Source organism: Hordeum vulgare, chromosome 5H, assembly GCF_904849725.1.
Source record: "Hordeum vulgare subsp. vulgare chromosome 5H, MorexV3_pseudomolecules_assembly, whole genome shotgun sequence".
NCBI classification, from domain to species: domain Eukaryota; kingdom Viridiplantae; phylum Streptophyta; class Magnoliopsida; order Poales; family Poaceae; genus Hordeum; species Hordeum vulgare.
In genome coordinates, this window is record NC_058522.1 from 38,501,629 (window position 1) to 38,573,717 (window position 72,089).

Below are 72,089 nucleotides of genomic sequence, written 5' to 3' on the forward strand. Positions count from 1 at the left end.
CCAACGCTTAATTTCCTAAGAAAAATGATTGATCTCATGGTCGTCCTGGCTAAGACGTCCATGTTGAGAGGAGACCGCACTATGCCCACCGATCACAATGAACGCTAGCATCTGAGGATGTTAGATTTTTTTTATAATATTTTATAAATTACTTGACATGATATTGTTTTTTATGTATTTATTAAATATTTATTGATAAAATTTTATTTTTATTGACGTCATTAACTTTTTTATGCTTATATTGAAGGGGTCGTGTTTTAATTTCGCCCCGGGCCCCCAAAATCCGAGGACCGGGCCTGTTCATATGATACGCGTTCGCTACTTTGATAGTTTGATATGTGGGTGGACCAGTGCTTGGGTGCTGCCCTTACTTGGACAAACATCCCACTTATGATTAACCCCTCTCACAAGCATCCGCAACTACAAAATAATAATTAAGACTAAGTCTAACCATAGCATTAAACTAGTGGATCCAAATCAGCCCCTTGCGAAGCAACGCATAAACTAGGGTTTAAGCTTCTGTCACTCTAGCAACCCATCATCTACTTATTACTTCCCAATGCCTTCCTCTAGGCCCAAATAATGGTGAAGTGTTATGTAGTCGATGTTCAAATAACACCATTAGAGGAAAAACAACACACAACACATCAAGATATCGAATGAATACCAAATTCACATGACTACTTATAGCAAGACTTATCCCATGTCCTTAGGAACAAAAGTGACTACTCATAAAGCATAATTATGTTCATGACCAGAGAGGTATTGAATAGCATCAAATATCTGAACATATAATCTTCCACCAAGTAATCCAACTAGCATCAACTACACAGAGTAATTAACACTACTAGCAACCTTACAAGTACCAATCGAAGTCGCGAGACGGAGATTGGTTACAAGAGATGAACTAGAGTTTGGAGATGAGATGGTGCTGATGAAGTTGTTGATGGAGATGAGTCCCCTCCGACAAGAGGAGTGTTGGTGATGACGATGGCGATGGTTTCCCCCTCCGGGAGGGAAATTTCCCCAGCAGGACGGCCCTGCCGGAGCTCTAGATTGGTTCTGCTCAAGTTCCGCCTCGTGGTGGCGGCGTGAAAAGACGTGGATGTCGCCTAGAGGGGGGTGAATAGGCGCTTTAAATAAATTAAGGTTTAGGCTTGAACAAATGCGGAATAAAACTAACGTTTAATATGTCAAGCACAAAACCTACAAACAACTAGGCTCACCTATGTGCACCAACAACTTATGCTAAGCAAGATAAACAACTAAGTGATAGCAAGATATATTACAATAAACCATATGTCTATCACAAAGTAAAGTGCATAAGTAAAGGGGTCCGGTAAGAGATAACCGAGGCACGGGGAGACGATGATGTATCCCGAAGTTCACACCCTTGCGGATGCTAATCTCCGTTAGAGCGGTGTGGAGGCACAATGCTCCCCAAGATGCCACTAAGGCCACCGTAATCTCCTCACGCCCTCGCACAATGCAAGATGCCATGATTCCACTAAGGGACCCTTGAGGGCTGTCACCGAACCCGTACAAATGGAAAACCTTGGGGGCGGTCACCGAACCCGTACACGTGGCAACCCTTGGGGGCGGTTACCGATACCCGTACAAATTGCTCGGGGCAATCTCCACAACCTAATTGGAGACCCCGACGCTTGCCCGGAGCTTCACACCACAATGATTGAGCTCCGAAACTCCACCAAGCTTCTAGGACGCCAAAGCATCCACGAAGAACAATATCTAGGGTACTAAGTACCAAAGGTAATAAGCTTCTCAACCTTCACTTCCACGTATCACCGTGGAGAACTCAAACCGATGCAACCAATGCAATGGCAAGAACACACGAAGTGGTCAAGTCCCTCACACTCAAATCCCTCCACAACAACGAAAGCTATGGAGAAATATGAGAGGAAGAACAAGGAGCTCACAAAGAACTCCAAGATCAAGATCCAAGGGGTTCCCCTCACATAGAGGAGAAAGTGATTGGTGGAGATGTGGATCTAGATCTCATCTCTCTTTTCCCTCAAGAACAAGCAAGAATCATTGGAGGGATTGAGAGTAAGCAAGCTCTAAGAATGTCAACAATGGAGGTAGAACAAGAGCTCAACGGATGGATAAAGCCAAGGGGGAAGAAGACCCCCTTTATATAGTGGGGGAAGGAATCAGACCGTTACCCCCACTCTCTGCCCGAGCTCCAGCGGTACTACCGCTGACCAGGGGCGGTACTACCGCCAGCTAGCGGTACTACCGCCAGCTGCAGCGGTACTACCGCTCGTACTCTAGCGGTACTACCGTTGGGCCCCTGGTAGTGCAAAGGCACTACCACCGCCAAGAAAGTCTTCGCAAAAAGGTCCGTCCACGAACAACCGCTAGGCAGGCGGTACTAAGCTCCTGGAGCGGTACTACCGCTGACCAGGGGTGGTACTACCGCTAGCCAGCGGTACTACCGCTAGGGCCAGCGGTACTACCGCCAACTCTAGCGGTAGTACCGCTAGGTCCAGCGGTACTACCGCTCGCCACTGAAACAGCCATAACTTTCGCATACGAGCTCCGAATCGAGCAAACCCAAGCGTGTTGGATTCAATACGACAAGAGCTATCCAAATCTTAAGACCATGCAGATATGAAAATGCAAATTTATAGAGATGTGAGTCCTCTATGAATGAAGAACCGGCAAAAACTCCAACATCGAAAACATCATAGTAGATGCATATGGACTCCATTTTCGATGAACTCGAGCTTGTCACGAAGATGACCATAAGCTCTAAAACTCACAAAGAGAAACACCAAACAAGAACCAAGAAGTATGATGCAAGGTTGCAAATGGTTTGAGCTCTCAACGAACGATACGATCAAGCTACTCACTTGAGAGCCCCACCCCCTTGATAGTACAGCAATCTATCCTAACCAGAAATCCTATCAAGGGCAAACCTATACCATGCACCTCGTCCTCTTGAGCTAGATGATGATGATCTTGACTTCCTCAAGATGGACCACCTTTCTTGATTGCGTTGGCTTGATGAAGACTAGTTGATTGCTCCCCCATACTCACTATGGGTGAGCCACTCTTCAGCATATCTTCACAAGTCCATTGCCACCACAATGGATGGCAAGCTTCAAGCATGATATCTTCGTGCTGATCCACTTGAACTTGTACATCGCAATCTTGATGACAATCACAACTTGACGTCATACTTCATGGGTTGTATAAGATCTTCTCTTTGACGCAAGCCCATGGAAACACACCTAACCCCCACATAGAACTCTCACGAAGACCATGGGTTAGTACACAAACACGTAATGGACAATGCTTACCATACCATGGGATCACTTGATCCCTCTCGGTACATCTTGTACGCTTTGTGTGTTGATCATCTTGATTTACTCTTTGTCTGAGATCTTGATCAACCTTGTGTCTCTATGACCATTCTTTGGATAATACTCAAGCCCATGGAAACACACCTAACCCCCACATAGAACTCTCACGAAGACCATGGGTTAGTACACAAACACGTAATGGACAATGCTTACCATACCATGGGATCACTTGATCCCTCTCGGTACATCTTGTACGCTTTGTGTGTTGATCATCTTGATTTACTCTTTGTCTGAGATCTTGATCAACCTTGTGTCTCTATGACCATTCTTTGGATAATACTCAAGCCCATGGAAACACACCTAACCCCCACATAGAACTCTCACGAATACCATGGGTTAGTACACAAATACGTAATGGACAATGCTTACCATACCATGGGATCACTTGATCCCTCTCGGTACATCTTGTACGCTTTGTGTGTTGATCATCTTGATTTACTCTTTGTCTGAGATCTTGATCAACCTTGTGTCTCTATGACCATTCTTTGGATAATACCTTGAATACCACCTTGGTCATCATATAAACTCCTTGAACCCAACAGATGGACTTCAAGAAGTGCCTATGGACAAATCCTATAAATATAACTTAAGGCAACCATTAGTCCATAGGAATTGTCATCAATTACCAAAACCACATATGGAGATATATGCTCTAACACGGCGGCTCCTCCCGAAAGCCTCCTTATGATTTTTTTTCTGGAACGAAACCCTCCATATAGCAAAAGATGAGCGTCGGAGGGGCAACAGGGGGCCCACAAGCCACCCAGGCCCGGCCAGGGGGGTAGGCCGGGCCTGGTAGGCTTGTGGCCTACTGCTGGCTCCCCTCCGGTACTTCTTCCACCCAGTATTTTTCATAAAATCCAAAATAATTCCTCATTGATTTTCACGGCTTTCGGAGTTGCACAGAATAGGTATCTCAAGCTTGCTCCTTTTTCAGACCATAATTCCAGCTGTCGGCATTCTCCCTCTTCATGTAAACCTTATAAAATAAGAGAGAAAAGGCATAAGTATTGTACCGTGAAGTGTAATAACAGCCCATAAAGCGATAAATATCAACATAAAAGCATGATGTAAAATGGACGTATCATTATCGCTCTCTAGTTGGTCGCTTCCCCGTCTCTTGCTAGCCTCCACTTGTACTAAGCGGGAATACTGCTTGTGCATCCATTTCCATAAACCCAAAGTTGTTCAATATGAGTCCACCATACCTACCTATATGTGGTATTTACCTGCCATCCCAAGTAAATTTGCATGTGCCATTCTCTGAATCTTCAAATAAATATTCTATTTTGTATGCCCGAATCGCTCATGTGGTGACTAGGGGCTATCAGTATCTTCCATGCTAGGTGGGTTATTCTCAAGATATGTGTTGATTCACTATCATTCACGACAAAGTGGCTGGTAATCGGGATGCCCAGTTCCATGCTCAAAAGTCAAATCAAATTTAATAAAACAAAACTCCCCCAGGATTGCTGTTTGTATGGAAGGTACCCATGGATTCGGCCCACCATGGAATGTGATTGATTGGTGGAGGGGGAGTAAAAAATTTACTATTCTGTTTGGGAACCGCCTATAATGTATTTAGCATGGAAGATATTGAGATCTCTTAGTTGTTATGTTGACAATGAAAGCATACCACCCAAAATTTTGATTCATCCTAGTTTTAAAAGCTCGAGCTCTGGCACCTATGCAAGTTAATGCTTCCCTCTGTGAAGGGCCTATCTATTTTACTTTATTGTTGAGTCATCCTCTTCCCATAAAAAGGCACCAGTTAGAGAGCACCTCGGTCATTTGTATGCTTTGTTTTTAATTGATATTGAGTATGAGTATGACTAGATCTCTTTTACCATGAATTACAATGTCTAGTCAGTCCTTGTTCTGTGGAGGTGCTCTGCATTTATGTTTTGCGGTCTCGGAAAGGGCTAGCGAGATACCAGTTTATCATATTGTATTATGATTGTTTTGATTAAATTGTTCTCATCTGAGACTTATTATTATTGCTTGCTAGTTGATTATGCCATTGACATAAGTAAGTATGAGACCTAAATATTATTGTAAATATGGTTAGTCTATAATGTGAGCTGAAAATTTGAACATAAGTTAGACATATCTACAACAACAAGATCAAACAAAGTTTGTAAAAGTTTTTCCTTATCACTTTCATTTTATCAACTAAATTGCTCAAGGACAAGCAAAGGCTTAAGCTTAGTGGAGTTGATACGTCTCCAACATATCTACTTTTCCAAACTCTTTTGCCCTTGTTTTGGACTCTAATTTGCATGATTTGAATGGAACTAACCCGGACTGACGTTGTTTTCAGCAGAATTGCCTTGATGTTATTTTTGTGCAGGAATAAAAGTTCTCGGATTGACCTGAAAATTTACGAAGAATATTTCTGGATTTAATAAAAAATACTAGCAAAAGAATCTACTGGAGAGGGGCCACCCCCAGGCCACAAGCCTGCAAGGCACCCCCCTAGGCCGCGCCCCCTGGCTTGTGGGGTCCCTAAGGCTCCACCGACCTCGTTTCCACTTCTATATATTCCTATCCGTAGATAAAAAATCAGAGAGAAGAGTTCATCGTGTTTTACGATACGGAGCCGCCGCCACCTCATGTTCTTCCTTGGGAGGGCAGATATGGAGTCTCATTTGGGCTCTATGGAGGGGAAATCGATGTCGTCGTCATCACCAACCTTCCTTCATCACCAATTTCATGATGCTATCCATGATTCGTGAGTAATTCCATCGTAGGCTTGTTGTACTGTGATGGGTTGGATGAGATCTATCATGTAATTGAGTTATTTTTGTTAGGGTTTTATCCCTAGTATCCGTTATGTTCTCATATTGATGTTTCTACGACTTTGCTATGCTTAATGCTTGTCACTAGGGCCCAAGTGCCATGATTTTAGATCTGAACCTATTATGTTTTCATGAATATATATGTGTTCTTGATCCTATCTTGCAAGTTATAGACACCTATTACAATTTATGATCCGCATCCCCCAGGGTGAAAATAACTGGGATTCTTTCTGGTGATGACTGTAGTTTAAGGAGTTCATGTATTCACTAAGTGCTAATGCTTTGGTCCGGTTCTCTATTAAAAGGACGCTTTAATATCCCTTAGTTTTCATTACGACCCCGCTGCCACGGGAGGGTAGGACAAAAGATATCATGCAAGCTCTTTTCCATAAGCACGTATGACTATATATGGAATACGTGCCTACATTACACTGATGAATTGGAGCTAGTTCTGTATCACCCTATGTTATGACTGTTGCATGATGAATGCCACCCGACATAATTATCCATCACTGATCCATTAACTATGAGCATTCCACATATTGGTCTTTGCTAAGTTACTTTTTCGTTGCTATTGTTACAATCACTACAAAACTGCTACTGTTACGTTTGTCACTCTTACCGTTACTTCCATACTACTTTGCTACTAAATCCTTTGCTGCAGATATTAAGTCTTTTAGGTGTGGTTGAATTGACAACTCAGCTACTAATACTCGAGAATATTCTTTCGCTCCCCTTGAGTCAAATTAATGAATTTGGGTTGAATATTCTACCCACGAAAACTGTTGTGATCCCCTATATGTATGGGTTATCATAGACCGATGACCACTAAACCCTAAATCCTAAAGATCAATTTCTCTTTAGTTGTAGTGAAACAATTTTCCTTGTTGCATATTGGCAAAACCGTGGGAGAACATCTATGTCATATTTAATTTAGGGTTTGTTGATCAATTCATAGGATATGAAAATTGCATAGGATAGCAATATGTTCCATTTGAATCCTATGGGAAATATCAATTCCTCTTTAGTTGTAGTGAAAGAATTTTCCTTGTTGCATATATTTATTATTTTGATTCATATATCAAAATTGCATAGGATAGCAACATCTAGGGATTCTTTTGATTCATCTTTTGTTGAAGTGAACGAATTTTCCTTTATAGTTGCATATTATACTTGTGCCAAAATATACTTGTTATGATTCTTAATTATGATACTTCTGCCAAAATATAATATAGTAGGCCAATGACCACAAAACCCTAAATCCTAAAGATCAATTTCTCTTTAGTTTTAGTGAGACAATTTTCCTTGTTGCATATTGGCAAAACTGCGGGGGAACATATATGTCATAGTTAATCTAGGGTTTCCTGATCAATTCATAGGATACGAAAATTGCATAGGATAGCAATATGTTCCATTTGAATCCTATGGAAAATATAAATTCCTCTTTAGTTGTAGTGAAACAATTTTCCTTGTTGCATATATTTATTATTTGATTCATGTATCAAAATTGCATATGATAGCAACATCTAGGGCTTCTTTTGATTCCTATTTTGTTGCAGTGAACAATTTTTCATTTATAGTTGCATATTATACTTGTGCCAAAATATACTTGTTATGATTCCTAATTATTATACTTCTGCCAAAATATAATATAGTAGTTCGAAATATAATATAGTAGGCCGATGACCACTAAACCCTAAATCCTAAAGATCAATTTCTCTTTAGTTGCAGTGAAACAATTTTCCTTGTTGCATATTTGCAAAACCATGGGAGAACATATATGTCATGGTTAATTTAGGGTTTCTTGTTCAATTTATAGGATATGAAAATTGCATAGGATATCAATATGTTCCATTTGAATTCTATGGGAAATATCAATTCCTCTTTAGTTGTAGTGAAAGAATTTTCCTTGTTGCATATATTTATTATTTTGATTCATGTATCAAAATTGCATAGGATAGCAACATCTAGGACTTCTTTTGATTCCTATTTTGTTGCAGTGAACGATTTTTCATTTATAGTTGCATATTATACTTGTGCCAAAATATACTTGTTATGATTCTTAATTATTATACTTTTTCCAAAATATAATATAGTAGGTCGAAATGTAATATAGTAGGCCGATGACCACTAAACCCTAAATCCTAAAGATCAATTTCTCTTTAGTTGTAGTGAAACAATTTTCCTTGTTGCATATTGGCAAAATCGTGGGAGAACATATATGTCATAGTTAATTTAGGGTTTCTTGATCTATTCATAGGGTATGAAAATTGTATTGGATAGCAATATGTTCCATTTGAATCCTATGGGAAATATCAATTCCTCTTTAGTTGTATTGAAATAATTTTTACTGTTGCATATATTTATTCTTTTGATTCATATATGAAAATTGCATAGGATAGCAACATCTAGGGCTTCTTTTGATTCCTCTTTTATTGAAGTGAACAAATTTTCCTTTATAGTTGCATATTATACTTGTGCCAAAATATACTTGTTATGATTCTTAATTATTATACTTCTGTCGAAATATATACTTGTTTTGTAGCAGTATGTAACATTTGTTCCATTTTAATTTGTTGCTATTGCAGTAGTGACAAGCACTGTCCAATACTCATGGACTTCCTTCGCAGTGGCATAAGTTTTGCTAGCATTGATATAAGAAATGACAAGCTCAAGATGAGGCACAACTTCAGTACTGAGATACCAGCTGACTGCCACATTGATATCCAAGACATATTCAGGCTTCAACATACGAGGACTTTGATGGCTCATATGGCTGTCACCATGATCGACTAGGAGTACGCTGATATGAAGACCAAATTACCCTCGAATCAGCACAAAGAGTGGGAGACGACCCCACTTGACGGTATCAACATTGAGTATGCAGCAAAAGATGTGTACGTTGCATACAAGTTGTACCGCAGGATTTGAATCATGAACTATGGCCAGCGTCACCTCGTACATCAAGCACCACCACCACCACCACCAATTTGCAGATATTCTGATTCATACAAGTAGTGTTCGCAATGGCGAACACTTCTATTTCTAGCTATTATTATGTACTGCTTGGGAATCTCTAGCTTGGACAAGTATTTTATTTATGTCTCTGTTTAAATATGATGTGAGCAAGATTTCTGGAGCATTGCGATGTATGATACCATGCCAAGTTTCAACCTTTTTAGAGTTCATGTCTAGTGCTTTTTAATTTTAGGGTCATTTACCTAAAAGATCATTAAATGTATGAAAAATAGCAACTGAAGTTAAAAACTGTTGAAATTTGAGGATGTGGCTTGGAATGGTGCATATTGAATGAACAAAAAGTCTCGAGTTGAAACAAGTTAACAAAAATGAAATGCGCGTGTAACATATGAGTTTTCGTTTGAAACCCTCATAGGATTGAAAAGCACTACAAATGAAATCTGAAAAGGCTGAAACTTGTCATGGTATCATCATTTCACCCACATGGCATGTGCTAAAAAGTTTGAGAGTTACGGCAAAAACAGGATGCACTTCGTGTACAAACTGGACTATCTCTTCCTAAGTACCAGGGTTCCGGACGAATACTCATCTCTTACAAAGGCATTTCAATTTTTTAATAACCTAAAAATTACCAAATTTAATATAATGATAAAACACACTAATATTAAACATCTAAAAAAAGAATGACTAAAAATCTATTTTTAAAGTAAAGTTATTCACAAACTAGTGATTCACACAAATTTCAAAAAAGTTCAAATTTAAACTATGTAAGTATTAAATTACTAGCACTAATAGAAATTTTGTATTTATTTGACCTAAACTAAAAAGATTCATTCAAAAACTATAAATAGTCTAACAGTCATTTCAAATTTAAAAACAGAAACTATCTTGTTTAGAAAAACAGAAACGATAAAAAGGAGAAAATTGACCTTCAGTCCCGGCTGGAGCCACCAACCGGGACTAAAGGTCCATTCTCGTGTGGAATTTGGGCCACCGAATGCAGAATGAAGATGTTTGAAATGAAAAAAGATGGAGCATATGGCATTGGATTCATTGACCCAAATGGCATTTATGAGAAGACCTTAATAGAATTCCCAAAAGATACAAAGGAGCACTGGTTCCGGTTTTTGGAGATACTAGGTCACAATGAAAAAATATTATTTCCTTACAACTTCAGGTGAGTGTTACTGTTTTGTACTATAAATTCTATTTTGCTTACCCGATCGACGTTAAGTTTACATATAGTGCTTGATGAGTTACATGCATGCCCGCTTATACAATGCAGATTCCACTGGATCCTGCTAGTCATTACGGTTGACGAGGGAACCATTCACGTACTGGACTCACTAAGAAAAGACGAGGTACGTAAACAGTATTCACAATCTTTATATCATGGTCTAATATATATATGCATGTATAAAATATTGATATTGGTCTCCTTATTTAAAAGATGTTGAAGAAGCGGGAGGAACTCCTCCGAACGGAACGCACACGAGCACTTCAAGAGGAAATTTCGGGATTTTTGCTGGAGCAGGTCATAGATCCCAAAGGAGAATACCACTTCACCAATTAATGCATGCATGTAATTGATCTATAAGTTGTAGAAGAAATTGTATATACCAAATTATATATATATGTGTGTGTGTGTGTGTGTGTGTGTGTGTGTGTGTTTGTGTGTGTGTGTTATATAATATGCGCCTCCATATATGGTCCCTCTCAAAATTCTATCATATATGATTGGTCCTACGAGAAATCCTATGATATATGCATAACGTGTATGGTATGTACTAGCGTAAGATATGTTCTAAATAAAAATAATTAAATGGAAAACAGAAAATGAAAAGCAAAAATAAACAATAAACCCCAAAACCAAAAATCACCAAAGCCTGTAGTCCAGGTTGGTGTTACCAACCGGGACTAAAGATCCCGGCCACGCCACGGACGCTGCCAGACACGTGGAAAGGTATTAGTCCCGGTTCGTAGCAAACCGGGACTATAGGCCCTTACCAACCGGGACTATAGCCCCGTTTTCCACTAGTGATCTAGAGTATTAAGTAAAACAGAGTAATGCTCGGAGAACGATGACATGACGTATACAAAGTAAACTCAACCAATATGAATAAACCCCATCATTTTATCCTTAGTGGTAGCAACACAAAGACCCAACTTGTCCCCTTCTGTCACTGGGATATCGAAACTCGCTAGGTTGTGCCCACTACAACACACATGTCTCATTGAAGAAATACCAAACCACTTGTACAAAGTAATTCAATAGATCAGAGTGAATTACAAGCTATGATGATCATGAAAACAAGAATCATAATAATTTCAGAGAAGACTCAAATACTTTTCATGACTAATATAAACATAAACCCACAATTTATGGGATCCCAACAAACACACCATACAAAAGAATTACATGGGATAAATCAAAGCAAAGATGCGATGATCATTTTATTGAAGATCAAGAGAGATAGAGAGAGATAGCCATCTAGATACTAACAATGGACCCGTAGGTCTGTGGTGAACTACTCACACATCATCACGAGGGCAGCAAGGTTGATGAATACGCCTTCCGTGATCGATCCCCCCTCCGATAGGGTGCCGAAACGGAGCTCCATATGGGATCACCGTGGAACAGAAACTTGTGGCGATGGACAGTGTTTCTCTCTTATTTTTAAGGTTTCTAAATATATGTGAATTTATAGGCCATAGAAAGGAGCAAGAGGGGCCACCGGGGAGGGACAAGCCATCAGGACGCGGCCACCCCCCTCGTCGCGCCCTGTTGGCTTTTACCTCCCTCGTGTGGCATCAAGTCTCCTCCTCAAGCTTCCAAGTCTTCTTTTGGTCCAGAAAAATCATAAAAAGGTTTCATGGAAATTGAACTTCGTTTGGTACTGAAAACCTGAAAAACAAAAAACACTCAGAAAACAACAACTCGCACTAGGCACTGGATTATTAGGTTAGTGGACAAAAATAATATAAATTGGTGAATATGACCCGAAAAGTATCCTAGGATGATAATATAACAACATGGAACAATATTAATTATAGATACATTAGATACGTATCATTGATTCATTTTCGTTTCACCAAATTTCTGTCACTCTATATGTTAGCTTTTAAAGCAAAGTTCATGCCGAATTTAATTTCGGTCACTCAATATGAGTGGCATTGTAATTTATCAATGCGTCGAATTGCGTCCAATTTTCTTACATGTTATGAGGAGTTCACAAAGATTTAAAAATGAGTGCCAACATTTTGGTGAAACGTTGATTAACTTCCATTTCGTCAAATTTCTGGTACTCAATATGTTCAATATTCAGTAAAGGTCATGTTGAATTTTCTCGGACCCTTCTTAGACAATTCCTCTACTCAATATTACTTTCATAATGATTATTAGGGATCATGAGGCGTAAGATCTGCCATATCTGCAAATGTCCATATACGGACAGTCTTCACACTGCAGTACCATTCGGGTTCTTCTTGAAGAAGGGATTTCAATAATCAGTGATAACGGTCTTGAACTTCAAATAGTATTCAATTCTAACAATATTTACAATTGTTTTACCAACTTTATTGTTAATTATTAACTGTTGCATAGTGTATCTCATGCAACACATGGGTCAACTTCAACAATTTATGCGGTAATGTTATGTACTTTGAGGATGATCGGGGGTGCACATTCGAACTGGATGTGCGTAAACGAAAGGATAGAACCATCATATATGGCGATGGATGGGAGCAAAACATTTCACAGATAAATTTCATCAGAGAAGAATACAAAACATCGAAAAGGACATGTGAACAGGTTAAGGACATTTTATTTCGAGAACGATGACGAGGACCAAGATGACCAGGATGAAGGAAACAACCAAGATGACGAGGACATCCATGAAGATGAGGACAACCAGGATGATGACGATAACCAGGATGATGAGGATGAGAAAGATGATGACGATGAGAAGGATGATGACGATGGTCCATTCCTTTCTGCAATTTTCTCTCAAAGAATGGAGAAGCTCACTCGGGATGAGACCGTGAATGTCATCGCAATGTTACGATCCAGTGTGGCCTTCTTGGGGAAGCCCTTTGTTCACCCTCTAACTAAAACCAACATCGTCAAAAAAGTCATGGTGAGATGTTTTGTATTCTTTTATCTTTTTTGTTCGTAAGTATGGTGAGATGTCTAACATTGCTTGGTCTCTATTTGCTCTTAATGATGGAAAGTTCAGAAGTTACCTATGAAGATGTTTTTCGGAGTGGATATCCCCATCGTCGGCACCATTGGAGTACGTCATAGACCAACAAAACGTGACACCAATGTTCAATACAGGACGGAATCAGGCGAGAGCATATCCTTCTATGAATCCGGCTGGGGGTTTTCAGGACAGGAAAGAGAGAGCTAAGGGTGGACACCCTTCTGATAATCACCATAAGGAAGCGCAACCGTAGTGACATTCAGATGATGGTTGCCGTTGACCATGTTTAAAAATATGGTCTAAGTCATTAATATATCAGTCGACGAACTGTTTGTTAAGACATATGTGATCGATACATTGATGTTTGTTCCTTGAGTCGAACAAATCTAAATTTTCAACTCTTATTTGGATTAGTTCGTGTCAAAGTACAATGCCAACAATTGGAATAGTCTACCCTATCCCTCTAGTGGCGGACGCTATGGCAAACCACCACTCCTACTACTAGCGAGATGTGGCGGGTAGGTACTAACGCCCGCCACAAGAAGTTGTGTACTAGTGTCGGACGAGCGCCCGCCACTGATGCGGTCACAGCAGTGGCGGAAGGTTAATGGTGTGCGTCCCTCGAAGCCTTACCCACCATTACTAGGCTTCCCACCGGCCACTCCTAGGCATTCATGCAATAATGCGCTTCTAGTGTGATTCTTCTTGATTTCTTCTATCTCCTCCTTTACTCCTCTTCATGTTCCCATTTGATCTCGTCCATATTAAACCAATTTTCTATAAAAACGCAATAAAAAGAGGATCTATAAAATCCTTTGCATTCACTAGTCACTAGTAGCAATATTGAAGTGAATATCTCGGTTTCAATGAAATACTTTGGTTTAAACACAGCGTAAATGAGTGCAAAAATATCACTCATCGTAGAGAAGTATTGACGATTTCAAGATCAACAAATGCATGTGCAACTACTCAATAATCTTGTGAAGCATATGTGGATCCACACTAGGGACCATTAAATTAAGAGGAAACCTTCTTTTTTCCACTCTAGCTACTTTACTTACGCCACTTTAGATATTTGATATTTTACTTTCGTGACTCTTAGCTTTCGACAATGTATCACAAATCTCATTCCGTGGCAAAAACAAAATGTGTCCATTTCACTTTTAGTACTCTTAGCTTTTGCAATGCATGTATCACAATTGACCTTTTGAAAAAATTGATTTTATGTTTGAACTATGCACTTCGGACAATATCTTAGGTTTGCACTATATTTTTTATTTATTTGACAATTTATTATTGAATTCCCTCTAGACAATATTTTATGTTCACTAATCCACATGCATGAGTCTGAATGAAAATGAAGGTTTGCAAATGAGAGAATGTGTGGATGTCCGAGCGGACAAATGCCGGTCGGACCGCTTCTGTTCACGTATAACACTATGTTATAGCCCAACTTAAAAACAAAAAGCAGGACATTTCCTCATGCAACTAAATTAAGCCTAATTGAATGTTGGTTTGACCATAGTTATTTACGTAGATCCAAGAAGCATGGCACTCAATCTCAGTCAGATAAGTACCTTTCTTTGCCCACAAAGCAGCATGGGCAAAGCAATTATGCACCGTGTCAATTGCGTGTCTCCAGGAAACCGATGCCCCACTCCCACTCCCACATGTACCACTATGAATCTATTGCATGGGCAGGCTACGACTTCACCTCATTCTCACCTCGCTCTCCCGTCCGTCCAAGTCAAATGCATACTCTCTCTATCGGCACATCGGCAGGTGCACTGCACCGGTACACACAGCACCCGTCTTCAACAATGACTGACAGGGTAGCAATCTAGCATTACGCATGCGCACCACGCGTCGCAGTCGAGTCCACGGTGGGTCAAACACGCCACCGTGCGCAGTAATAAAGTGGGAGGAAGGTCACCGGCAACTACGATCAAAAGCACAGATTTATGCATGGCGTTGCATTCAATACGCCCACCTTCCTGGAGCCGTAGGTGCTGCCAGTATAGCAGCGCCGTGCTGCACCCTCGTTTAATTTAATTATTATTGGGTTGGTTGCTACTACTACGCCGGTGAGCGTCCCAGTCGCCAAGTATAGCTAGCTAGGCTCTCCGTCCTCTTCCTCGGTGGTTTCGTGTTGGTGTTGGTGTTGATGTTGGTGTTGGGGATGAAAGTTACGGCCACCAAAGTGCTGGTGGATCCATCCAACTGACGGGAACGTCAATCCATTCATCATCTAACTGACGGCAACATCAATCTACTAGTACAAAGCTCCGTATAGAAAACATATACGAGTACACTACTGAGTACTCGTTAGTTCAGGCCACGGGGTCAACGCTGGCACTTGTTGCCGCCAGGCTTAGTTTCCTCATCATCAATTAATCAATCATCATCCACGCGGCCCCTTAACCCCCCATGCTTTTCGCCACCGTTCCAACCAACTCGTTGCCAAATTTAATAAATCTCATGGCCTCATATAGGCTGAGCAAGGTGTAGACACTGTTTGACCTTGACTACTAGCATGGGACGACGCCGGTAGACGTGTCCACCGTGTTTTGGCCCGGCAGGCCCCGGTACATGTTACGACTGCGACAGCGATGCGTGTCTGCATTTCCTTGCTAAGTTGCTATATATATTGATCCTCTTTGCATTTATGTTAAATTGTAATTCTAGGCAGGTTTGATTAGTACAATATTAATGCATGTCACAGAGAATAAGATAAGAGAACATTGTGTTTAGATGTGAATCCAACGATATATTTGTATGACGTACACGAACACGATCAATAAACCAGGACGAAGTTAGTACCGTTAAACTTCTCCTACAAAACCTTCCAAACAAACCAAAAAAAAAAAGTAGGCAAATACTCACATAGATTTTTTCACTGCATGCGTCACCGTTTACTACTGAGGTACTCCAGCAGAATAGATTTAGCTTCGATTGTTTCAGTCCTAAACTAAAGTTGTGAACGTCTCCAACCTTGGAGTAGGCAGAAATTAATTTGCATGGTTGGCTTTGCTTTCAAAGGAAGCCAACCCATCGACGGACAAGCCCACCGGTACTAACTTTGGTCGTCACCTCACGTCCCCGCTCCTCCCTGCCCATCACCTCGCGACACCAAATTTAGACAGTGACTCGTCGTCAGGGCCCCTATGAACCAAAGGGATTTTAGAGCTTTTTTTCTCAAGGATTTTGCTTTTTGCACCATCAAACACTCTTTGCCTTGGTTTCCTATTTCCGTAGGATTCAAGATGACAGGTTACTGCAGTTTTGTTTTCTTTTCTAACACATGACACACAAAGCACTATACGGTACCTAGCTAGCTCTTCTTTCCTCGGGCAGGAAGCACACCAGCAGCGTGATTTACTGTGTTTTTTTTTGCATTTAGGACCTGTTTGGTTGCCAGCCGTAGTTTGCCACGTCAAAGGTGTGGCGAGCCATAATTTTTTAGGCATGTGTTTGCTTCTCTACTACAGTCTGGCTCGTCACAACGCATACAAAATTCTCTAACAAAATTTTTTGTCTAAGGTGTGGCGCTGATTTTGTCCGTCACAGTTTCTGTGGCGTGCCACAGGTGTGGCTAGCACCTAATCTTAGACATGACAAATTAAGTCCGAAACCAAACAGGCCCTTAGACGCCTCGCTTATGAGACCACAACACAATTTTAAATGAAAAGGAACATCGTGCTCATGGCACAGCGAGGACAGAGGGGGTGGCGACATGTTTCTTCACTGATTGTAGCTACAGTATCAACTGTGTGTAATCAACCGTATGTTTTCTGCCACAGAGCTGCTACCTGGCTTTTCCTCTCCTTGATACAATAGACACACAATTCTATCGCGTGTATTGGGTAAATAATTAGAAATTAACTTTAGCTCTCGGGCGCCAATGCTCCATCACACAGCCACTAACTCTATGATAGAAAAAAAAACGAAATAAAAAATACAACTCCTAGGCTAAGCCTTCAAAAAGGAAAATCCGCACGTGCGTCAATGATGACGAGTCCATCCCAAGACCGATCTTTGAGATTTTCATCCCCAAAGCTTCGGCCACCACCTTCAGCAAGGGCACACAGACATCCGTCGACATAACCTGATCGGAGATCTAGTGTTTTCACCGGAGTGCGCATGCTAGTGGCCTTTACCATCAACACTTGTCCAACTACCTACATCTCTGGTGTTGGATACCTCACGAGGAAAAAATGAAAGACAAAGATGTCCCATACCGCTTCGCCTTCGGTCACACCGTCTTCGATCTAGCTGCCAAGCAAAAGATGACACCTTCGCCAGATGCACCATGCACCACTTGCCGATAGTTGGCATGACTTGACGTCTCTGCATGAGACATCGTGTGTAGTACCCACCGTTGAGCTCACCTTCCGGCGTCGGGCACAGCCTAACGCCTCCGGAAGAGACGTACGAGTCACCTGTCGAGCTACGTCGAACCCGAACTATTAGTAGAGGGGCCGTCCCATACCGCCTCCAGGCTCGTCGAGGTCGTCACCACTGCGAGATCAAACCACCATGTCATCCACATGACCACGGAGGTCGCTACCACGTTGCCCCATCGCCCAATGCATGTGGCGCTACCAGACAACGCCATGACGAGCAAGAGCATGACAATAATATGGCCCCAGACCGGTTGCAGGCTATTGTGCTGACACGCAACGATAACCGTTGACAACCACCACCTCCCTACCGCAAGTCGCTATAGATCCCGCTCCAAAGGCCCAACGACACGAAGAAACCAGGCCACCGCTGGTCCCTCCAACAGGTGCAAGCTCGAGAAACAATGCCCTCAAGAGGGACTACGCCGCAAACGAAGCACCACCTTCTCTTGGTTTCGACGAGATCTAGAGTTTCGCCCAGAGTTGCCTCGGTGGTCCACCTAGACCACCACTGCCCGCTGAGGTTCGCCGCCACACCGCCAAACAACAAAGGCCACACATGCCCGGGACAACTACCATAGCGTCCCTGCCTGGATCCGCCACCCTTGACCCATGGGAGCCGTTAGAGGAGGCCGCCACCATTCACAAACCTGAACGGCCTCCATGCCGCCCTCTTCCTTGGCAGCTACGTGGCTTTGCCCGCGGCAATCTGAGGAGGCGACGAGAGAGTAGAGAGGACAGGGACGACGGAGGGACCTAGGTGGGGGTCTCAAAATTGGGTGCCAAATATTTCTCCACTTTTTTAGGTTTGTCAACCAAGCATTTCATTTTTAAAGAAAAACAGCAAAGAATTTTAACATGTAGTACCTTACATGTTTGCTGAAATGATATTTTTTTATACAATAATTCTAACCGATACTTAATGTGTAAAATAAGAAGCCTTGTTATGTTTGTGCAAGTTTAAATTAGCTTTTTCAACCACTGTTGTTGCTTCTATTTTTGCACATCATGCAAATCTAGGTACTCCCTACCATTAATATGAATCGGAGGAGGTATTAAATTTTGAGACTTTTTGCGATGGTAAAGAACAGCCCAACCTGCATGCATGATTTATTAGATGGTTTTCAGTATTAAGTACTCCAGGAGTAGGAATTTGAAAATCATTTTGATGTACTACCAGGAGCACTGGTGCCTGGGCACCAAAAGGCCGCGTCATACGATAAAAGTATGAACTTTGCTTCTATACACAGCTTTAAAAGGTTTACAGATGCAGATTAAAGGTGCGGATTGATCTTTTCCCTTTCAACCAAAACAAATACAGTCTTGTTAAGTTTCAGTCAACTGAGACTTCATCAAGTCTTAATCAATGTTATATCCGTGACATCTTACATTAAAATTTGTATATTTTTTTCTTTTTCTTTTTTACATGTTATATCATTTGACTAAAACTTGATTAAATCTTAATTGACTGAGACCTAGCCACACCTAAACAAATAATATAGGTTTTGCATTCAAATCAAACTAGTCAATAGTACTATGTTTGATCCGCATGCTAATGTGCTGATAGCCTTTTTTTAAGTAACTTTCAGATTCGTGTAAACTTTTGGATGAAGAGTGTGCCGAAAGCAAAACTCTAAAAATATGTTTTTTAATGAAAACCATATATCTTAATAATACTACTACAAATTTTTTAGCTGAATACTAGTAGTGCATCTCTATGGCCCTGTACCCCGCCCACTCATCAATTCCCTCTCAACCCCTCAACTCCACACACGGGCACATAGGCGGCCGGAGCCATAAATAAATAGACACAGGCCACGAGCTCCCCATCTCCACCAGCAGTCCACCACCACCTGAGCTACAGCCATCCAACATCTTCGCCTCCGGGTCCGGCAGGCATCAGAAAGGAGGAGAGCCGCCATTAGCGAAGCTTCGTTCGGCATGGCGAGGCAAGCCCTGACGAACGGGTTCCTCAGCGGCTTCATGCACGTGGGGCTGGCGCTGGTGCTCCTCGCCTACCTCCCCGTCGCCTTCCTCTGCCGCCTCGTCTACCGGCTGCTGGTTAGGCCCTTCGCCGCCGGCGAGGACCTCCGCGGCAAGGTCGTGCTCATCACCGGCGCCTCCTCCGGCATCGGCGAGGTCAGTAAAGCCTGCCTCCCCCCTAGGCTCATCTCATGTTCCCGACTTCCCGTTGCTCAGGTCATTGATGGTTTGGGTTCCACCCACGCAGTAAGGCCGACCCATCCGTCAGTGCCTGACCATTCTACGTGCATGCGTACTTACTATACATATGTAGGAGTACTCGCCGGTCGCCACCCTTTTACAGTTCCATCGCAGTTATACGTTAGTACGTAGGAGTAGTTGTTTCTGTTCCATTGCTGGCATGCATACCCCTTGTCAGATCATTGGTGGTTCAGATGAACTGGAGTTTGTTTTTCTATTTTCGTTTTTTTCATTTTGAAGGCTAGCTGGTCCTCATTTGTGTTGGTTTGATTTTTTATATTCTGTATAGATACCAGGTGAGAGTGATTTGATGATGATAAGTGAAGTAGCTAGTAATAGAGACTTCGTTTTGGCCCTTTGGGAACCCGTCTAGATTTAATGGACTACACTTACGAGGAACGCTGATTAGCAGCAGGCATGACCAGTGGTTTTTTTTATCGGTCTGAATATGTTGTTCAAACATCTCTTTTCAAAACGTTTGTGCCGTAACCAAAATCGTGTTTCTATGGGGCAGTCTGGCCCACGGTTTCCATAACCCACCACCACGTGTGAACATCTTCTCCAGCTGCTTTCTCCTTTTCGGATAGAATAAATAAACAAATAAATATGAATGTTTATACGCGTGAAAAGAAGCTGCAGGAAGAATGTAAGGAGAGGAGGTGCAGGGGCCCTCAAATGAATTCAGGAGCAACATACGGGTGATGGGAGTATTTTCATACTTACCACCGTGAAGGCCTGAAAGCTGCCGGTAGCTTGCCTAGTAGTACCATGATAGTAGAGTACTGTACATGGGAGCATCAATTGGTGATGCAGTGAGTAATTCCCTGGCCGGCCAGGGCAGCGTTGAATTGAATTCTCACCGTCCACCCCATAAATCCTGGATTGGCCGGCGCATGGGCGCCCCGCCCGTCGCATCAGCCTCCTGGAAACTTGCGGCAGCTCTCGTGCACGCCGCATGTGGCTCTGCACTCTGCAGTCACCCGAGTAATTATAATTTATAAAGCCTCAATCATAAGGCGGTGGTCATGAATGGATTCTTTACGTAATTTTAATCGTATTTTAATCGCACGGCACCGCACGATCTCTCGATCGTGTTTTAAGCGTGATTTCAATCGTATTTAGAGTTGACTAATGAGCTAGGGTTTGTGATGTGGACTGCAGCACCTGGCGTACGAGTACGCGAGGAAAGGGGCGTGCGTGGCGCTGGTGGCCCGGACGGAGATCGCGCTGCGCGCCGTGGCCAAGACGGCGCGGGAGCTGGGGTCGCCGGACACGCTGGTGGTGCCGGCGGACATCACCGACGTGGAGGAGGCCAGGCGGGCCGTCGAGGAGACCGTCGCCCACTTCGGCAAACGTAAGCACTCCCACCACCAGCTACCTAGCTATAGCTCCGTTATTAACCTCAGCGTACGTACGGTGGTACCTGACAGCAAGCAAGCTCTCAGATAGTCAGATAACGACGGAGTACGAATATACTATATGCATGCATCATTATGGTTATTAGTTAAAGCAAATCACTTTCCAGAGCAGTGATGCATGCATGTGAGGTTGGCCGGTCCGGCCGGTTGATAGGAATGTACCCCAGCTACTTACAGTTGTTCGCACCGATCAGGGTGTTCAAGTGAGCGAGTGCGTGGTCGTAGTCAGTTCAGCTTGCTCATTCAAGTCCGCCCGAGTAGTAAGATGATCAACATGGCAGGTCATACGGAGCATATATAATGGCTTGCAAAAAGTGAATGGGTCATTTGGATTTACTAGATAGCAAAAAATGTTTCTAGTACTCCAGTGAGTTTCAGACTACTACCAGCTGCTGCTAATAATAGTTCCTGCTGTCTCGCTGGATTGTGCATGCATGCAGTGAATCACCTGGTGGCCAACGCAGGCGTGTGGTCCAGCTGCTTCTTCGAGGAGATCACCAACATATCCGCCTTCCAGAACGTCATGGTAACGCACGGTCGCACAGGATCGACACAAGTTTATATTATACGTACGTAATCCCTGTTGTTAATTTCTCCACCATGCCATGCGTGCGTGCTACGTACGTGTGTATATGCGCGCAGGACCTCAACTTCTGGGGCGCGGTGTACCCGACCTACTTCGCGCTGCCCTACCTGAAAGCCAGCCGCGGCAACATCGTCGTCACCGCCTCCGTCGCCGGCAGGGTCCCGGTGGCGCGCATGAGCTTCTACAACGTACGTGCCACCACTCTAATCGACCCAGATTCAAACTTAATTACCGCAATGAATTCTGGATCAGGTGGCAGCAGCCCACCAAACATCTTTACCGATCGGTACGGCGAATTAACGCTCCGGTCGGTCGGTCGATGCACCGTGCGTGTGATTGCATTGCAGGCGAGCAAAGGCGCGGTGATCCGGTTCTTCGAGACGCTGCGGGCGGAGCTGGGGCCGCACGTCCGGGTCACCATCCTCGTGCCGGGCTACGTCGTCTCCAACCTCACCATGGGCAAGGGCGTCCAGAAGGACGGCAACGTCGGCTTCGACGAGGACGCCCGCGACGTACGTAATACGCACGCGCGCACACACACATCCATCCATCCATCCCCCCCCCCCCCCCCCCCCCTAAACCACCGTTACATTCATAGCAGTTGATAGTTTTGTTTTACGTATTTATGAATGATCATCAATGGGACGGCGAACGGGTTGCAGATAAACGTTGGGCCGTTGCCGGTGGGGAAGACGGAGACGCTGGCGGAGGTGGTGGTGGCGAGCGTGCGGCGGGGCGATCGCTATGTGACGTGGCCAGGGTGGTACTGGCCGTTCCACATGGTGATGTGCGCCGCGCCGGAGCTCGTCGACTGGTTCTCCAGGGCATTCTACGTCTCAAAGTCCAGCGACAAGGACGGCGACGCGCTCAGCAAGAAGATCCTCATGGCCGTCGGCGGCAAGAAGTTCCTCTACCCCAAGAACATCCGATCCCACCAGTCCCAATAAACTAAGCCAGCCATGCGTGCATGCATGCAGAGAAAATGTATGCTCGGTTGGTTCGGCACCAAAATTGTAAAAGAGTCTAGTTGTTGGGTTGGTGTGCATGCATAGCAGCTTGGGTCTCTTCTTTTCTTCTCCTTCTCTCTTGGTATTCTTCTTCTTTTGTTCCGGTGTGATGAGAGTCCATACGATGTAAGATCTGTTATATTGGTGGTACACAACACAGTCGGTGTTGCAAAGAGAGTTACTTCTAAATGACCGTCCCTTCCGTTGTTGTTGCTTGCTGACAGAAAAAATGAGTGAGACAGGTTGTTTGTGTCGTGGATGACCGCTTCTCCCGGTCACCAAAATTTGCGCTGCTATCAGTGAATGCGCCAACTACAGTAATACAGGATACCACTTACCACTGACAACGAGCTTACCACAACTTGGAGACTGCGACCCAAGAATGTCATGAAAAAAGAAAGAATTGACATTTTCCTTCAAAAAAAAAAAGAGAGGAAAGAATTGACATCAGGACAACGGCAAAAACATGGTTCAGAATCTTGTCACTGGACATGTCCTACGTGTCAACGCAAGTAGCTTCCTCCTCTATGCTTTGTATATGGTTCTATACATGCTGATGAAAACGTCCACTCTACAGATTATAACATAACCTTGCTTACAAAATTGCAAGAGAGAAAGGATGCTACGTTATTCTCTCCGGGTATCTACTCACCAAGATCGTTTGCTATATGCATTTCAGCTGGGGGAAGAGAAGAGGATGCTCAAACCCCCCAACACGGGATCACACTATGGAGTAGGCACTGCTGGACTCGTTCTCGGGCTCAACTGCTCGTCTTGGCTTCTGCTCCTCTGCCACTTTGCGGGGCGATGCCATGGGTGACGGCGGCGAGGAGTGTGACGGGGACGACACCGACCTGCGCACCGGGCTCGGCGGCGTGTGCAGCCTCCGCAGTTCGCTCATCGAGCTTTTGGGGCTCAGGAGCAGCGGGGGTGGCGGTTGCTGCGCCACCGGAACTTCTGCGGCCTGAGGAGGGCGGTGCGGTTGCGGCTGCTGCTGATCAGTTGCGACTTTGTTTAGAAGATTCTGCATGGTGGGTAGTAGTTTTGCTGAAACAGAAAGGATCCCAGGAACCTGCAGAGTAACATCAGTTTAATTTATGTGTTCATGAAGATGAAGAGGGTTCAGTTCAATTTGTCACAAGCTTATTTCAAAATAAACAGAGTTAAAGCTAACTAATAGGTCTCTTCTTCCCTCCTAAAATGGGCTATTCAATGTTAGGAACAGCTGATTTTAGGAGCACAGAAACCCATGCCCTGATTTACTTGTTCTATAAAGTAGCTCAATAGGCAATGCAGTTTTATGGTCTCCAAGATCGTGCTTCCATCATGATATGTTGATTTCTGATGAAAATAGCCACTCATCAAAAGATGTATGGTAAGTAGGAAATTAGTTGACATTCTGTACATTTTTTCAACACACCTTCTGCACAGATGATTTCACGATAGCATTGTACAACAAGAAAAATACTATAATTCTTAAGCTCAACTTAATAACAAATCTTCAATATCTTACCATTCCATTTTGGAATTCTCTGCCAATATCTAGCTGCACTGCTAGAGCTCTGACAAGTAAGTAACCCACAAATAGAAAGAACATGTATATAGGATTCCTGCACAGCAGAACAAGAATGCCAGCACCATGTTAATAGTTCTTAGTTTGTGTAAGAAACCCCTGCACATACTGTAGGTATTGAGCTACATACCTCAGAAGCATCATGATCTCATCAAAACCAAGAACTGCCATAGCAACCATCGCCCAAGGAGGAGGCAGTCTGCCATTACCGCGCCTGTGAGCTTGCTGGAGTGAGAGAAAAAGTTCAAGTCAAAGACAATATAATAGGAATCTATTTCACCCGCTAGAAAAAAGAACGCATCATCAGAAAGTAAAAAATCGAGTCTACCCTGACAATCATAAATAATCCAATTTATGGAGGGAGGGCAATAATTCCTTCAAACTGAACGATTCTCTAATGCAACTATAGAGATATTCAAAAGCTCTCTACTTCTTAATGCAAAGGTATCACACACCTGCCATGGTTCCTCAAAAGAGTTGTTCTACAGAAATAAATAATGTGCTAGCACAACATCTCTGAATATTAATACACTACAAGAGACCAAAACTATGTATTAAATAAATTCAAACCTGCGTCGATACTGCTTGTGTAATGGTGAACTCAGTTTCTGATTGGAACTGCTTCCACACTGACTTGCATTGAGCTGGAGTAATGAGCGTATGCTTTGGATGAATCTGTTTCAATTGTTCACCAAAGTGATGGATCCTCGGTATAAGCAATTCCATATTTTGTTGCATGGAAAATAAATAAACAGAAAGCTACCTCGTCCCAGGTAGTTGAAGCAAGTGGGTCACCAGAAGAAGCACTTGAACTCTTTGACTCAACAGAACCATCTAGAAGTGTGGAAACCAGATTGTTTTCAATCCTATCTGGCTTGTCATCCCAGCGAATGGCCGCTAATACAGACAGAAGTTTGAGAGCCTGCAATGTAAGTGTAAGAGCACTTAACAATAAAACAAAGGGGTATATTGTTTGTAATCATGTTAGAAAGGCGAGAGTCCTGTACAGCAGATCGAGCCTCCTTTGCTATTGCACGGACATCTTCCTTTCCTGTCCATGTCCTTGGCATCGAGTCCTTGTCATGACTAAACACCACTGTGAACCTGGCAATAACAAGGAACTTTATCAGAAGGTTATAATATTGATTGGTACACGGAACAAGCAATAAGTATTTCTCTACCTTTCCTTCATATGCATCAAAACTTTACTAGCTTCTTCTTTAGCCTTATTTTCCACAATGCTTTGGGCATAATCCCTAAATTTTGACACCATTCCTTCTGATGATTCGCTTTCCATTTCAAACCCAGAAAGGGCTTTAACAAACTCTGGCAGGATGGCCTCTGTCTCACGTTTATAGAGGTTTTTTATTGATGCCCAAGTTGTTTGGCCGGCGGCATCAAAAAGAGATTCCACAGGTTCAACAAGTGCTTTTCTTAGTTTCTCCTGCAAATAAACATAACTTAAATTATGACCACGAGGTAACCAAATGCTATGGCAAATGCCAAAAATATGCAGAAGCTTAGTATGTGCTGATAAAGTAATAAAAAAACATCCTCTAGGTTTCCATACTTAACCTTAGCATGTCTTGTTAGTTCTGTTAGCCTGCTTTCACGAATTGAAAGTCCATGGTCTTCAATATCACGTCGAACTTTCTCTAGGATTTTAGAGTAGTCCCAATCGGCCTGCTTGATTACAGAATCTAGGATATGAAGACTTGTCAGATTGCAGTTTCGCTCTAATGGGTTGGTATTCCAAAGAAACAGACAAAAAGTCCTTCACAAATTGCATATCTTACAGGCCCATGAAGTAGATACAGGAATAAAAATGCAACACCAGAACAATACGGTACACCGGCTCTAGACAAACCTAATTTACTTGGACTTCAAACATCATACTACTTCAATACAAGTATGTGACGGCTATTACATCCCTCAGGGAGCCTACGGTAGCTTGAGATTTAGATTTATGGGAATCTCAGGATTGCTGGGAATCCTAACCACAGAAATGAGATAGCAATAAGAATGTGGTGGGTATCTCAGATACCTTCCTATTTCAAAGGGAGTGCAAAACTCCTAAATCCCAGAATCTTGTTCCTCCTGTAATCTAATATTCCTAACTTTTCTAGGTTCTTGTGTCGAACTCAGGAACCTTACTGGATTACCCTCTGATTCCTGGGAATCCAACTGACATCATTTCTACCAATCCCCATCAATGTAGTCCTTGAATAAATTCTACATCACTGGGGAAATAATATTTATACAAATTATCAAGCGTGCAAATTTACCTGCGCACCCTTGATTAAATTCACTGAGAGAGGATTCAGTAGTTTCTCGAACAGATGCTGCGAAACCTTTTCCATTCTCGAGAGATAGATTAAGGTCGGTTTTAAATTTTTCAAGAGCCTTAGTACGTAGATGACTCAAATTTTTCTGGAATGCAGGCTGGACAAGCTGCAAAGAATATGGGACGAAATAAGTGAAATGAAGGGGAAGGCATACCAATGCATATGTACAAGAGCACCTTACATTCAGTATTCTAGATTCCAGGTGTTGCCGTTTGGCCTTCCTAACAGCTTCATCAAAATAGACAGCTTCTTTGTCATACCTGACAAATAATGATGCACCTTAGTTTTATTCGTCAACATTAGTTTCCTGTTATCACAAAATATAGGAAATTCACAAAGGCCAAGATAGAGAGTCAAATACAACTTCTAGATTCAATGCCAGTACTTCAGTGATTGGATCACAGAGACAAGAAAGACACCTACAAGCTTAGGATGAGAATGGCTCCGCTCTCGCTCTCGCTCCCGCTCCGCCCCTGCCCTCGCGCCTAGTCTAGCCTCGCCGCCCCCCGCCGCCGTTGCTCGCGCCAGCGCTTAGCCCGCCCCCGCCCCTCTCAGGGCCCGCGTGATGGCCGCCTTCGCCGCCGCTGTCCCTGCTGGCTCCCCAGAGACCCCCTCCGGCGAGCGCGTCTCCTACGGGGAGCACTGGAGCAGCTCGGAGGGAGAGACCTCGTCGAGGTCGTACAGCGACGTCGCGCGCTCGCTCCCCCAGGCCCGCCGGCCGCCGCCGCTCCCAAGCGCGCCGTCGCCGCCTCCGGACGCGCCGCGCCCGCTCCCCGACCCGCGGTGCAGGACCGCCTCGGGCCTCGCTCGGAGGTGCGCCGCGCGACGTGCGGGCCGGTGCTCGACGCGGACGGGTTCCAGCAGGCCCGCCGCAGGCACCCCCATCGCCGTCCACGCCGCGACGCCCCGCCCTGCCCAGCATCTCCGACACCGCGCCGCAGCCCGTCCCCAGAGGAGGCCGCCGGCCTCTGCTTCCGCTGCCTCGACCCCAGGCATCACGTGCGCGACTGCCCCAACGACGTCCGCTGCCGCCGCTGCCTCATCTTCGGCCATGCCTCGCGCGCCTGTGGTGGCCGTCGCACGGCCGACGTGGCCCGGCAGCCAACTCGCACGGACGCCGCGCAACCCCGCGCCAAGGACGCCCCCAGGCTGCCGCCTCGCGCGTCTGCAGCCGCGCCGCCCCCTCCTCGCGGCGTGGTCGCCCGGATCCCTGCTGCCGCGCAGCCTCGCGTCGCTCCCCCGGCGCCGGCGCTCCTCTCGGCTCCTCCCGCCCCGTCACCCGCAGATCGCCCCGCGCGGGTCATCATGGCGCAGACGACGGAGATGGACGATGCGGAGCTCGTCCTTGCCCGTGCCATGGTAGCCACAATCACGGGCAACCGGCCGCGCGTCTCTTCGCCTGAGGTGGTCGAGCTGCTCCTAACCTCGCTGGACCTCGCCGAGGGCGACTTCACCATGCACGCGCACCACCCAGAAGACTTTCTCATCATCTTCTCCTCCATGGCCACCAAGCGCAGGCTCAATGGCGAGCACATCCTCTGTTCGCCGCGTTTTTCTCTCTCGCTGCGGCCATGGTGCAAGCTGGCGCACGCCACCGCCGATGACCCCGGATATCGTGTCGAGCTGGAGCTCCGCGGCATTCCTGCGCATGCGTGGCACCTCTCCGTGGCTGAGCACGTTCTCGGATCGAGCTGCTGGATCGAGCGGATGCACCCCCGCACGCGGTCGCGAGCTGACCTTGACGTCTTCCGCCTCCGGCCGCACTCACGACCCCGCCGGCATCCAGCACGCGGCGGTGCTGGCTATCGTCGAGCAGCTCCCGGCCCGCGTGCCATCTGAAGCCCCGGCCGTCCGAACCCTGTCCTACCCCATATCCATCGAGCTCACCGTGGCGGAGCGTATCAGGGGCACGCCGGACGTTCCTCAGGCGGCCGGCGGGCATACCGGCGACGACGCAGGCGAGGACAGCAGGCGCGGCCAGGGCAACGGCCAAGGCCCAGCCCCAGGACGCGCGCGCCGCCATGGCCGCAAGCGCAGGCGTGTCGACGAGGCCCCGGCCGGCCGCGCGGATGGCATGGCCATCGACGCGCCGGCATGGCGCGTGCGGCGCCCCGGCCGCGCTGATGGTACGGCCATGGCGGCCTCCTGGCCCGACGTGGCGGCGCCGTCGAGGGACCCCCGTCCTGCCAGACTGGGCATGCAAGCCTGGCCCAGGCCGCTGGGACCCGCGCACCGCCGTCATCGCGTCAACAAAGGAGAGGGTGACCGCGTCACCAGCCTGCAAAAGGGAGGTTCGGCCGGGACCCGCGCGCACCTACCTGCGCTGCCCCTGATCCGCGACAGAACGGCCCCACCTTCGGCGCCAGCTGGCGCCCCGCCATTGGCTGGAGACGACCCAATTCCTCCTGCCGTTTCAAATCCCCGCGCCCCCACCACGACCAGCGCAGCCGCGCACGAGACAGCACGCCCTCCCGTACTGGAAGATCCCATCGGGGCCACACCTGCTTCGGCTGAGATCACGCTCGCCTGCCATGCGACGGATCCCCAGCCAGAGGCCCAGACCGCGCCAGTCTCGCCTGCCGCCGGGTCGGGCCAAAGCTGCGCAATCCCCACCGCGGCGCGGGCCCCGCCTGACGCCTTGGATCAGACGCCGCGGGCCAGCGCGGGCAGCGCTTTACCACGCGCGGGAAACCCTTCGGAGCCGAGGCAGCACGCCAGCGCGGGATGCGCCTCGTCGCTTGTCGCCATCCACCCAAGCCTGGCTCCGGGGCCCACAGCAGGGACGCCCACCTCCGAGCAGGCCACGCCCGAGCCAGCTCCGCCTGGGCAGCCCTCCCCACAGGCCCCTCCTGCAGCGGCTGCCGAAGCCCCAGGCCGACCCGGCCCAGTCCCGATCACCATCCTACAGCGGCCCACTCAGCCTGATCGGGAGGGCACTGATGCAGCGCCGCGCGTGACAGCGCCGCGCGTGACAGCGCCGAGTCGGTTTGCCTCGCCCCCGATCACCCTGCGCCGATTGCGCAGCCAGCTAGCCCCGGTTACTTCTTCCTGGACGCTGGGGCAATTCCTGTCTGCAGCCACGAAGCAGCTCAACGCTGCCCTACCGTCCCCTGGGAAACGCCAGCGACCACCACTGTACTTCAGCCCGCGGAGGGGACGGTCGGCTTCGGCTCACACAGCAGTGGCTACGCCACCAAAGGTCGAGAGGCGCGCCCAAGTGCAGATCCTCCGCACCCTTGGCATAGTTGGCATCCATCAGCCCATCTCCGCTGCTGCGATGAAGGCCTACGACGACCTATTCGCCACGCCACTGTAGATGTCGGTCTTGCAGGCTATCGCGGCCCTCGTCGACAGGGAGCTCCCGGCCTATCTGACGGCCGTGCCCAGCACCGCGGCAGCCAGTGCGTGTTAGCAGCGCCGCTCGCCACGCGTCGACACCCTGCTCATGGATCACGGCTTGCAGATTGTTGTATGGAATGTTAGAGGCCTTAACTCACGCGCTAGGCGCTGCGCGATTCGATCGTTACTCTGTACCACCCGCGCATCTATTGTATGCATGCAAGAAACTAAGATGGCTTTGATCTCATCGTCTGTTGTGCTGGAAACGCTTGGGTCTGAATTTGATGGGTCAACTTACCTCCCGGCCGGTGGCACGCGCGGCGGCATTCTCCTGGCTTGGAAAACCAGGGCTGCCACGCTCTCTGACCTTCAGTTCACGCAGCACGCGGTGACTGCGAAGGTGCGCGCGCCCAATGGCAACCCCTGGTGGCTCACCACGGTCTACGGGCCCCAAAGCGACCAGGACAAATTGCTGTTCCTGCAAGAGCTGCGCGACATTCGCGATACTAGCCCAGGCCCATGGATGTTGTGTGGGGACTTCAACCTGATATGTCGTGCCTCGGACAAAAGCTCGGGCAACGTGAACCACCGCATGACGGGTAGATTCCGCCGCGTCATCAACGACCTTGCCCTCAAGGAGGTTTACCTCACTGGGCGTCGCTTCACGTGGTCCAACGAGCAATCCCCTCCTACGCTCGTGCGCCTCGACCGGGTGCTCTGCACCACCGATTGGGAGGACAGTCATGGCGAGTGCCACCTCCGATGCCTGGCATCCGTTGTCTCCGATCACTGCCCCTTGCTCCTGGACTGCTCGCCCATGCCATCAGCTCAAAAGCGCTTCCACTTCGAGGAGTTCTGGATGCGCCTCGACGGCTTCCACGACACGGTTGCTGCGGCCTGGGGTTCGGTGTCCGACCCAGACCCCTTCAGGCGGCTGGTGCGTCGCCTGCAGGCTACGGGCCGCGCCCTCACGAGCTGGAGCGCCAAGTCCACGGGCAACATAAGGGACAAGCTTGCCATCTCCCGCGAGCTTATCCTGCGCTTCGACCAAGCCATGGAGACCCGCACGCTCTCCCCATCAGAGGATTGGCTGCGCAAGCAGTCCAAGCTTTCCTACCTGGGCTTGGCTTCGCTTGAGCGCACTATTGCCCGGCAGCGCGCTCGCATCTCCTCCCTCTCGGACGGCGACGCGAACACGAGCTTCTTCCACAGGCAATGCACTTATCGGCGGCAGAAAAACAGAGTGTACGGCTTGCTTGTAGATGGGCAGACGATCAGCGACCACGACGAGATGGCCCAGGCGGCCTTTGCCCACTTCGACGGGCTGCTGGGCACAGCGGCTGACCGTGCCCACACGCTGGACTTTAAGCACCTAATCCAGCCAGCTGATCTGTCTGGCCTAGAGGCGCCATTCAGCCCCGACGAGATATGGGAGGCTGTGCGGCGCATGCCGGCGCATAAGGCACCGGGGCCGGACGGCTTTACCGCGGAATTGCTGCGAGCGTGCTGGAGCACCATTAAGCAGGACGTGCTTGAGGTCTTTGAGCAGCTCTATGCGCTGAGAGGGTGTGGATTTCACAGGCTCAACCAAGCACTGCTCACCTTGCTGCCAAAGCGCTCCGATGCTCACAAGCTCGGCGACTACCGTCCGATCTGCCTGATTCATATTGTGGCTAAGCTCTTTGCGAAGGTCCTCTCCCTGCGCTTGGCACCGAGGCTCGACGGCCTAGTGAGCCGCTATCAGAATGCCTTCATTGCCGGACGTACACTCCACGACAACTTCGTCCTAGTCCGGCAATCCCTCAAGCTCCTGCACCAACTGGGCGCGCCGAGGATCATGCTCAAGCTCGACCTCACCCGGGCCTTCGACTCCATATCTTGGCCCTTCCTCTTTGAGGCCCTGCACCAATATGGCTTCGGAGCGAGGTTCCGGGAGTGGCTGGCCATCCTCCTCTCCTCGGCTAGCACCCGCGTCTTGCTCAATGGCGTGCCGGGACCCCCGATCTGGCATCGCCGCGGGTTGAGACAGGGTGACTCGACATCCCCGCAGCTCTTCGTGCTGGCCGTCGACACGCTCAGCCGCCTCATGCAGCGGGCGCTCCAGGCCGGCATCCTCCGGAGACTCCACCCCCGTCGCAACATCCCGGCTATCTCACTTTACGCCGATGATGTGATGTTGTTCTGCCACGCCTCGACCGACGAGGTCCTCGCTGTGAAGGGCATCCTAGGGATCTTCGGCTCCGCTTCCGGCCTGCTCGTGAACTACGGCAAGAGCTCTGCCACCGCACTGCATGGAGATGAGTCGACAGCCGAATCACTGGCGATTCTGGGCTGTCAGGCAGCGGCTCTGCCCATCACGTATCTGGGTATCCCCCTCTCTACGCGCCGCCCCACCGCGGCTCAGATGCAGCCCCTAGTCGACAAGGTGGCCGGCCGCCTACCATCATGGAAGGCATGGCTCATGAACAAGGCCGGGCGGCTGGCGCTCGTCAAGTCTGTGCTCAGCGCCATCCCCGTCCATCAGATGCTCGCCCTAGCGCCCCCGAAGAAAGCTTTGAAGCAGCTTGAGAAAATTCAGCGTGGGTTTCTCTAGGCCGGGCGCGAGGCGGCCCACGGTGGACACTGCCACGTGAACTGGCGATGGGTATGTCGGCCGCTGGAGTACGGCGGCCTCGGTGTCCGAGACCTAGAGCGCACGGAGCTGGCCCTTCGGCTCCGATGGCTATGGCTCTCACGGACGGACACTACCCGAGCATGGCACGGCCTGGACCTGCAGTTCACCCCCGAGGAGTATGGCCTCTTCTATGCCTCCACCACCATGCAGATTGGAGATGGTTCGACTGCGCTCTTTTGGGAGGACAGATGGCTCCTCGACCTCTCCATCCGCGAGCACGCACCCTCGCTTTACATGTGCATCCCCAAGCATCGCAGAAAGTCCAGGACGGTGGCAGCAGGCATAGCCGGCAATGCCTGGGCGAGGGACATCCACGGCACCATTGGCCTCCAGGAGATTGGGCAGTATCTCCAGATCTGGATGTTGGTGTCCCGCATCACCCTCTCCGCAGAGCCGGACACGCTCTCCTGGAAGTGGACAGCCAGCGGCAGCTACTCTGCCAGGTCCGCTTATCTTGCCACCTTCCACGGTTCGATCACTTGCCGGTCCTGGAAGTTGATCTGGAAGGGTTGGGCCCCGCCTAAGGTCAAATTCTTCCACTGGCTCGCCAATCAGGACCGCTGTTGGACTGCGGAGCGCCTTGCTCGGCATGGCCTAACGCATCACCCTCGATGCCTTCTTTGTGACCAAGAACCGGAGACGATGCAGCACCTGCTGCTCTCCTGCCCATTCGCGAAGCAGGCCTGGCACGGGATCATATCCTGGCTGCGACTACCGGCACCTGTGCCCGACCAGGACGCCTCGCTGCAGGACTGGTGGCTACGCGCTCGCGATGCCACGCCTCACCCGCTCCGCAAAGCGTTGGCCTCGATTGCGCTTCTCGTGCCGTGGATGATCTGGAAGCATAGGAACGCGTGTGTATTCGACCATGTAACCCCATCGCTAGTAGAGCTCGCCGATGCGATCAAGGACGAGTCCAGGAATTGGGCGCAGGCAGGGGCCAAGGGGCTTAGGGTCACCCTGCCACCCACCTGGGACGTGCACTGATCTGGTTGTAACACCTTTGTACTAGCCTCCTAGGAGGTTGTCTTCCCCTCTTCTCAATACAATGAAACGCAAAGTCTTTTGCGTTTTCTCGAAAAAAATTATATGCAATTTAAAAAAAAATAAGGAGGCGGAGTACGACATGTATATTCTGTAATAATCTTGAAACAGTAGGTCACCAATTTTTCCAGTGTTCAGTACCAAAGTATGTGCCCTAAATAGTGATCAAGTGTCTCCTTGCGACATTGTATGGTTGGGTGGCAGAATTACTAGATCTAGTAGAGATGAATTGTTGCTTCTGGGGTGGTTGCTTAGATTCAGAAAATGTTGTATTTTTCTCGGTTTTCTGAGCCGAACTCTTTCTTATCAGTTGAATGAAGTGAAAGGAGCCCCTTAACTAAAAAAACAAAGAGGCAAACCAATATTATTTCTTATATAAGTATCACAGTACTCACATTTACCATATGTCAAGAGTGCTGGAAATTTTAGAGGATTTCTTTGCGAAGTACACATGTTTATAAGTCTACTGCTAGATGCATAGAACATACAAGTTAACTTTGTGTGGTCGTAAGGACCGGGAATCATATTGAACAAACCACCAGAATCAACAACTAAAATAACACACATGCTTACTCTTCCATGTGGACCTCCACAATATATCCAAGTTTTTTCCCAAAACCGAGTACTAAACCAGCCTGTACATTATTCTCCAAATCTAACCATTCCTACAGATCATAAACATATTAGCGAAAGCAAAACATCCATGAGTATTAAATGATAAGTGAAGTTCTTACAGCATCCGAGATTAGGCAGCCAAACCTCTCATTTGCAATTTCATCACAGCGGACGGTAGCAACCATTACCTTGCATGATGAAGCAAATGGAATAAATCAACAAGTAGAAAGTTTGGGTCGTTTCTTCTGTTGGTGGTGCTTCACCTCAGCATAACATCTAGGTTCGCTATCACAGCAAACAATTATAACTGATGATGTTTGACATTCCGTCTCAACTGTTGACAAATACCTAGTCTGCTGCTGAATGAGTCCTGCTCCTATTCTATGGGATCTGCAAGGCATCTATCTATCCATGCACCAACATGCTCAAACAACTAGCGATGTAATTCTCTCTCCGTACACAAAATACGACTATCATGGTACCAGATCAACCCCAGATCCTGCCATGGCTCCCAAGTAGGGCCCGTCGCGTCCACAGCCACCGCCACCTCTGGCCTCTCACGCCCTGCAACCCACTTCCTTCCCGCTGCTCTTCTCCCTCTCTTTTTCTAGTTTCACAACGTGAATAGGTCATCACCGTCGCGCTCGACCTCCACACCAGGCCATACTCCACAGAGAAAGAGGCTCATGGAGCTCCTCGTCTCCAGCTACAATGCCAGCAATCACATGGACACCGATGCGGAGCTGTAGCTCAGCGACAACAAATGTGATGAGGACATCCCTACCACTGTTGCACCCACAACCCCTGCCACTATACATGTTCAAGTTACAAAAAAACAAGGACAAGTCACTAGAGCTCACAAACACAAATTAAATTATCAGGTACTTCCGTTTCTCGGAACTACTTCTAATGTTCACGAGAATATGATACTGCCTAAATTACATATGTACTTCTAATGTTCACGAGAATATGATACTGCCTAAATTACATATGTTTGTATTGGAGCATGATCCAGCATAGAGATGAAGGAGAGCGCTCGGGGAAAGACAATGAAGCCTCAAGTGGAGATTTAAGAACTTGGAAGCTACCATGATGCCACATGAAAACGTGGATGAAATATATAAGACGAGACTTCATATTTTCGTTCATAGCAAAACTGTACGTGCTACCTCACCTTACTTTTGGGCCAGGCCCAAGTAACCATCTGCAGTTTTTAGAGTCCGTATCAGTGGAGGAAACCGGGTTAGGGTGGATTTCACCCAATCCCCCTCAGGGCTGGCTGAAGGCATCGTTTAGACTTGGGTTTTGTTTACCTAAAAGTTTTTGTCATAACTGTAACTTCGTGTACTTCGTTTGTGTCCAACAACTAAGCCAAGACCGCTTATGAAACCCCGACTTCAATCTCTATTTCATCTATATTTGCAATATCTAGTTCTTGCTTGTTCTTTGATTGTTTGTATTAAGCATCATGCACTAGCCAATGCAATCAAAAGTCCAAACTAATGAAAAGGTTTAGGCAATCAACATATACACTTCAACACCCTCTCTCACGTGTGACGCGAAAAATCAACACGTGAATAAACTAAGAAGTATGGCTCAAGAGGCCTATACATGGACACGGAGTGGGTAACAACAATTTTTTGATAAATTATGGAAGTCAGAATTTGAACTCAAGATCTTAGGCTCAAATACCATGTTAAGCTTCATCCAGTAGCCAACGCAACCAAAAGTAATAGTTTGCAGGGATAACATCTTCGTGGACAGGTTGATCATCAAATTTTGACTCAACCGAATCGAAAGAGTATCTCTTGTCAAAAGGTCAGGATACCCTTGTGCCTATCAAAGTGACAGCTTGTCGATCTCATTATGAAGTTTTGGATCTACGCCCCTGTCGGGCCCGTGGGACTAGGGGTACCCAGGCCCGTCTGCCTGCGGCCCAGGACGCGATGGATTCCATGGGTCCAGCACGGTCCACCATTGGACTTCACGGGCAAGACCCTCACGAGGGCCTCTGCCTCGCGAGACGCATGTCAGCAAGCATCGTCAAGAGCCACGCGAAACCCCCCTCGCGAAGTCGCCTCCTAGGGCTGCCCCTGAGGCCCTCGCGGGGCAGATTAATCAATAGTGGCCCGGCGCGGTCTCGCGGTCCAGCATCTTCACATGGGTGACGTGCACCACGCCGAGCGGCACGAGGAGCCGTGCCAGCAGGCACAGATGAGGAGGCTTTCCTCTTTTGTGCTAAGGGAGCAGGGCCAGCTCGCCGACTCCTAAAGCAATCTTCAAAGGTTTCCCGTTTGGTGCAAGAAGACCAAGGCTGGGGACGTGCTAGAACGGAGGTCATCCCCGAGCCCACCAACGCGTCACGGCAGGAGGCTTTTGCAGGTGCAGACTACTTTTGTCAGGATAAGCTGCAGTCCTGTCCCCATTCAAACTGGCCGTTATGGCAACCCTTCCCGCCTTGTGTTTTCGAAGGAAGAGGATCGGGGCCAGTATAGGACAGGCAAGCTGCCGCCGTAGAGCAGAGCCCCCAGAACTAGCAAGGACCCACCTTTGTACTCTCTCTCACCCTCAAGCAATCCAGACAAGCAGGAGTAGGGTTATACACCGCAAGGTGGCCCGAACCTGGGTAAACTACTGTGTCCACCGTTCTTCTGCCTTAGCTCGAGCACGTCGGAGTGTCGCCGTGAGGTTGCGACGTAGAGTAGGGCGGGGGAACCAGCACACCACCCAAGAGTTCGAACCTCTTTGGGACCCCAGAGCCCCGATTCCGACATTTGGCACCCAGGTAGGGATGTGTCGTCGTTCTCCAACTCCGTTTTGGCTCCAGCTCCGCCAACCCTATGGCTGACACTCGCCGTGTGCGTGCCGAGCGTCGGGCAGCCCGCGTCGGCCAGACCACACCTGCTGGCCGCAACAGTCGCTACCATTCCGTCGGACCCGCGGCTGCTGCCGCCGCCACCGACCCTGCTGCACGCGAGCAGCAGGACTCCTCCTTGCACCCTTCCATGCAGCAGGATGGCCGCACCACCACGGCTTGCTCCTCCCACGCCTGCCTTGGGCACGTGAACGCGCAGGCCGCGCTGCTCATGGCGCGTGAGCTGCTTCGCTACCGCGTGGCGGACGCTGGTTACGACGCCTGGCTGGGCCGCATCACCGAGCTCGTCACCGCTGCCGGAGCTCACCAGGAGCCGCACGCGGTGGCGTGCATTCTTGGCGAGGTTCAGGCCCCCGCCGCTGGCCACCACTTCAAGTCGTCCTTCCGCGGGGAAAACGCCGCCCTCAGGGAACGCGGGCCTGGCTGGGCGCAGCGTGACATCATCTTCGACGCCAAGGATCACCCCTGATCAGCAGCTGTCGCGGGCGCACTCCCCATGTTGCGAACCCCCGTCATCAGCAATGTCTCAGTCACCAAGACTCTCATCGACGGGGGCGCCAGACTCAACGTCATCTCCGTCGCGACCTTTGAGGCGCTCCAGGTGCCCTACGACGAGCTGAAGCCCACCAGGCCCTTCTCTGGGGTGATCGTTGGGATCACAACACCCCTTGGGCAGATACGCCTCCCCGTCACCTCCGGTACCCGCTACAATTACCGCACCGAGCTCATCAACTTCGACGTGGCGCACATCGGCCTCCCGTACAACGCCATCTTGGGTTACCCGACGCTCACCAAGTTCATGGCGGCAACCCACCCGGGCTACAACATTGTCAAGATGCCTGGTTGCGGCGACATCATTATCATCAAATGTGACGAGAGGGACGCGGTTAGCTCCCTCAAGCATGCATACAAAGCCGCCGCGGCCGCACACCCGGTTGTCGGAGACGAGGAGGCATCGGCAAGGAAAAAAAGCAGTTGTTCTCTCAGGACCGAGCTGAAGCAAAGAAAGTGTCGTTCGACGGTAGCGACTCGGGGCCCACCTTCACCATCGGCGCCGGCCTTTCCCCCGAGCAAATGGGTGCGCTCGTCACTTTCCTTCGAGCAAATGCAGACGTGTTCGCGTGGAAGGCGACCGACTTGTCCGGAGACCCGAGGGAAGTGATCGAACATCACCTCAGGCGCCGGAAAAGCAGCAGTTCATCGTTCAAGAGGTGCGTAAGCTGCAAGAGACTGGGGTCATCCGGGAGGTGCGCCACCCAGAGTTGCCGCCATGAACTTGGACGCCTTCTCAGGCCACCAGAGTGGCGCACCAACCCCGTCATCGTTCCCAAGAAGGGCGGCAAGGAGTGAATGTGCGTCGACTTCACCAGTCTCAAAAGGCCTGCCCCCAAGACCCCTTCCCACTGCCCCACACCGACTAGATCGTGAACTCCACCGCCGGCTGCGACCTACTGTGCTTCTTGGACGCCTTCTCAGGCTATCACCAGATCAAGATGTCGACGAAGGATGTGGAGAAGACGGCATTCATCTCCCCCTGCGGGGTGTTCTGCTATGTGTGCATGCCCTTCGGCCTGAAGAGTGCGGGGGCCACCTTCCAGAGGTTGATGTGCATCACGCTAGGGTCGCAGCTGGGAAGGAATGCTGAGGCTTACGTCAATGACATCATGGTCAAGACGCGCGAAGCCAGGACTCTCATCCAAGATCTAGAGGAGACATTCGCCAACCTGGGCAAGGTCAACTTGAAGCTCAACCCCGACAAGTGCGTTTTCGGAGTCCCCTTAGGCAAGCTCCTTGGCTTCCTTGTCTCTGACCGGGGAATTGAAGGCAACCCGGAAAAGGTTAGGGCCATCAAGAGAATGCCCCCCCTCGGACACTCAAGGAGATGCAGAAGTTGGCAGGATGTCTGGCCTCCTTGGGGCGCTTCATCTCCAAGTTCGGCGAGCGGGCATTGCCGTTCATCAAGCTTATGAAAAGGTCCGGCCCATTCGAATGGACCCTGAAGCGGACGCGGCCTTTGAAGATCTCAAGAGATACCTCACGAGCCACCACCCCCCCCCCCCCCTGCGGTCATGGTTGCGCCACGCCCCCGTGAGCGCTTACTACTGTACCTGGCGGACACCCCCTAGACGGCCAGCGCAGCCCTAGTGGTGGAGCGAGAAGAGCAAGTCTGCGCCAAGAGAAAGCCCGCGGTCCTCCGGAAGGCATCGCCTGAGGTCGCTCGAGCCCCATCGGCGCCAGCCGAGGGCATGCTTCAGGGGGCCTCCTCCCCCCCTCAGGAGGCCCCGGACGCCATGCTTCTGGAGGCCCCCGCTGCCCCTAACACCATGTCTCCGGGAGCCCCCTCGGCCCCACCTCTCGAGCCTTCTGGCATGCACGACATGGACACCACGGTCACGCACCACGTCGAGCATCCTGTGTACTTTGTCAGCCCGGTGTCGAGGGATGCGTGTGAGCGCTACCCCATGCAGCAGAAGCTCCTCCTCACGCTCCTTGTCGCCTCAAGAAAACTGCGCCACTATTTCCAAGGCCATCCTGTTAGGGTTATTTCTGCCTACCCCTTGCAGCAAGTCTTGCGCAGCCCCAACGCCGCTCGCAGAGTTGCCGAGTGGAACATCAAGTTGGAGGCCTTCCAGCTAGAGTTCTGCAACACCAGAATCATCAAAGGCACGGCCCTAGCCGTCTTCGTAGCAAAATGGATGGACCCGTACGAGGAGGAGCCTCACGAAAGCAAATCCCTCTTGCCTGGGGACCAGGCGCCATGCGGTTGGGTCCTATGCTTCGACGACGCCTTCTATAGGCAGAGCGCGGGGGCTGGCGTCGTACTCACTTCACCGGCAAGAGATAAGCTTTACTACGGGGTCCATCTGTGTTTCAGGCACAACGAGTAGGTCTCCAACAACATTGCGGAATACGAGGGCCTCATCGACGGCCTCAAGGCGGCATCCGCCCTCGGCATCAAGCGCCTCGTCATCAAAAGCGACTCTCAGCTCCTCGTCAACTTCTCCAACAAAAGATACAAACCCAAGGACGAGCACATGGCAGCCGACCTGGAGGAGGTACGCAAACTTGAGAAGCGTTTCCTTAGCCTGGAGCCGCAGCACATCCCACGTGTCGCCAATAAACATGCAACGACATCGCCAAGCGAGAGTCTCGCCGCGAGTCCCAAAGCCCCGGCGTCTTTGAAGAAAGGCTCCTCAAGCCGTCAGCCGTGCTGCTCGCCATCGGCACAACGCTGCTGCACGAGGAGCTACCACCCGCACCGCCAACAGGCGCGCCGGACTCTGGTCCGCCCGCAGGAGACCGCCTACTGCTGGCATTGGAACCTCAAGAGGGCGGCTGGGCCGCGAAATTCAAGGCTTACCTGCTTCACGGCGACTTCCTCGCAGAGGAGGCGGAAACAGGACGCGTCCTCCGACAAGCCACTACTTACTGTCTGCGAGACGTTGAGCTGTACCGCAAGCGGCCCAACGATGTCTTGCTGCGGTGCATCTCGGAGGAACAAGGGCGCGAGCTGCTCGCTGACATCCATGAAGGGGATTGCGGGCACCACTCCTCGTCATGCACCCTTGCTGGTAAGGTGTTTCGCAACGGTTTCTATTGGCCAACTGTGCTCTGCGACGCCGCCTACCTGGTCCAATTCTGCGAAGCCTGCCAGTTCCACACCAAGCAGATCCATCAGCCCATGCAGGGGCTTCAGACGATTCCACTCTTGTGGCCATGCGCCGTATGAGGGCTGGACATACTAGGTCCCTTCACTCGCATGGCTGGCGGATACCGCTACCTCTATGTCGCCATCGACAAATTCACCAAGTTGGCGGAGGTCGAGCCCGTGCGCACCATCCCGACTGGCTCGGCTGTCAAGTTCATCAAGGGCCTCGTGTGTCGATTCGGCGTCCCAACCGCATCATCACCGACAACGGCTCCCAATTTACAAGTGGCCTCTTCAGGTCATATTGTGCTAACCTTGGTACGCAGATATGCTACGCTTCCATGGCGCACCCGCGAAGTAACGGCCAGGCCGAGCGCGCCAATGTTGAGGTCATCAAGGGCCTCAAGACTAGGAGCTTCAAGAAAAAGCTTGAGGCCTGCGGGAAGGGTTGGCTGCATGAGCTGCAGTCCGTGTTGTGGTCCATCCGCACCACCGTGACTAAGCCCACTCGCGAAACCCGCTTCTTCCTTGTCTACGGGGTTGAGGCGGTCCTTCCCTCGGAGCTTAAGCATGGCTCCCCGTGGGTCTTGACGTTCAACGAGGCACGTCAGAATGACTCAGTGGAGACCAACCTTTTGCTCCTCGAGGAGGCCCGCCGCAAGGCCGTCCTTCGCGCCACGAGGTACCAGCAGGCCATGTGGCGTTACCACAGTCGCAACATCCGCCCTCGTCCTATGAGGGATCCTTTCCAAAGAGAGCCACCACAAGCTCTCGCCCATGTGGGAAGCCCCTTTTAGGGTCACCCATGTCTCCAGGCCAAGTGTTGCCCGCCTGAAGACGGAGGATGGAGTGCCCGTGCAGAATGCCTGGAACATCCAGCACCTCCGCAAGTTCTACCCCGTGACCCTCTCACATAAGAATGAGGTGGGGCGTACATGCTCCGGAGCCTCCCGGTGCGCCACCCCTTGGCCTCGAGAGAACTCCCGCCCACGCCCAAGTGGAAGCCCCAAGCTCCGCACTGACGGAACGGATGAATCTCAACCATGCCCACGCCCAAGTGGAATCCCCATGCTCCGTGCTGGCGGCATTGTTGAATCGCAACTATGCCCACGCCCCAGTAGAAGCCCCATGCCCCGCGCTAGCGGAACGATCAATCCATGATCATGCCCAGGCCCAAATGGAAGCCCCATGCTCCACGCTGGTGAATAGTCAACTGAGAGCGCCCCACGGGCCGCACCGACCTCAGGGTGAGTCGTGCCTGACACGACAGCTGCTGGCCTTCTTCCGCGGCACGCGCTCGCCAGCTTCCCCTTGGGCCTAACGCGAGCGAGGGCTGGACACGGTGCCTATGCTCGGGTTAGTCCCAGCAGCACAGAAAAACCCAAGGGACCGGGCTCTGGCATGCGGGTCCGCTCCCGCGCACGTCACCCCACCAAGGCCCTTGGTGTCGGGTCTCCTCACGTGACACCCAAGTGCAAGCTAGCGAGCGTGCGTCGTTCGAAATTAAGCTTTTGTGCGCAGGATTTTTCCTCGGGACGGATCACTCGAGGGGTCTCACAAGGCGCGCCCGGCAAGTGGCAAACTATTGGCCTTGCAAAGGACTAAGTATGAGACCCTCCCGGGGGCAGCCTCGCCGTTGCCAACGTTTTTCCTCACGTGGGACGCTTGCGCGTCAAGGGGAGACTCCTGGGCGTCGCGCCTCAGGAGCCTTCACTAGCTCTCGGAGCCCCTAACCTCCTGGCTTTGTCCAGGCACCGTGACCTGACATGCCAACGACGCCTGAGGCTCGCTCGAGAGCTGGGTCCCGACGACGCAGAGCACCCAAGCTAGCAAGGGAAGAGGGGAGAACCCAACGAGGGGACCTCAGAAGTGGGCGCATTGTTAATACTGCAAAGGCATTGGTTGCAAAGGGCAACAATTTTTCACGCACCCCTCGGAAGTGGGCGCAAGGCGAGGGGTGCGTGAACGGCACATTCCCCCTTGTCATTTTGAGCAGATGTATGAGGACAAGAGAAGCATCACGACAAGTGTCATCAAAACTGTTACAAGGAAATGATTTTTTGACACCAAAGAAATGTCATGGTGTTCAAGTTGACGATGCCATAAGTCAGACGATGTGGAGGTGGAGCAATAAGCGAGGAGGTAGTCACCGCCGGAAAGATCAAGTAGAGGTCGTTATCACTGTTGCGTCACGGATATACCTGGCCATTCTTTGCGTCGGCCCGGGCCCGTCATATTCACGATTTAAGGAAGAGGTCGGGCTCACCTGTAAAAAACTGAACCGACGGGCTCACCGGTTCGATCTCCGTCTTGGTTTTTTAAACTAAAGATCTTCTAGAGGAGAGCCTTGTACCTTAGTTGTGAGGTGAGGCTATAGCATTAAGAGTCAGTCACTGTACCACCTACCTGAGTTTATAAGCGATAGATCGTGAGAGAAGACTAGTTTAAGTCAACACTGGCATGGAATGATGCCAAAGGGCCGACGAAGGCAGGCCCTGTCAATAGTTATGCCGGTGGAGTGGACGAAGAAATGCCTATGGATTGGGTGTGCCAAATGCCGATGTAAGGGATCAAGGACAGGGCACGCCATACACTCCAGGCTGGTGCAGCTGGTCGAGCATCAAGGATGCCAGGAGCATCGCAAGGGAGCTTCGTGTCAAATGGCATGTGTCATGCATGAACCATGCCACTCCAGGGGCGCGGACCTGCTTTATGTGGAGATAGGTGGATGAAGAAATGCTTGTGGATTGGGTGTGCCAAATGCCGATTTAAGGGATCAAGGATAGGGCACACCATACACAACAGGATGGTGCAATTGGTCGAGCACCAAGGATGCCAGGAGCATCGCAAGGGAGCTTCGTGTCAAATGGCATGTGTCATGCCTGAACCATGCCAGTCCAGGGACGCGAACCTGCATTCTGTGGAGATAGATCGGGGCCACCAAATCCATCATGGTTGCTGGAGCGCTTGCGCTTTGACTTCCTCTGGCTTGACGAGGGTGGGCTCGGCAAGCCATCGGAACTGTGCCCGCCAGGGCTAAGCATGGGTGTGGAGGAAACACGATGTGTGCCACACAACGGGAAGCCAACAACCAACGAGCAACATATGGACAGCAGCACCAACTTGGACGTCAACCGGTTGGAGGAGCATATTCTACACGTTGACGAAGGAAATCTTCGGTATTTTTGTCTGCATGATCTCCAACATCTGATGACGCTGGTGCCGGTCGCGAACAAGAACAAGGACGACATCAAAGATTGGTACGCCATCGTTGTGTTGTGTGTCGGCAGTGGACTTGAGATGAGCGTAATAGCCCTTGGTACCTTGCACATGTTGGTACAACTCCGGTGTTAGATGAAGCACACAGGTGCGCTTGTTGTTAAGGAGGACAGACTCAATTACAACCCATGTGTGGCGCGCGGACTTGAAAGTGTCCATGACCATTGTGAGCAGCTCCGTAGAGATGGTGACGTAGATCCAAGACCTGCGGATGAGGTCAATAAGCCACTACTTGTTGTTGTCGGGCTTTGCATTGGCATCAATATGAAGACTAACGTTGTAGCCTCAGATGAGGAGCTCCATGAGCCCCTTTCATGTGGAGTATGGCTTGTTGTGGAAAGAGAAAGGGGGAGAGTGAGAGAAAGGGAGGGAGAGGGAGAAAGGGAGGGAGAGGGCGAAAGGGAGGGAGAGAGAGGAGAGGATTACATGTATTAGATCCTAGCATTGCATGAGAGAGAGGGGAGAGGATTACATGCACTAGATCCTAGCATTGCCTGAGCATGATTGTACATGTATAGGACATGATCTGCATCCATAGATCAATAACATGCATGTCCTATGGAATAAGGGTAGGGCTCATTCAGCGGCAGACTAGGTATTGTCTACAATTCTGTGTTAGATTTAAGATAATTAGCAAGATAAGCACTTCTTTAAGGAATAGCAAAAAGGTTTGAAAATATTATGTCGACAGGATTAGCATTAAGTAGACTCAGGAGCAATGCACTCCCATTTCATGTTGTCTGTTTTCCAGAATTATTTTGGCTGTTGATTAAAAATCAGAGGACAAGTTATTTTACATAAAAAAAACAGGCTTTAGAGGATTGGTGTAGCAACACTCTCCAAGGATAATGTGGATTTTGTTATGTATGATGCATTTGATGCACAGACCAACATTATGGAACTTAAAGTAACTCCTTTATGACTCATGTAATACCGATCCAGTGTACATAAAATTGTACCTTGTGAGCAGGAAGATCGAGATCCTTGTTCTCTCGGATAATTTTCCAAATCTGCCGTGAACTAAACAAAAAACCTGAAGCAGGAACAACTCCTCTCCTATCACCTGCAAGACCTCCTGGTGCAATCGAATTTGCAAATCTCTGCCTAAGTTGTTGAACCTGGTCGAGGTAAAAGTAAGGCACTTTAAAAATAATATCTTTAGATTCCCTTTTTATTTGGAAAATAATGTTTTAGATTTATGCAGAAAGAACTTTAGACGACAAGTTTCAAGTAATTGTTGAAGTACCTGCTCTCTGAATTGTTCTTCTTTTTCTTCAAAACTGGGCAATGCGGTGACTTCGACCTTCATATTTACAAAAGGTGTTATAATCAGTAAAGTATGTAAGTAAATCAAGATTGTACAGCAAAACTAGAAAGCCCACATTAAAAAATTCACTGAGAGGGGTATCCTTGTGTGCCTCTGGCTTAGCAACCGAGTTCCATATCTGATCAAATCAGTCACAAAATTAGAACCAAGAAATGGCAACAAACTAGGCCCTCCGTTCATAAATATAAGATGTTTTAGATATTTCAATATGGACTACATACGGACTGAAATGAGTGAACAACCACACTAAAACTTGCCTATACACATCTGATTCAGAAAGAAATACGAACATTTTATATTTGTGAAGAAAGGGACTCCCTCCGTTCACTATTATAAGATGTTCTAACTTTAGTGTGTTTGTTCACTCACTTCAGTACGTACGTAGTCCATATTAAAATATCCAAAACATCTTATAATAGTGAACGGAGGGAGTAGTAAACAATCATGGAATAAGAAGAGGGTACCAGTACCTTTTGAATATCCTCCCTTAGAACTGGTTCTAGATGTTCAAGTGGAGTCTACATGAAAATAATGATGTGTCTGAGATTCGCCCAAATAAATGGAGCAAAGATTATATTTCTGATAATAAAAAGAATTTAGTAAACATATTCAAAATAGGAAGAGAACAAAGGAGAAGCAAACCCTTGTTTTATCGCGTATAACAAATAATAGTGTTGTCTTCCTGGGACTGAACAAACGCATCATGACCTACATACCAAGTTGTCCGAAAGTTACAAGTAAATCAGGACATATATCCCAATTGCTATTAAGGCTAATAATACCTAAAAGAACAGAGATTACACCTTGGTACCTGAAATACTGTCTTTAGAAGAGGTTTATTAGCAGCTTGCTCCCGACCAATATCATGGCACCACCTAGAAGAATACATGCAGTTAAATAAAAGGACTTGAGTGTACAGACAAAATCTCAATCTATAAGCATAAGGGCAGGGGTATTTATCATGACATCGAAAAATTGGAGCAACATCATGCATCACAGAGAGTGACTCACATGTTAATCAGAACTATGTCTGAAACCGCAAGAGCAAATAATGAAGTTTGCTTCTCAAATGCCGTATCATCCTATAATAAGGCAAAAGCAGAGATCATCAGAAAAGAAGTGTTCCCGGTAACCTCCTTGCAGCAGTATGTCCAATTAGCCTCACCCATAGTTCCATACGACATGACCAAGTTGCTTCAACTCATGCAAGGTCACCTTTTGAACATAGTACTAATCAAACATGATACTTCCTCAGTCCCACAATATAAGATATTATTACAATCGATGTACTCATATATTGGCTGTAATAAAATCTTATATTACGAGACGGAGGGAGTAACTTTTAATTCTGTTCTCTTGACTCTTGAGGATGAATCACGTTTATATTTATTACTCGAAGAAAGTAAAGCCAAATCAGTCCAGAATGCAACGTTATTGCTTTGCTAAAGCACTCTTTGTGAACTAAAATTTGCACGCTATTAAGAGATGATACCATACGACAGGAGGAAAACACTCCTGATTATGTGTAACTTCGGTCGGTACACTAACCGAGTCTGATGCCCGGGTTATATGTAAATTAGGTAAAAACTATCGCAAAAGACGAATGAAAACAACCTGTTGATATCAGGTATCACTTCATAAATTCGTCCCTTTCCATGCTTTAAGGTCCAAGTTTTTCTGGTCAGGGCACTAAATACTCACAGAATGAAAGAAAGAAGAGAAAATGTAGTGTCTTTATTTCCAATCTTCTAGGTCTAATTGACAGTTTGGTGATTGTTATGTCAAACCGTACCAGTAACTATTCTAATTACCAAGTCCATAACCTTCCAGTATCTCTCTAATGTTGCACTTTCCTACTCTAAAAGTCAAAAGAACAAGGAAAACAAACTGTGCAAGTAAGCATACCTCTCCCCTTTCTCTTCCATCAGTACCTTCCAAATCCATTACAACAGTACAGGGCTCGACACCAACACAGCGTGCCATCCAGATGCCTTTGGTAGTTTGGCTCCTAGCGTCAGAAATATACTATCAAATCTAAGAGTGTACTGCTTTTGAAGTCACAATTTCATGATAAAAGAAATGAAAGAAAATGAAAGAAAGACATGTAAAGAAAATTGAGTATACCTTCCCCTGAAAGCATCCATCTCCCTAAAATTAGTCCTAAAGAGTTGGTTCAACAAGGTACTCTTTCCTGCTCAAAATAAGAAGTATGATTAATCTTATGCCAACTAAATTTTGAAGTATGTGCTGTCGATTTGTGATAAAAGGCAGGAAGTCCACAACTCACACATATCATCCAAGAATACATGTTTTAAGTTCAGTATTAGACTATCAGTCAAATGATGAAAATAAGCATTTTACAGTTAATATCAGAGAAAACAAACAAATAACCCCCAAGAAAAGGGATATACGGTGCATTTACAATTAATTGTTCATCAGTGGACTCTGATTCTTAGATGTCACTCATGTCAGCAAGTGAAGGGCTTCAAAATAGATATGCACGAACACCCTACTTTTATAATATACACATGTCACCCAGTTGGGGTTGCAAGGCTCAGTGGAAAAGGGTAAACCATGGTGGCTTACAAGTACCGAGGCGCTAAGATGTCACCATAGCTTCGTACAAATGGTGCACTAGCAATGCAGATTTCCCTCAATGTACATACACCAAAGCAAACAGGAAATGATGCACCGGCCCCCATGCAACCACTACGAAATTACCCTCTAAGCTGGCAAGCTTATACTGTCAGTGTGAGGTCGGGATGATATGTACAACGTAGCATGTTATTATTTTGCTACTGAAACTTACTGAACCCCATCATTATTCATTGGGAATCAGTGGAGCGTCAATAATCCAGAGGGCACGCCCCGAAACAAGGAAACATGCTTGCGTTCTATCGGACAAACCCGCATCATGGATAGCGGTTGACCAATTTGATCGACAAAATGGGCGTCCCCGACCACGTGCACCAACTAATGCTCCAGAAACAGCACGAAACAAATCGGCGGCAGTGCGGGTGCCCAGCGACATTCACGAGCATTTGATCAAACAGGTGGCCAGCGCCGCGCATGGGGTGGGAGCACGCCATACGATCGAGCGGACGCGACGGGCATTCGCGCGCAGTGTACGTGCGTACGTACCGCTGCTCTGGGGGCCCATGATGGAGACGACGGCGTAGGAGAGCCCGCAGCCTGCGACGCCCGCGGCCGTCATGAACCGCTCCGCCGAGTCGCCCGCGAACTCGCCCTCGCCGTCGATCAGCTGCACCGCGTGCGCCCCAGCCGCAGCCGCAGCCGCCGCGTCCTCCTCCGCCATCTCCGGTAGATCCAAGGCGCACCGGCAGGGTTCGTGGGGTGCGGGGGAGGGGGGCGGAGGCGATCGATGACTGACGCGGTCGCTGGCTCGCTCCGTCCGCCCCGCGCCGCGCCTCGCTTTCTCTCCGGCCTCTCGGCTTTCGCGGGGCACGATTCGAGTGGCCTCCGCCGATTCTTTTGCATGTATACCACGCCCCGTTTTCTTATTTATTTATTTTTCCTTTCCATTTTGAGTCCTGAAAACTTTCTTCTTCACATTTTAGTTCTTCTTATATTGTGCATAATTGCATAGTTTTTCTTCTTATTTAAAATAATCATAAACATGTGTAACATTACACATATAAAGGATGCAAAAGTACCCGCTCAAACTCGTTATTTTAGCCCTTTCCTGACCGCCTGCCTAATTCAGCCTTGTTGTATGTCTTATCAGCCGTTTGTCGCTTTTTACAATGTTTATCCTTAGTTTTTGTGGTGTGATGCATGCGTCATGAGCCCGACTTTAGATTTTGGTCGTGTTCGTTTGTTTTGGTAGGTGTTTGGATGAAATTGGTTGGGGCGTTTTGTTGGAATTATGCCCTAGAGGCAATAATAAATATAGTTATTATTATAATTCCTGTATCAAGATAATCGTTTATTATCCATGCTATAATTGTATTGAATAAAGACTCATTTACATGTGTGGATACATAGACAAAACACCGTCCCTAGCATGCCTCTAGTTGGCTAGCCAGTTGATCAAAGATAGTCAGTGTCTTCTGATTATGAACAAGGTGTTGTTGCTTGATAACTGGATCACGTCATTAGGAGAATCACGTGATGGACTAGACCTAAACTAATAGACGTAGCATGTTGATCGTGTCATTTTGTTGCTACTGTTTTCTGCGTGTCAAGTATTTATTCCTATGACCATGAGATCATATATCTCACTGACACCGGAGGAATGCTTTGTGTGTATCAAACGTCGCAACGTAACTGGGTGACTATAAAGATGCTTTACAGGTATCTCCGAAGGTGTTAGTTGAGTTGGTATGGATCAAGACTGGGATTTGTCACTCCGTGTGACGGAGAGGTATCTCGGGGCCCACTCGGTAATACAACATCACACACAAGCCTTGCAAGCAATGTAACTTAGTGTAAGTTGCGGGATCTTGTATTACGGAACGAGTAAAGAGAGTTGCCGGTAAACGAGATTGAAATAGGTATGCGGATACTGACGATCAAATCTCGGGCAAGTAACATACCGAAGGACAAAGGGAATAACATACGGGATTATATGAATCCTTGGCACTGAGGTTCAAACGATAAGATCTTCGTAGAATATGTAGGATCCAATATGGGCATCCAGGTCCCGCTATTGGATATTGACCGAGAAGTCTCTCGGTCATGTCTACATAGTTCTCGAACCCGCAGGGTCTGCACACTTAAGGTTCGACGTTGTTTTATGCGTATTTGAGTTATATGGTTGGTTACCGAATGTTGTTCGGAGTCCCGGATGAGATCACGGACGTCACGAGGGTTTCCGGAATGGTCCGGAAACGAAGATTGATATATAGGATGACCTCATTTGATTACCGGAAGGTTTTCGGAGTTACCGGGAATGTACCGAGAATGACGAATGGGTTCCGGGAGTTCACCGGGGGGGAACCCACCCTGGGGAAGCCCATAGGCCTTGAGGGAGGCACACCAGCCCTTAGTGGGCTGGTGGGACAGCCCACAAGTGCCCTATGCGCCATAGAGATAAAAATCAAAGAGAAAGAAAAAAAAAGGAGGAGGTGGGAAGGAAGGGGGACTCCCTCCCACCAAACCAAGTCCAACTCGGTTTGGGGGGGGGGGAGTCCTCCCCCCTTGGACTCGGCCGACCCCCTTGGGGCTCCTTGAGGCAAGGTCCCCTCCCTCCCACCTATATATACGGAGGTTTTAGGGCTGATTTGAGACGACTTTTCCACGGCAGCCCGACCACATACCTCCATGGTTTTTCCTCTAGATCACGTTTCTGCGGAGCTCGGGCGGAGCCCTGCTGAGACAAGGTCATCACCAACCTCCGGAGCGCCGTCACGCTGCCGGAGAACTCTTCTACCTCTCCGTCTCTCTTGCTGGATCAAGAAGGCCGAGATCATCGTCGAGTTGTACGTGTGCTGAACGCGGAGGTGTCGTCCGTTCGGTACTAGATCGTGGGACTGATCGCGGGATTGTTCGCGGGGCGGATCGAGGGACGTGAGGACGTTCCACTACATCAACCGCGTTCTCTAACGCTTCTGCTGTACGGTCTACAAGGGTACGTAGATCACTCATCCCCTCTCGTAGATGGACATCACCATGATAGGTCTTCGTGCGCGTAGGAAAATTTTTGTTTCCCGTGCGACGTTCCCCAACAGTGGTATCAGAGCCAGGTTCATGCGTAGATGTCTTCTCGAGTAGAACACAAAAGTTTTTGTGGGCGGTGATGTGCGTTTTGCTGCCCTCCTTAGTCTTTTCTTGATTCCGCGGTATTGTTGGATTGAAGCGGCTTGGACCGACATTACTCGTACGCTTACGAGAGACTGGTTTCATCGTTACGAGTAACCCCGTTGCTCAAAGATGACTGGCAAGTGTCGGTTTCTCCAACTTTAGTTGAATCGGATTTGACCGAGGAGGTCCTTGGATGAGGTTAAATAGCAACTCATATATCTCCGTTGTGGTGTTTGCGTAAGTAAGATGCGATCCTACTAGATACCCCCGGTCACCACGTAAAACATGCAATAACAAAATTAGAGGACGTCTAACTTGTTTTTGCAGGGTATGCTTGTGATGTGATATGGCCAACGATGTGATGTGATATATTGGATGTATGAGATGATCATGTTGTAATAGAAATATCGACTTGCACGTCGATGGTACGGCAACCGGCAGGAGCCATAGGGTTGTCTTTATACTAACGTTTGTGCTTGCAGATGCGTTTACTATTTTGCTAGGATGTAGCTTTAGTAGTAATAGCATGAGTAGCACGACAACCCCGATGGCAACACGTTGATGGAGATCATGGCGTGGCGCCGGTGACAAGAAGATCGTGCCGGTGCTTTGGTGATGGAGATCAAGAAGCACGTGATGATGGCCATATCATGTCACTTATGAATTGCATGTGATGTTAATCCTTTTTTGCACCTTATTTTTCTTAGAACGACGGTAGCATTATGAGGTGATATCTCACTAAAATTTCAAGACGAAATTGTGTTCTCCCCGACTGTGCACCGTTGCTACAGTTCGTCGTTTCGAGACACCACGTGATGATCGGGTGTGATAGACTCAACGTTCACATACAACGGGTGCAAAACAGTTGCGCACGCGGAACACTCCGGTTAAGCTTGACGAGCCTAGCATGTGCAGACATGGCCTCGGAACACATGAGACCGAAAGGTCGATCATGAATCATATAGATGATATGATTAGCATAGGGATGCTTACCACTGAAACTATACTCAACTCACGTGATGATCGGACTTGAGCCAGTGCAAGTGGATCATGAACCACTCAAATGACTAGAGAGATGTACTTTTTGAGTGGGAGTTTAGCGAATAATTTGATTAAGTTGAACTCTAATTATCTTGAACATAGTCTAAGTCCACTTTGTATATATTTGTGTTGTAGATCATGGCTCACGCGATAGTCATCCTGAATTTTAATACGTTCCTAGAGAAAGCTAAGTTGAAAGATGATGGAAGCAACTTTGTAGACTGGGCTCGTAATCTTAAGCTAATCTTACAAGCTGGGAAGAAGTATTATGTCCTTAATGCTGCGCTAGGAGATGAACCACCCGCTACGGCTGATCGGGATGTTAAGAACGCTTGGTTAGCACGTAAGGAGGACTACTCAATAGTTCAATGTGCAGTCTTGTATGGCTTAGAACCGGGACTTCAACGTCGCTTTGAGCGTCATGGAGCATTTGAGATGTTCGAGGAGTTGGAGTTTATCTTTCAGAAGAACGCCCGGATCGAGAGGTATGAGACCTCCGATAAATTCTATGCTTGCAAGATGGAGGAAAACTCGTCTGTCAGTGAACATGTGCTCAAAATGTCTGGGTACTCAAACCGTCTAGCTGAGCTGGGGATTGAACTCCCGCAAGAAGCTATCACTGACAAAATCCTTCAATCACTGCCTCCAAGCTATAAAGGCTTTGTGTTGAACTACAACATGCAAGGGATGAACAAGTCTCCCGGCGAGTTGTTTGCGATGTTGAAAGTCGCAGAGTCTGAACTCCGTAAAGAGCATCAAGTGTTGATGGTGAATAAGACCACTAGTTTCAAGAGAAACGGCAAAGGCAAGAAGGGCAATTCGAAGAAGAGCGGCAAGCCTGTTGCCAATCCGACGAAGAAACCCAAAGCTGGACCTAAGCCGGAAACGGAGTGTTACTATTGCAAGGGTATGGGTCACTGGAAGCGCAATTGCCCCAAGTATCTGGCAGATAAGAAGGCGGGCAAAGAAAAATCAGGTATATTTGATATACATGTTATTGATGTGTACTTAACCGGCTCTCGTAGTAGTGCCTGGGTATTCGATACCGGTTCTGTTGCTCATATTTGCAACTCGAAACAGGAACTGCGGAATAGACGAAGGCTGGCGAAAGATGAAGTGACGATGCGCGTAGGAAATGGTTCCAAGGTTGATGCAATCGCCGTTGGCACAGTGTCACTTCAACTACCATCAAGATTAGTGATGAACTTAAATCATTGTTATTTAGTGCCTGCGTTGAGCATGAACATTATATCTGGATCTTGTTTATTGCGAGACGGTTACTCTTTTAAGTCAGAGAATAATGGTTGTTCTATTTCTATGAGTAACATCTTTTATGGTCATGCACCGAATGTGAGAGGATTGTTCATATTGAATCTTGGTAGCGATACGCATATACATAACATTGAGACCAAAAGAGTTAGAGTTAACAATGATAGCGCCATATTTTTGTGGCACTGCCGCTTAGGTCATATTGGTGTAAAGCGCATGAAGAAACTCCATGCTGATGGACTTTTGGAGTCACTTGACTTTGATTCACTTGACACGTGCGAACCATGCCTCATGGGAAAGATGACTAAGACTCCGTTCTCAGGAACAATGGAGCGTGCAAGTGACTTGTTGGAAATCATACATACCGATGTGTGTGGTCCGATGAGCGTGGAGGCACGCGGCGGATATCGTTATTTTCTCACCTTCACTGACGATTTAAGTAGATATGGTTATGTCTACTTGATGAAGCACAAGTCTGAAACATTTGAAAAGTTCAAGCAATTTCAGAGTGAAGTGGAAAATCATCGTAACAAAAAGATTGAGTTCCTACGGTCTGATCGTGGGGGTGAATATCTGAGTTTCGAGTTTGGTGCTCACTTAAGACAGTGTGGAATTGTTTCACAGTTAACACCGCGTGGAACACCACAGCGTAATGGTGTGTCCGAACGTCGTAATCGCACTCTATTAGAGATGGTGCGGTCTATGATGTCTCTTACTGATTTGCCGCTATCATTTTGGGGTTATGCATTAGAAACAGCTGCATTCACTTTAAATAGGGCACCATCAAAATCCGTTGAGACGACACCATATGAACTGTGGTATGGCAAAAGGCCAAAGTTGTCGTTTCTTAAAGTTTGGGGATGCGATGCTTATGTCAAAAAGCTTCAGCCTGAAAAGCTGGAACCCAAAGCGGAGAAGTGCGTCTTCATAGGTTACCCAAAAGAGACAGTTGGGTACACCTTCTATCTCAAATCCGAGGGCAAAATGTTTGTTGCTAAAACGGAGCTTTTCTCGAGAAGGAGTTTCTCTCGAGAGAATTGAGTGGGAGGAAGATAGAACTTGACGAGGTTGTCGAACCTCTCATCCCTCTGGATGGTGGCGCAGGGCAAGGGGAAACCTCTGTCATTGCGACGCCGGTTGAGGAGGTAGTTAATGATGATGATCATGAAACTCCAGTTCAAGTTTCTGTTGAACCACGCAGGTCGACGAGATCATGTGCTGCTCCAGAGTGGTACGATAATCCCGTCTTGTCAATCATGTTGTTAGACAACAATGAACCTGCAAATTATGAAGAAGCAATGGTGGGCCCAGATTCCAACAAATGGCTAGAAGCCATGAAGTCCGAGATAGGATCCATGTATGAGAGTGTGGACTTTGGAGATACTACCTGAGGGCCGCAAGGCTATTCAGAACAAATGGATCTTTAAGAAAAAGACGGACGCTGACGGCAATGTAACCGTTTATAAAGCTCGACTTGTGGCAAAGGGTTTTTCACAAGTTCCAGGAGTTGACTACGATGAGACTTTCTCACCCGTAGCGATGCTTAAGTCCGTCAGAATCATGTTAGCAATAGCTGCATTTTTTGATTATGAAATCTGGCAGATGGATGTCAAAACGGCGTTCCTTAACGGTTTCCTCAAGGAAGAGTTGTATATGATACAACCCGAAGGTTTTGTCGATCCTAAGAATTCTAACAAGGTGTGCAAGCTCCAGCGATCCATTTATGGACTGGTGCAAGCATCTCGGAGTTGGAACAAACGCTTTGATGAGGTGATCAAAGCATTTGGGTTTATACAAGTGGTTGGAGAATCTTGTATTTACAAGAAAGTGAGTGGGAGCTCTGTGGCGTTTCTAATATTATATGTGGATGACATATTACTGATTGGAAACAACGTAGAGTTTTTGGAGAGCATAAAAGGTTACTTGAATAAAAGTTTCTCTATGAAGGACCTAGGAGAAGCTGCTTACATTCTAGGCATTAAGATCTATAGGGATAGATCAAAGAGCCTGATAGGACTTTCACAAAGCACATACCTTGATAAAGTTTTGAAGAGGTTCAAAATGGAACAGTCCAAGAAAGGGTTCTTGCCAGTTCTACAAGGTACGAGATTGAGTAAGACTCAGTGCCCAGCAACTGATGAAGATAGAGAGCATATGTGCTCCGTCCCCTATGCTTCAGCCATAGGTTCTATCATGTATGCAATGCTGTGCACTAGAGCGGATGTTAGCCTGGCCATAAGTATGGCAGGTAGGTTCCAGAGTAATCCAGGAGTGGATCACTGGACAACGGTCAAGAATATCCTGAAGTACCTGAAAAGGACTAAGGAGATGTTTCTCGTGTATGGAGGTGACGAAGAGCTCGCCGTAAAAGGTTACGTCGATGCAAGCTTTGACACAGATCCGGACGACTCTAAGTCGCAAACCGGATACGTGTTTATTCTTAATGGGGGTGCAGTAAGCTGGTGCAGTTCCAAGCAAAGCGTCGTAGCGGATTCTACATGTGAAGCGGAGTACATGGCTGCCTCGGAGGCGGCTAAGGAGGGTGTCTGGATGAAGCAGTTCATGACGGATCTTGGAGTGGTGCCAAGCGCACTGAATCCAATAACCTTGTTCTGTGACAACACTGGTGCCATTGCCTTAGCAAAGGAACCACGTTTTCACAAGAAGACCAGACACATCAAACGACGCTTCAACCTCATCCGCGACTACGTCGAGGAAGAGGACGTAAATATATGCAAAGTGCACACGGATCTGAATGTAGCAGACCCGCTGACTAAACCTCTTCCACGGCCAAAACATGATCAACACCAGAACTGTATGGGTGTTAGATTTATTACAATGTAATTCACATGGTGATGTGAGGGCTGGATTATTGACTCTAGTGCAAGTGGGAGACTGTTGGAATTATGCCCTAGAGGCAATAATAAATATAGTTATTATTATAATTCCTGTATCAAGATAATCGTTTATTATCCATGCTATAATTGTATTGAATGAAGACTCATTTACATGTGTGGATACATAGACAAAACACCGTCCCTAGCATGCCTCTAGTTGGCTAGCCAGTTGATCAAAGATAGTCAGTGTCTTCTGATTATGAACAAGGTGTTGTTTCTTGATAATTGGATCACGTCATTAGGAGAATCACGTGATGGACTAGACCCAAACTAATAGACGTAGCATGTTGATCGTGTCATTTTGTTGCTACTGTTTTCTACGTGTCAAGTATTTATTCCTATGACCATGAGATCATATATCTCACTGACACCGGAGGAATGCTTTGTGTGTATCAAACGTCGCAACGTAACTGGGTGACTATAAAGATGCTCTACAGGTATCTCCGAAGGTGTTAGTTGAGTTAGTATGGATCAAGACTGGGATTTGTCACTCCGTGTGACGGAGAGGTATCTCGGGGCCCACTCGGTAATACAACATCACACACAAGCCTTGCAAGCAATGTAACTTAGTGTAAGTTGCGGGATCTTGAAATAGGTATGCGGATACTGACGATCAAATCTCGGGCAAGTAACATACCGAAGGACAAAGGGAATAACATACGGGATTATATGAATCCTTGGCACTGAGGTTCAAACGATAAGATCTTCGTAGAATATGTAGGATCCAATATGGGCATCCAGGTCCCCTATTGGATATTGACCGAGAAGTCTCTCGGGTCATGTTACATAGTTCTCGAACCCGCAGGGTCTGCACACTTAAGGTTCGACGTTGTTTTATGCGTATTTGAGTTATATGGTTGGTTACCGAATGTTGTTCGGAGTCCCGGATGAGATCACGGACGTCACGAGGGTTTCCGGAATGGTCCGGAAACGAAGATTGATATATAGGATGACCTCATTTGATTACCGGAAAGTTTTCAGAGTTACCGGGAATGTACCGAGAATGACAAATGGGTTCCGGGAGTTCACCGAGGGGGGGGGGGCAACCCACCCCGGGGAAGCCCATAGGCCTTGAGGGAGGCACACCAGCCCTTAGTGGGCTGGTGGGACAGCCCACAAGTGCCCTATGCGCCATAGAGATAAAAATCAAAGAGAAAGAAAAAAAAGGAGGAGGTGGGAAGGAAGGGGGACTCCCTCCCACCAAACCAAGTCCAACTCGGTTTGGGGGGGGAGTCCTCCCCCCTTGGACTCGGCCGACCCCCTTGGGGCTCCTTGAGCCCCAAGTCAAGGTCCCCTCCCTCCCACCTATATATACGGAGGTTTTAGGGCTGATTTGAAACGACTTTTCCACGGCAGCCCGACCACATACGTCCACGGTTTTTCCTCTAGATCGCGTTTCTGCGGAGCTCGGGCGGAGCCGTGCTGAGACAAGGTCATCACCAACCTCCGGAGCGCCGTCACGCTGCCGGAGAACTCTTCTACCTCTCCGTCTCTCTTGCTGGATCAAGAAGGCCGAGATCATCGTCGAGCTGTACGTGTGCTGAACGCGGAGGTGCTGTCCGTTCGGTACTAGATCGTGGGACTGATCGCGGGATTGTTCGCGGGGCGGATCGAGGGACGTGAGGACGTTCCACGTTCCACTACATCAACCGCATTCTCTAACGCTTCTGCTGTACGGTCTACAAAGGTACGTAGATCACTCATCCCCTCTCGTAGATGGACATCACCATGATAGGTCTTCGTGCGCGTAGGAAAATTTTTGTTTCCCGTGCGACGTTCCCCAACACGTTTGGGCGTGGACTCCACCGTTGATTTTCTTACCCGACGCTTCGTGGCTGCATAAAAAGACGTCCTCCTGATGCCTGACAACCCTAGTTTTTTTTCTGTTTCTTTCACCCAATCCTTTCTCCCATCATGTTGCAACCTCTTCTTCGGACGTAGTGGTTGGCGCAGCTCTGCCTTCTCTCCTCGTCCATCTCATAAATCCGCATTGGAAAAGACGTATGCGACTGTCATGGTGCTGGCATAAGATCCCGATCTAGGAAGGAAGGACACGACCACCCAAGGCGGCAGCATCGACGCGAGAGACAAAAGGGATAGGGAGATCGATGGTCGGGGAAGAAAGGTGGAGGAGTGGACTTGGAGGTTGTGTATGTGTAGGCGGAGGAGGACGACACACGGGCAAGCTCAAGCTGCAGGTGATGAGACCCCCCTTTAAATTTCTCATATTGCCATCAATGTCCTCTCTTCCTTTCAACTCGTATCTATTGTGGTAGCTTACAACTCATTTGTCTATAAGTGCACCTCTCATCGAAGGTACTAAAAAAAGGAAAGCAATGTAATAAAGACGAAAAGAGATAATGTCATTGCCATGAAACTCTATCCCAAAACTTGAAAGGCGTATTACTTTCAAGCTGATCGGCCAAAACGGAATCCACTTTCATCATAGTGTTCATCAGGAGGTTTTCGAAATTAAGTCCCACATGGCAATACTATAACAAAAAATTCTAAAAAGCACATTCTGTCACAAAATTCAAGATTGTGGCATGAAACTTACTTTTCTAGCACGTTTCCATGATTTGGAATTTATTTGGATCAAAACTAGTTCCATATGCTTGTATTACATTTTTTCATTTTTCTCGTCATGGGACCTTTAAAAACTAGAACCCACATAGGCACATTCTGGTGGATATATTTGAACAACAATTTACAGTGTCGAAAGTATATATTTAACACAAACTTGCTTTTCGCCCACAAACTGGTAGATTGACCGTCTGTTTTGACTGTATAAGCCAAAGTCAAATATAACAAGATTAAAAAAATAGAGTTTTTCCTATTTTTAAATGCAAATTAGCATGCAAAAAGTAACTTGTACTGCAACTTGTATTTTATCATATCACATTGCTTTGAAGAAACAAGTGCAAGCCATAGAAACTACACAAAAGCATCTTAAATTATATGCAACCAACATTTTCTAAAACATATCTTTCATGGTCGAATAATATATAACAAATGATTGACTTATCGTTATGCTAAATATGATCCGAGCTAGAAAAACATGTGTACCATAATTTTGCTTTTCATGACTCAAAGTTGCTTTTAAAAATATTTTATTGGAAATATATCCAAACTCATAGTTGTTGTTTTTCTTTTCCTGAGTAAAGTTTTTTTCTACACATAGAAAATTTAGAAATATATCTCCTTTTCTCACATGGAAAATTCATATAATGTTCATTTACTGCACATGGCAAGTTTTTTTTTGTAATGTCCACGTGGCAAATTTATGAATTTTCAAACTTATCACGTGGCAAGTTTTATACATTTTTTGTAATGCCTACATGGCAAAAAAAACATGGTTAGATGGAATTTTTTGGATCATTTGGTGTATACAAGACATGGAAAATTCTAAATTATGTTTTTCTTTTTCTAAGAAAAGTTTTTTATACACATGCAAAATTAGAAAAAGGTTCTCATTTTGTTACATGGCAAAGTCATATCATGTTTGTTTTTCTTCTCGCAAATTCACATTCTTCCTTAATGTCAGCATCGCAATCTATGAATTATCTTCTTGTCACATGGAAACATTTTTGTAATGTCCACATGGCAAACAAATCATGATTAGATGGTAAAATTTGAATTATTTGGTTCTTAAGACATGGATTTTTATTGGAAAAGTTTCTAATAGTCATATGGGAAATTTTAGATTTTAAGTTTGGATCAACTTAACAATTATTGCATTTTTTGGTCCCATGTCACTTGTTATATGTGACAATTCTGATTGAAACTTGCCCCATGACAATTTTAGACATGAAAAATCACATGGAAATATCATTTTTTTTTGTCTTTCTAGACATGGAAATTTGTAGGTCTTTTTGTAATGCTCCCATTACAAGGTTTAGGAACTTTCTACCTTATTCATGAAATTATTGGCAATGTTCCTACTTTGTCACATGTAAATTTTAGATTAGTACTTTTTATTTTTCTAAATAAATTTGTTTTCGACACATTACATTTTTTGTTAAATCTTGATATGCAATGGAAACAAACATTTTTTCTAAGTAAAGTATACACACATACCCCCCCCTCCCCCCCCACACACAAAATCCCATAATTGTTGTTTTGCTTTTTCTAAGTAAAGTTGTTTTTCTACAAATGGAAAATTTAGAAATAATTCTCTTTTTCTCACACGGTAAATTCATATCTTGTTTTGTTTTCTACACATGACAAATTTTTATATTTTTTTGTAATATCCACATGGCAAATTTATAAATCTTTCAAACTTGTCACGTGAATTTTTTTACACTTTTTTGTAATGTCCACATGGCAAAAAGAATCATGGTCGGATGGGAAAATTTGGATTATTTGGTGTATATAAGACATGACAAAATTTTCGTAATGTTTTCTAACAATCAGATGACAAATTTTAGATTATGTTTTGCCTTTTCTAAGAAATGTTGTTTCTACACATGAAAATATAGAAAATAATTATCCTTTCTCACATGGCAAAGCCATATCATCTTTAATCATGGCAAAACACTTTTTTTTCCTTAATGTACACATGGAAATTTATGAATTTTCAAACTTGTCCCATGGCAACATTTTGGTAATGTCCACATGGCGAAAAAATCATGATTGGATGGTAAAATTTGAATTATTTGGTTTATAAGACACATGTCAAATTTTAGATTTTGACTTTATATAAACTTAAAAATCATTGTATGTTTTTTGTCTCATGTCACTTGCTATATGTGAAAATTCTGACTGAAACTTCTCACGTGACAATTCTAGACATGACAAATCACATGGAAAAATCATTTTTTTCTTTCTAAACATGAAAGTTTTTAGGTCTTTTTGTAATGATCCTTTTACAAGCATTAGAAATTTTCTACCTTATTAATGACAATTTTGGCAATGTTTCTACTTTGTCACACGAAAATTTTAGATTTTTTTTTTTTGCATTTTCCTAAGAAAATTGTTTTCTACACATTACAATTTTTGTATGGCAAACATATTGTTTCGACCATGGCAAATTTCACTGTACACACCATGGAAAATTTCATTGCACACAACACTAAAAATTTATTTTGAACATAACCATGGTAAGTTATTTCTGGACAATGACAAATTTGTTTTGCGCCATGGAAAATTTATTGAACAAACCACGTTAGACAAATTTGAGTAGCATGGCAATTTATTTTGAACATATCATGGCAAACTTGTTGGCCATAATACCATGGCAATTTATCTTGCCATTATCTTATGAAACAAGTTCTTCATAGTAAATCTTGCTATGTAATGGCAACAAACAATTTTCAAATTTGCAATGCTCTTTTCAGAAACAATTCCCCCTTTAATTTGCCATGTGACCATTTTTTTCTATATCTTGCCATGATTTATTAGTAAAAACAGCTTTTGTGTATGACCATCCTAATTTTTATAATTTTTCCATGAGCTAGATAAACATTTCCTTCTATTTAAAGTTGCCACCGGACTATTCTTGTTGTTTATAAATTAGACCATGGTATTTTTACTGCAGATACCTTGACATAATTATTGAATATACTTTGGTAAAACTTAAAATTAGAGGATGACATTTTATAAATTAGAGCTTGGTATAGAGTATAGCATGGTAATTTTTAATTTATGGCGTCATAATTGTAAATTTTTGTTTCTATGCCTTTTATGTATGAAGAGTGTTTTTTATTTCTCTAGATGACATTTTTTGTGTGCCTAACACGCTTTACACGGGAACTAGGATGGTTCGCTCGATCAAACCTCTTCATTTGTTCCGATCCCGAACATATGTGACGTCAAATCTATATTAGTGTCCTACTACAATAATAAGTATTTTATAACTATAGAATAATCAGTTGAAGATCAGATCGAAGTTGTAAAGCTTGAAGATTGATGAAAATGTCGCCTTCTAGTAAAAGGATAATCTGCATAAGAACATCTCCAATAGATGATGCAAATTATGGAGATGTAAAAGTTTACATCTTCAAATAAATGCTTTTTGCATCTCTAAAAAAGTCTCAGCTCCAACAGATGATCTATTTTGGAGATGTAAGAGAACAATTCCAACATATGATGCAAATGGGGTGGCGCCGAGCGGACGGGGCAGCGATGGCGGCACGGGGTCAGGGCGAAGAGGGGTGGCGACGGGAGTGGGACGACAATGGGGCGGGGTGGTGGCCGAATAGGGTCGGGGTGACTGTCGGGACCCCGATCCTAAGCCATAGGAATCCAACATGTAACACATCGCATCCCTTTGCGGTCTCACGCACGGTTAACTCCACGGCTGCAGCCTTACCTTAGCCGGGACCGTTTGCGTCTTTTGACTCACGTATGCAGTAGTGTTGCTAGCATTCCAATGTCAAAGAACCCGGATCGACATGTCTAGTCATAAATCAAAGTGGCAGTACCGCACAAGGACAGGCATACATGACCCAACAAAGCAGGTGTCGGTCATCAGCGAACGTAGACGAGTCGTAGCAAGCTACAAGGACTCCATTACGTCGCGTGACATTTCCCAAAGGGGACAGACACAGCAGCTAAGAAGGACACATGCCGGTCAACCAATGTGTCCGGAGCAGTAGCGAACTACCAAGGCTCGTTGGATCACAAAGGGGCATTTCCTTGTAAGGAGTGCTACTAAAGTTCACGACTAGGTATTCGAACCCCATACATATCAAGTAAGACACACGTACGCATGGCATACCGATATGTATAGATACATCGATGGCATCACAACATAACCATAAACATACAAGCTTTATTTAAGAGGCTCGGAAGAGCCACACACATAATATTACACATTAAGGGTCTCACGACCCATAATAACAGTCATTCAGTTACAAGCCAGCGGAAGAGTTATAAACTGTCTGAGTACAGACACGGCAACTAGAAGGCACATGGCCTGACTACACTACAGATCCAACATAGGGCCAGATCGTAGCTGGGACACCAGCTACTCGTCGTCGTCGATGTCTACGAAGAACCCTCCATTAGGGTCATTAGCAACCTCTGCAACATGTATTAAGCAAACATGAGTACGAAGGTACTCAACAAGACTTTAGGATGACTAACTACTCATGCAAGGTATCAAAAAGGTATTGTGGGGTTTCATGCGGAAAGTCAGCATTTGACTCGTGGCTAGACAACTTGCATTTTTAAATAATTTTGACAACTCGATTTCTCGCACACGAGTCCACTAGCACCACAACAATACACTATCATAGAATCATTCCGTCTCCCTACGGAAATGCCGTCCACGACACTCACGCTTATCTTGGCAATTTTATGAGTAGTCGTTGAAGTTATCTATGAACAACATATGTCTCCAAGTAGTCCATATCCGCGGACGCGGCTATTCGAATAGATCATAACCCTGCAGGGGTGTACTTCGTCACACACGCTCCCGCCACTTATCGCCATGTGCACGTCATGCACCTCGGCAACCTTCAAGCGGAAGCCCAGCGAGGGAGTCGGCCACAACCGTTAACCTCACTAGTACCTAGTCCAGGTTTATCGCCTATCTGAGAGTAACCCGTACGGAAGTCCGGCCGAGGTTTCCGCCACGGCCTCAAACGATGTGCGCAGGGTTCCCAAGCCCACTATCCGGGTGCCACTTGGTACACCGTGCCACTGCCTACCGCATCACGGTCCACCTCTCAGGTCAGCACCATGCACGGCCTCCAGCATTACTATAAACACCAGAAACTACTTGCAACTCCTGGACCGAGTACTACGCGATTAATAGTCCGAGCGGGGTCATATTTCAGGGCCCAGCATGTGGTAGTATCTAGTCTTGGATTACATACACGGAACTCAGTTCCTAGGGACGGTTCCAATGAAACAACCCGCCATGTACTCCTACACAGCCTTTCACCGGTACCTTTACCAAATCAAGTTCAATACACAACCTTTGCTCACCGAACACATTCTCACAATTCTGTTCATCTCCCAGATGACAGACCATACACAACTCTAAGCATAGCATGCATAGCAGGATAAGGCACATCATAGCTCAAGCAACTATCAGGTATGCTAGGTTGCAAGGTTCGGCTATTTACTGTGACAAGGTTAGGTCATGCAAAGGAAGTGGGTTCAACTAACGTGGCAAAAGCAGTTGAAGCATTTGATCCTAATGCAATAAATAAGTGCAGGAGCAAGAACATGGGAATTATCGGGATGATCAAAAGGGATGATCAAAAGGGAATAACACCGGATATTCAAGTCGGAGACGATCCTCTCTTTCCCAAGTTGCCTCCTTTTCAGAATGATTTGACCATTGAACTTTAAGAAACTTGAGGTTTCGACGTCGAGTGGTACGCTCAGCTTGATCAAGAATACGCACGGGGTATTCTTGGTATGAAAGGTTATCTTGGAGATCAAGCGTTTCGTGGTCCACTTCATGGATAGGATTCGAAAAGCAACGCCTGAGTTGCGAGACGTGGAAAACATCATGAACCTTGGAAAGATGCGGAGGAAGTTCCAACTGGTAGGCAACTTCTCCTTGTTTGGCAAGAATGCGAAAAGGACAAATGTAACGAGGAGCCAATTTGCCCTTGATACCGAATCGATGGGTACCCTTCAAAGGTGTAACCCGAAGGTAAGCCTTCTCGTCAACTTCAAAGGTCACAGCCTTATGATGACGATCATATTGGCTCTTTTGACGAGACTAGGCTGTTTTCAACTTTTCACGAATAATGTGAACCTTCTCTTCTGCATCCTGGATCATATCCGGGCCAAAGAGTTGCCTCTCTCCGGTTTCTGACCAATTAAGAGGTGTTCGACATCTTCGTCCATAGAGAACTTCAAAAGGGGCTTTGCCCAAACTTGATTGGTAACTATTGTTATAAGCGAATTCGGCGAATGGAAGACACTTCTCCCAATTCATACCGAACGATATAACACAAGCTCGGAGCATATCTTCTAGAATTTGATTCACTCTTTCTACTTGACCACTTGATTGGGGATGGAAAGCAGTGCTAAAAGATAGGTGAGTCCCCATGGCATTCTGAAAACTTTCCCAGAAGCAAGAAGTAAAGATACTTCCACGATCCGAGTTAATTTCCAGGGGAACACCATGAAGAGACACTATTCGAGAGATATATAACTCTGCTAGCTGGCTAGCTGTTATACTCTCACGAACAGGGAGGAAATGAGCCACTTTGGAAAGACGGTCAATGACCACAAAAATAGCATTATTCCCTTTCTTGGTCTTGGGAAATCCGGTAACGAAATCCATGCTAACTTTATCCCATTTCCATTCAGGAATAGCTAGAGGTTGAAGGGTGCCAGCAGGCCTTTGATGTTCTGCCTTAACTCGACGACAAACGTCGCAGTTAGCAACGAACTCAGCAATTTCTCTCTTCATCCTAGTCCACCAGAACCTCTGGCGTAGGTCCTGATACATCTTAGTACTACCAGGATGAATGGTGAGAGGAGAATCATGAGCCTCCTTAAGGATTAACTGCCTTAGATGTGAGTTCTTAGGAACCACTAAACGATTCTGGAATAACACAACACCTTGATCGTTCATGGAAAATTCTTTAGCGTTTCCGCTAAAAATATTCTCCTTGATCCGTGATATACCCTTGTCACGCTTTTGGCCAGCTATAATTTGATCCTTAAGAGTAGGCTTCGCCACCAGGGTAGAAAGGAATCCTTGAGGAACAATATGAAGATTCAACTTCCGAAAGTCCTCATGGAGATGTGGTTGACCTTGTTGTAGCATCAAATTGTTACAATAAGATTTATGACTTAGCGCATCGGCCATAACATTGGCCTTCCCGGGGGTGTAAGTTATCCCTAAGTCGTAATCCGAGATCAACTCAACCCACCGTCTTTGCCTGAGATTCAAATCCGGTTGGGTGAAGATATATTTCAGACTTTGGTGATCGGTGAATATTTCGCAACGATTACCCAGAAGGTAATGTCGCCAGGTTTTTAGTGCATGGACCACAGCTGCAAGCTCAAGGTCATGTGTGGGATAGTTATCCTCATGTGGACGCAATTGTCGAGATGCATATGCGATCACATGACGATCTTGCATGAGAATGCAACCTAATCCTTGTCGCGAGGCGTCGCAATAGATAACAAAGTCCTTAGAAAAATCTGGTGGTAGCAACACAGGTGCGGAAGTCAGGCGTCTTTTCAGTTTCTGAAAACTATGCTCACACTGTGGTGTCCACTCGAACCTTTTATCTTTCTTGAGGAGTTCAGTTAGAGGTTTTGCAACCTTGGAGAAATTCTCGACGAAGCGGCGACAATAGCTCGCTAGACCAAGAAAACTCCTAACTTGCTTAACCGATTCAGGTTGGGTCCAATCAAGGACAGCTCGAACTCTCTCGGGATTGACAACAATACCCTTACCAGAGATTATGTGGCCTAGATAGGTCACTTCTGGTAACCAGAATTCACATTTTGAAAATTTGGCATAAAGGCGATGCTCTCGAAGTTTCATCAATACCAGCCTTAGATGCTCGGCATGTTCTTGTTCATTCTTCGAGTAGATGAGAATATCATCGAGGTATACCACGACGAATTTGTCCAAATACTCCATGAAGATTGAATTCATCAGTAGAGAGAAGGTGGCTGGGGCATTGGTTAAACCGAAGGACATAACGGTGTACTCATATTGGCCATAACGAGTAACAAAAGCCGTTTTTGGAATGTCCCCGTTCTTAATCTTGATTTGATGGTATCCCAACCTCAAATCCATTTTGGAGAAGACTGAGGATCCAGCGAGCTGATCGTACAGATCGTTGATCCTGGGGAGCGGATACTTGTTCTTAATGGTGACCAGATTAACTGGTCGGTAATCTACAACCATCCGATCCGTTCCGTCTTTCCTCTTGACGAAGAGGACGGGACAAGCCCAAGGAGAAGAGCTAGGACGAATGAAACCCTTGTTCAAGGCCTCATCTAGTTGCTTTTTAAGTTTGGCTAGCTCCAGGGGTGCCATCTTATATGGTCTTCTCGCTATTGGGACAGTTCCCGGAACAAGATCTATTACAAACTCTACATCTCTGTCAGGTGGAATTCCTGGCAGTTCCTCTGGAAAAACATCTGGGAAGTCACGGACTACCGGAATGTCTTCAAGTTCCGGAAGAGGGTTGGCATTTAGAGAATAGAGTTGGCATTTGGCAACTCGAGTAGAGACATTTACTATCTCACCCGAGGGATGGGTAAGCTGGACATTTCTAGAATGAGTATCAATCTTGGCAGAGTGAGCTGACATCCAGTCCATGCCCAAGATGATATTAATATCCGAGGATTTCAAGGCTATCAACGAGGCTAGAAAAACTAGCCTATCTACTAGAATTTCATTGTCATAGGTTATCCTAGAGGTTTGCCATTTACTACCAGGGGTTTGGACAACCAATGGGATTGGCATATCACAAAAAGACATGTTATGCAACTGTGCATAACTTTCTGAAATGAAGAAATGAGAAGACCCAGTGTCAAAGAGAACGGACGCTGGGTGATGATTAACAAGAAGCGTACCCAGCATGACGTCGGGATCCTATGCAGCTTCTTCTGCTGACACATAGTTCACACGGCCACGTGCAGGAGTTGGCTTCACATAGTAAGCTTTGCCCGACTTGGCTTGCCCGACGGACTTTCCGGGTTGCTTGGCACCCACATTCTGAGGACACTCACGGGAATAGTGCCCTGGTTCTCCACATTTGTAGCATATCACTTGGTTGGCACGTGGTGCAGCATTGCTAGCTGGACCACCATAAGCTTTTGCTGGAGGTTTGGCCTGATTCGTCTGAGGCGCCACGTAGGATGGCCTCGGAGTGTATCTTGCTGGCAGAGAACTGTTTGGAACCCACAGCCTGCGTTTTGGAAACGCGAAACCAGAAGACGAGCCAAAGTCACGGGAGTGCTTCCTTGTGGCTTCGAAGTCAGTATGACCAGTCTCGGCACTGATCGCCTTGTTGACCAGGGCTTGAAAGCTTGCACACTCATGGAGGCGCAGATCACGACGGAGCTCAGGGCTCAGACCCTTACGAAACCTTGCTTGCTTCTTGGCGTCAGTAGACACCTCCTCTGTTGCATAGCGGGCGAGGTTACCGAACTCGCGGCTATAGGCATCCACAGACAACTTGCCCTGAGTGAAGGTACAGAACTCCTCTCTCTTTCTGTCCATCAGGCCCTCTGGAATATGGTGCAGACGAAAAGCTGCACTGAAGTCTGCCCATGTGGCCACTGGTTCAGCGGGACGCATAGCTTCAAAGTTCTCCCACCACAGATTGGCGGGTCCTTCCAGGAAATACGCCGCAAAGGTCACCTTGTCGGCCTCAGACACATTCACAGAGCGAATCTTGCGTGAGATGCTGCACAACCAGTCATCAGCGTCGAGGGGATCGACGGAATGATGAAACTTTGGAGGATTCAGCTTCACAAAGTCATTGAGGGACACTACGGCATTCCTAGGCCGTCGAGCCGTATTCTGCTCAATACGCTCTAGTAGTCGATTGGTCTCCCTTTTATTTCTTTCTGCCTCAAGCATCACTTCCACCAGAGAAGGCGGGTGAGGCAGGTCTTCCTGCGACGCTTGACTACCCTCACCTTGCTCATGAGCAGGGGCACGGTTCAACCTGGTGAACACCATCCTGACAAACAAACTCATAGCTTAGACCAACATCATATCAATACTAGCTATGGATTAAGAATGTACTGAACACACGGAATGCGGAAATGAATATCCGAACAACATGGTAACAAGCAACTGCTATTTATGCACCATGGTTCATACACACCCTTACATAGTTCAATACAACCTTAACCGAAGCGCAAACTACTGAATTTATGAAACTACTCATCAGAGGCTTACAAGCTTCCTATACATTATTTATCTAGGCCTCCGGAATTCATTTCACATTACATGCATACTTCACAAGTCATGCAGGACTGTGAACGTACGGCTACTACCATCCTATACTTCCGCTCACAGCTCAGGCATCCGCATAGAACATCTCATAGAGATTACCTCCATGACCTGGAAGCTCAACCTGCGGATCAGGAAACACTCTAGCCTGAGATCCCTGGGATCCGTAAGGACACGGATGTGGCTTTGGTCCCCTGACTGGTGGTAAGAGGGGTCCCCGAAGAGGTGTGACTCCTCCTATAGCTGGCCAGTCAACGTGGGCCGGAAGATGGGTCCTAACAGGGTTCAGCATCTCCATCTCTCCATACCCTGTCTGGACTACCGGTGCCAGCTACGTCAAAGCTGTCCACAGACGGGCACGGGTAGCATAAAGCTCCATGCGGAGAGCACGAGCATCCCTGTCTCTGTTCTCTAGCATCTCAATAGTGGACTGCAGTAGTGGATCCTCCATAGAAGAATCAAAATAGACTCCACTGAGGTATCCCTCTTCACCAGGCTGAGAGGCCGGAACATAGCAGAACTCTGAATTCTGCAGCAGTGCATGTCTCGCTCTCATAATGGTCATCATTGAATAGGCAGCATCCTGTACTGCCATGTCAACAGTGACCCCCAACCCATAGGACCAATGGATTGGCTTCTCCGCTCCAGGGTAATCTGGAAATACCCTAACAGTACAGATGTACTGGCTCTGGTTGAAGTCTCGGTATTGTTCCTCCACTGTGTACTCGGGGTACCAGCGGTAACCGCACACCGACATCACCCTGACCAGCATGGCCGTATGACTCGGCACATCAATGCACCTGGTCAGACGTACCACCTGACGAGAAGGACGGCCAGACATCTGTAAATAGAGAGTAATGCAAAAGCATTAGAGCTCCGAATACAAAATTGGGCAGCATAATGGCTGTAAATGCTCAAAAACAAATTTTGAGACAACCCAAAAATGGAATAGCGTAACCACTCAACTATCAAGCTCAACTCTCTGATCATCAAACCTACTTCCTTTTTCCTAGGAATGACAGAAACCACATATCTCTTGACCCGTAGTCCTATAATCTACCGATCAGAACACGAGCCTAGGAGAAGATGAGTAACCTAGTCCTTAATTCCCGCAAAAAAGACGAGGATGACCAGAATAGAATATCTTGAGAAGAGAACAAGAGTCTTACGTTCCCTTCCACAAACAATTCCCTTATATATAACTAAAGAAATTCTAGACTCAACTTCGACCAGTTTGGCTTAGTAATCCTACAGTCAGTCAGGCTCTGATACCAACGCTGTCGGGACCCCGATCCTAAGCCATAGGAATCCAGCCTGTAACACATCGCATCCCTTTGCGGTCTCACGCACGGTTAACTCCACGGCTGCAGCCTTACCTTAGCCGGGACCGTTTGCGTCTTTTGACTCACGTATGCAATAGTGTTGCTAGCATTCCAATGTCAAAGAACCTGGATCGACATGTCTAGTCATAAACCAAAGTGGCAGTACCGCACAAGGACAGGCATACATGACCCAACAAAGCAGGTGTCGGTCATCAGCGAACGTAGACGAGTCGTAGCAAGCTACAAGGACTCCATTACGTCGCGTGACATTTCCCAAAGGGGACAGACACAGCAGCTAAGAAGGACACATGCCGGTCAACCAATGTGTCCGGAGCAGTAGCGAACTACCAAGGCTCGTTGGATCACAAAGGGGCATTTCCTTGTAAGGAGTGCTACTAAAGTTCACGACTAGGTATTCGAACCCCATACATATCAAGTAAGACACACGTACGCATGGCATACCGATATGTATAGATACATCGATGGCATCACAACATAACCATAAACATACAAGCTTTATTTAAGAGGCTCGGAAGAGCCACACACATAATATTACACATTAAGGGTCTCACGACCCATAATAACAGTCATTCAGTTACAAGCCAGCGGAAGAGTTATAAACTGTCTGAGTACAGACACGGCAACTAGAAGGCACATGGCCTGACTACACTACAGATCCAACGTAGGGCCAGATCGTAGCTGGGACACCAGCTACTCGTCGTCGTCGATGTCTACGAAGAACCCTCCATTAGGGTCATTAGCAACCTCTGCAACATGTATTAAGCAAACATGAATACGAAGGTACTCAGCAAGACTTTAGGATGACTAACTACTCATGCAAGGTATCAAAAAGGTATTGTGGGGTTTCATGCGGAAAGTCAGCATTTGACTCGTGGCTAGACAACTTGCATTTTTAAATAATTTTGACAACTCGATTTCTCGCACACGAGTCCACTAGCACCACAACAATACACTATCGTAGAATCATTCCGTCTCCCTACGGAAATGCCGTCCACGACACTCACGCTTATCTTGGCAATTTTATGAGTAGTCGTTGAAGTTATCTATGAATAACATATGTCTCCAAGTAGTCCATATCCGCGGACGCGGCTATTCGAATAGATCATAACCCTGCAGGGGTGTACTTCGTCACACACGCTCTCGCCACTTATCGCCA

The 72,089-nt window shown here is 47.0% G+C and overlaps 2 protein-coding genes across 2 annotated transcripts; one reads left to right on the plus strand and one right to left on the minus strand.

Moving 5' to 3' along the window:
* Positions 1-19,550: 19,550 nt before the first annotated feature.
* Positions 19,551-23,188, plus strand: LOC123395784 (11-beta-hydroxysteroid dehydrogenase A-like). Its single transcript, XM_045090816.1, has 6 exons — positions 19,551-19,904; positions 21,150-21,342; positions 21,847-21,932; positions 22,049-22,180; positions 22,340-22,504; positions 22,655-23,188. The coding sequence occupies exons 1-6, from the start codon at positions 19,707-19,709 to the stop codon at positions 22,937-22,939; spliced, it is 1,059 nt and encodes a 352-aa protein (XP_044946751.1). The 5' UTR covers positions 19,551-19,706; the 3' UTR covers positions 22,940-23,188.
* A 252-nt stretch (positions 23,189-23,440) lies between these two features.
* On the minus strand, positions 23,441-49,198 carry LOC123395783 (protein ROOT HAIR DEFECTIVE 3 homolog 1-like). Its single transcript, XM_045090815.1, has 22 exons — positions 48,861-49,198; positions 47,844-47,910; positions 47,625-47,727; positions 46,731-46,801; positions 46,531-46,594; positions 46,362-46,427; positions 46,190-46,237; positions 45,775-45,837; positions 45,639-45,695; positions 45,352-45,510; positions 34,709-34,777; positions 34,548-34,639; positions 27,099-27,177; positions 26,858-27,023; positions 26,148-26,272; positions 25,754-26,016; positions 25,580-25,676; positions 25,336-25,494; positions 25,143-25,247; positions 24,703-24,797; positions 24,513-24,609; positions 23,441-24,071 (listed from the first exon to the last, which is right to left on the minus strand). The coding sequence occupies exons 1-22, from the start codon at positions 49,033-49,035 to the stop codon at positions 23,721-23,723; spliced, it is 2,571 nt and encodes an 856-aa protein (XP_044946750.1). The 5' UTR covers positions 49,036-49,198; the 3' UTR covers positions 23,441-23,720.
* Between the last annotated feature and the right edge of the window lie 22,891 nt (positions 49,199-72,089).

Coding starts and splice junctions, on each gene's coding strand:
- LOC123395783 (XM_045090815.1), bottom strand. CDS start 49,035: ATGGCGGAGGAGGACGCGGCGGCTGCGGCTGCGGCTGGGGCGCACGCG. Junction 34,640..34,708: donor GCTGCCTAATCTCGGATGCT/GTAAGAACTTCA, acceptor TATGATCTGTAG/GAATGGTTAGATTTGGAGAA. Junction 27,178..34,547: donor GTGGAGGTCCACATGGAAGA/GTAAGCATGTGT, acceptor ATTATTTGTCAG/GTATGACAAAGAAGCTGTCT.
- LOC123395784 (XM_045090816.1), top strand. CDS start 19,707: ATGGCGAGGCAAGCCCTGACGAACGGGTTCCTCAGCGGCTTCATGCAC. Junction 19,905..21,149: donor CCTCCTCCGGCATCGGCGAG/GTCAGTAAAGCC, acceptor TGTGGACTGCAG/CACCTGGCGTACGAGTACGC. Junction 21,933..22,048: donor CCGCCTTCCAGAACGTCATG/GTAACGCACGGT, acceptor ATATGCGCGCAG/GACCTCAACTTCTGGGGCGC.